Source organism: Apostichopus japonicus, chromosome 20 (assembly GCF_037975245.1).
Source record: "Apostichopus japonicus isolate 1M-3 chromosome 20, ASM3797524v1, whole genome shotgun sequence".
Classification (NCBI taxonomy): domain Eukaryota; kingdom Metazoa; phylum Echinodermata; class Holothuroidea; order Aspidochirotida; family Stichopodidae; genus Apostichopus; species Apostichopus japonicus.
This window is the reverse complement of record NC_092580.1, coordinates 35,077,080-35,145,570: the sequence shown is the minus strand read 5'-3', so window position 1 is coordinate 35,145,570 and position 68,491 is coordinate 35,077,080. Positions and strand designations below refer to the sequence as shown.

At 38.0% G+C, this 68,491-nt stretch overlaps 1 protein-coding gene, 1 long non-coding RNA gene and 1 other non-coding gene across 7 annotated transcripts; 1 reads left to right on the top strand and 2 right to left on the bottom strand.

Annotated features, from left to right (window-relative positions):
- Nucleotides 1-8,482: 8,482 nt before the first annotated feature.
- LOC139961605 (metabotropic glutamate receptor 6-like) lies at nt 8,483-67,341 on the bottom strand. Of its 5 annotated transcripts, none has more exons than XM_071960923.1 (8): nt 65,893-67,341; nt 35,993-36,209; nt 28,755-29,039; nt 19,180-19,350; nt 17,481-17,672; nt 12,638-13,689; nt 10,198-10,447; nt 8,483-9,202 (listed from the first exon to the last, which is right to left on the bottom strand). In XM_071960923.1, exons 1-8 carry the CDS (start codon nt 66,343-66,345, stop codon nt 9,087-9,089), a joined length of 2,736 nt encoding a protein of 911 aa, XP_071817024.1. In that variant the 5' UTR covers nt 66,346-67,341; the 3' UTR covers nt 8,483-9,086. The 5 variants fall into 5 exon arrangements, with proteins under 5 accessions (XP_071817024.1, XP_071817023.1, XP_071817028.1 ...); XM_071960922.1 differs by having other exon boundaries at nt 8,485-9,202; nt 17,481-17,678; XM_071960927.1 differs by lacking the exon at nt 65,893-67,341 and adding an exon at nt 43,479-43,605 and having other exon boundaries at nt 8,491-9,202; nt 17,481-17,678.
- On the bottom strand, nt 30,753-30,824 carry Trnay-aua (transfer RNA tyrosine (anticodon AUA)). The gene has a single exon. It is a non-coding gene; the product is annotated as a tRNA-Tyr (tRNA).
- LOC139961608 (uncharacterized) lies at nt 52,331-54,394 on the top strand. Its single transcript, XR_011790926.1, has 2 exons — nt 52,331-52,944; nt 53,370-54,394. It is a non-coding gene; the product is annotated as an uncharacterized lncRNA (long non-coding RNA).
- Nucleotides 67,342-68,491: the final 1,150 nt, after the last annotated feature.

Below are 68,491 nucleotides of genomic sequence, written 5' to 3'. Positions count from 1 at the left end.
TGATTTTTTTCTTGGGGGGGGGGGGGGTCTTGCTGTTTCATTTCAGTGTACAGCACAAGTCATGGCAGTAACACTCATACCGTTCAAAACCTTGTCAGTGTGTATGAGTATTTCACCTTGCACCTTAACGTAATCTCATGTAAAGTACAGTACTATACTATAGTCTGAATCAGGTTGCTAACAAACTCTACTCGTTCATTTTAGTCTGCGTGAAGAAGACGTTGACCGTTTGTTCTATATAGCTGCAGCTGATTGTGTCCGCGACATTTTTCTATTTGATTTCTGTTTGCCGAACTCTTTAATAAACTATCAATAACAGTGTTATAATGACAGACTCAAGTCCCAAATTTAGAAACTCCAGAATCGTCTCTAGTCTTTACATGCAGAAGACATCGAATTGACTCGGTTCTCTGATTGTAAGGATTGGAAACACTCGACTCGAGTCTCCAGTCTCGACTAGAGTCATCAAATCGGGTCCAATCGGACTTGTTAATTTATCGATTCATAAAGATCAACATACTGTGAGATTACGGGATGGGAATCCCAGTGGCGTCGGTGCAAGTTACAAACTCGATCATTCAAAAATAAACGATACAAAGTCCAGTTAATTCTGCTGATTTATTTCTGTTTTTCTTCTCTCGATTTAATGTTGAATAATCGATGCAAAACTGGAAAAGTTCAAGTAGGTAAATTATAAAACCGGGATGTTAAGTACTTACATGATACCCTTCTCATTTCGATTACAAATCCAGCACAGATCTTAAAGGCTTGATAAAGACTACTATGATGAGAAGTTATTTACTCGTGGTTGGTTGACATAAAAACATCTCTAAAAATATTAATATTAATTACTAATTGCTTCAAACAGCCAATCACAGAAGCCAAGAAATTTACAAGTGAGCTCCGCATACATGCGTTCTTGTCGAAATCGAACAATCGTGTCATAAACATTTTGGTTTGGAAAGATTAAATGTGGTTTTTCACCTTCACTATATTGCCGATCCTCTGGTGACGGATGCTATGGCTTGAGAAAGGGGTGTAAAAGAAGGAGGTATCCCTTCTATTATGTGGAAACTTGATATGATTAAGGGTGCTTATAGTTGCAAATAAAAATATATGTTGTAACTTTTGAAATAAGTTATGTCTAAGATTACCCCACGTTTTCTTCTAAATATTTCTGTAGACCCACCAACATTTTAAGCGACCCTCCAAAACCGTTTTGGCGACCCTCCAAAACCGTTTTGGCGACCATTCAAATTTTCGACGAATATGAGAAATTCGCGAACACACTTTGAATAGCAGTGATAAAAGATAAAATTTATTAACTTGCTCTTTATATTCGAGTGTAAGAAATCTGAAGTAAACATGCTCCAATGATGTGTTCTCGTGAACAATCTCTACAGTAACTTAGCGACTTAAAGTGTATACTAGCAAACAATCTCACATTAACAGAGCTGTAGAATGGCCACACCTGCTTGCCAACGACATAATGTACCCATGCATGAGCGTTAAAATAATCATGTATTTGAATTTTCGAAATTGAGTCCATAACCTGCTGCATTGTCGCCAAATTTATGAGAAACTGACTTGTTATGCTTCTGTCAAAATGTGAAATAAACACTTTAACAAGCTATATGTATTTCATTTAACGTTGATATAGGCACTCCGCTATCATATGCTCTAACAACAGTGTGGCATTACTGAAAAGTAATTCACACTGTGAAAATAGGTCATTGAGTGTGGTATTCAATGTCAGTTGTTACAAATGTACAATTTAGTCTGACTATCAACACTGTAACTGGAAAGAAACAAAGATTTCCTTTAAAATAATGCCCCATATAATGTTTACAGTTAGATTAGAGAACAGTACGCTTTACACGACTTACATAAGAATAGAAGTGATGTGACTCGAATTAGATAAACAGGGACCCGAAGTGACTCAAGCTACAATACAGACTCGAAATGATTTGAGCGACATAACCAGGACTCAAAGTGACTAGAGCGACATAACCAGGACTCAAAGTGACTAGAGCGACATAACCAGGACTCAAAGTGACTAGAGCGACATAACCAGGACTCAAAGTGACTAGAGCGACATAACCAGGACTCGAAGTGACTCGAGCTACATCATCAAGAAATCGAAGTGACTCGAGCTACATAACCAGGACTCGAAGTGACTCGAGCTACATCATCAAGAAATCGAAGTGACTCGAGCTACATAACCAGGACTCGAAGTGACTCGAGCTACATCATCAAGAAATCGAAGTGACTCGAGCTACATCATCAGGGACTCCGTGTGACTCGAGCTACATAATGAAGGAATCGGTGTGACTCGAGCTTCATAATGAGGGAATCAATGTGACTAGAGCTACATCATCAAGAAATCGAAGTGACTCGAGCTACATAATCAGGGACTCCGTGTGACTAGAGCTACATTATGAAGGAATCGGTGTGACTCGACCTACATAATCAGGGACTCTGTGTGACTCGAGCGACATAATGAGGGACTCCGTGTGACTCGAGCTTCATAATGATGGAATCGGTGTGACTCGAGCTTCATAATGAGGGAATCGGTGTGACTCGACCTACATAATCAGGGATTCAATGTGACTAGAGCTACATCATCAAGAAATCGAAGTGACTCGAGCTACATAATCAGGGACTCCGTGTGACTCGAGCTACATAATGAAGGAATCGGTGTGACTCGACCTACATAATCAGGGACTCTGTGTGACTCGAGCGACATAATGAGGGACTCCGTGTGACTCGAGCTTCATAATGATGGAATCGGTGTGACTCGAGCTTCATAATGAGGGAATCAGTGTGACTCGAGCTTCATAATGAGGGAATCGGTGTGACTCGACCTACATAATCAGGGAATCAATGTGACTAGAGCTACATCATCAAGAAATCAAAGTGACTCGAGCTACATAATGAAGGAATCGGTGTGACTCGACCTACATAATCAGGGACTCTGTGTGACTCGAGCTACATAATGAGGGACTCCGTGTGACTCGAGCTTCATAATGATGGAATCGGTGTGACTCGAGCTTCATAATGAGGGAATCGGTGTGACTCGACCTACATAATCAGGGACTCAATGTGACTCTAGATACATCATCAAGAAATCGAAGTGACTCGAGCTACATAATCAGGGACTCCGTGTGACTCGAGCTACATAATGAAGGAATCGGTGTGACTCGACCTACATAATCAGGGACTCTGTGTGACTCGAGCTACATAATGAGGGACTCCGTGTGACTCGAGCTACATAATGAAGGAATCGGTGTGACTCGACCTACATAATCAGGGACTCAATGTGACTAGAGCTACATAATCAGGGACTCAATGTGACTAGAGCTACTTAATGACTCGAGATACTTAATCAGGGAATCGGTGTGACTCGAGCTTCATAATGAGGGAATCGGTGTGACTCGACCTACATCATCAGCGACTCAATGTGACTAGGGCTACATAACCTGGACTCGATGTGAGTCGAGATACATCATCAAGAAATCGAAGTGACCCGAGCTACATAATCAGGGACTCCGTATGACTCGAGCTACTTAATGACTCGAGATACTTAATGAGGGAATCGGTGTGACTCGAGCTTCATAATGAGGGAATCGGTGTGACTCGACCTACATCATCAGCGACTCAATGTGACTAGGGCTACATAACCTGGACTCGAAGTGACTCGAGATACATCATCCAAGGAATAGACATTAGAGAAAATTAATCTTAACTCGACTTACCTAAGAATGGAAGTGATGTGACTCGAGCTATATACTATGGGAATCACTGTGACTCGACTGACATAATCAGACACTTGATGTGACTCGAACTACCAAATCTATGACCCCTTGTGTCGCGAGCTTCATAATGAGGGAATCGATGTGACTCGACCAACGTAACTAGGGAATCAGTGTGACTCGAGCTAGAAAATCTGGGAAGCAGAGTGACTTGATCTACATAATCTGGGAATCAGTGTGACTCGAGCTACATAATCTGGGAATCAGTGTCACTCGGGCTACATAATATCGAAAGCAGTGTGACTCGAGTTACATAATATCGGAAGCAGTGTGACTCGATCTACATAATATCGGAAGCAGTGTGACTCGATCTACATAATCAGAGAAGCAGTGTGACTCGAGCAACATCATATGGGAATCAGTGTGACTCGAGCTACATAATCTGGGAATCAGTGTGACTCGGGCTACATAATATCGGAAGCAGTGTGACTCGAGTTACATAATATCGGAAGCAGTGTGACTCGATCTACATAATATCGGAAGCAGTGTGACTCGATCTACATAATCAGAGAAGCAGTGTGACTCGAGCAACATAATCTGGGAAGCAGAGTGACTCGAGCTACATAATCTGGGAAGCAGTGTGACTCGATCTACAAAATATCGGAAGCAGTGTGACTCGATCTACATAATCAGAGAAGCTGTGTGACTCGAGCAACATAATCTGGGAATCAGTGTCACTCGAGCTACATAATCTGGGAATCAGTGTGACTCGATCTACATAATATCGGAAGCAGTGTGACTCGATCTACATAATCAGAGAAGCTGTGTGACTCGAGCAACATAATCTGGGAATCAGTGTGACTCGAGCTACATAATCTGGGAATCAGTGTGACTCGATCTACATAATATCGGAAGCAGTGTGACTCGATCTACATAATCTGGGAAGCAGTGTGACTCGATCTACATAATCTGGGAAGCAGTGTGACTCGATCTACATAATCAGAGAAGCAGTGTGACTCGAGCTACATAATCTGGGAAGCAGAGTGACTCGATCTACATAATCTGGGAATCAGTGTGACTCGAGCTACATAATCTGGGAAGCAGTGTGACTCGGGCTACATAATATCGGAAGCAGTGTGACTCGAGCTACATAATCAGAGAAGCAGTGTGACTCGAGTTACATAATATGGGCAGCAAAGTGACTCGAGCTCCATGATTTGGGAAGCAGTGTGACTCGAGTTACATAATATGGGCAGCAAAGTGACTCGAGCTCCATGATTTGGGAAGCAGTGTGACTCGAGCTACATAATCAGAGAAGCAATGTGACTCGAGCTACATAATCTGGGGAGCAGTGTGACGGGACCTACGTTACCAGGGAATCAAAGTGTCTTGGTATCACACAGGCTCGGTTCGAGCTGAAGTTCGACTAGAAATGTGGAAGACTCTACTCTACTCAAGTCTTAACTAACTTGGGAGTCAACTCGAATTGAGAATCGACAACCACACTGAACTATAAGTTTTGCACAGTTGCAAATGCGTCCTACATTAGTAACAAATAGAAAAAAAAACGGGTACTTGAATGACTATGTTTGTACCTATTCAAAGGGGAACATGTTTGGCCAGTACTGAGGCTTGCTCGGAATCTGTTTCGACCGACACTTATTTCATGGGTTTCGTAGTGTCCTCAAGTACCAGTGACCGTGACTGAAGGATGTAACCGGGTAGAACGGCCCCAGGAACTGAGTATATGTGAAAGTCAGAAGTCATTGAACTTAGAATGATAACAAGCAACTCAGTAAATAAGATCGGTTATGGTTCAGCGGCGTAATCGGGGTTTTCATCGAGGGGGGGGGGGGGCTAAATGTGGGACGTAAGGCCGGGGTAGGGATTTTTTTTTAATAGTCTTTATCATTTCATGCATTTGAACCCATCGCGTTATAATGGTGAATCGAAACCAAGCAAATGTGGTTCTTTGATCTACGCTCGTCAAGGGTACCCTACACTCTTTGTACCTTCTTGTGTTGCCCTATCGTACATGTGGACTCGATGGCTCTTTTTGACACATGTCTGATGAATTAAATGCGAGTTTGATTAGGGTGCTGATATTTCTTATGCTTTGTCTGGCGTAGGATATATATATTTTTTTTGCAGATATGTGAATTAAGGCATTAGGCTGACAAGGCTGCTTGATATTTCCCCATCTTCAAAAGGTGGGGGGGGGGCAAGCGGAGTGACAAGAGGTCTTCCAGGTATAACTCCCCCCCCCCCTTCCCTCAGTTGGCTATACGTCACGGATCAGATTAAATGTAAAATAAACATTGTGTAAACACTAAAGTGCAATAATAAAAATAACATGTTTACACAATTCATTTGAATAAACTGTCATATTTTGATATTCTTGTTTTCAGTTCATATATCACAAATCTCCTCTCACTATTCACAAAAACGTAAATTAGAAATGGTAATGGCATTTAGTTGGAAAATGATACCTTAATGGTCTTACGAATGTTCACAAAGCAAAAATAGCTCAACTAGAAACATCACTTGTTCTTGAATGACAGCAAAAAAAATGACAAATATCTTTCTTTCATGTAAACGAAAACAACATTAAAATGAGACAAACAATTAGAAGGAGGTTAGATTCGCAGCATGGAGGTGGCTAACTTATTCGGATAATTTATTAAGACATACTTGCAATAACATTCCTGAAAATCAAAACTTTAAATTGGGATCTTCTCCAAAGCTCAATCTGCAAGAAATCGAGTACGCAAGCATACAAAGCATGTCAAGAATCTGACTTGTTAGTATGCCTATGTGTGTGTTTATTACATTGTTGGGTCAAGAATCTGAATTGTTAGTATATGTATGTATTACATTGTGAGAGGTCAAGAATCTGAATTGTTAGTATATGTGTGTATTACATTGTGAGAGGTCAAGAATCTGAATTGTTAGTATATGTGTGTATTACATTGTGGGATGTCAAGAATCTGAATTGTTAGTATATGTGTGTATTACATTGTGAGAGGTCAAGAATCTGAATTGTTAGTATATGTGTGTATTACATTGTGAGAGGTCAAGAATCTGAATTGTTAGTATATGTATGTATTACATTGTGAGAGGTCAAGAATCTGAATTGTTAGTATATGTGTGTATTACATTGTGGGATGTCAAGAATCTGAATTGTTAGTATATGTGTGTATTACATTGTGAGAGGTCAAGAATCTGAATTGTTAGTATATGTGTGTATTACATTGTGAGAGGTCAAGAATCTGAATTGTTAGTATATGTGTGTATTACATTGTGAGAGGTCAAGAATCTGAATTGTTAGTATATGTGTGTATTACATTGTGAGAGGTCAAGAATCTGAATTGTTAGTATATGTGTGTATTACATTGTGGGATGTCAAGAATCTGAATTGTTAGTATATGTGTTTATTACATTGTTGGGTCAAGAATCTGAATTGTTAGTATATGTATGTATTACATTGTGAGAGGTCAAGAATCTGAATTGTTAGTATATGTGTGTATTACATTGTGGGATGTCAAGAATCTGAATTGTTAGTATATGTGTGTATTACATTGTGAGAGGTCAAGAATCTGAATTGTTAGTATATGTGTGTATTACATTGTGAGAGGTCAAGAATCTGAATTGTTAGTATATGTGTGTATTACATTGTGAGAGGTCAAGAATCTGAATTGTTAGTATATGTGTGTATTACATTGTGAGAGGTCAAGAATCTGAATTGTTAGTATATGTGTGTATTACATTGTGAGAGGTCAAGAATCTGTCGGGTCTGGAATTCATGTGTAGTTCAGTGCAACATGATCATGTTACTCTGTGAATGACATTTTGTCTGGTTTATGGACCAATACTATCAGGACCCACAATAAGCTTCTTTTTTTTTTTACTAAGCATCATAAACATAATTTCAAGCCCTTTACATTTTATTCGCACAGAGGAATTTCAAATATGTTGCAGAAGCGAATCGACCAATGGACAAGGAGGAACAATTGCAAGCAATGTGATAACTTTTCTCTTTAACAAATCAACTCAAGACCTGTCATACGCTATACAGCTTTCTTCAAAAGTCAGCATCTAATCTACTCAGAACTTATATCACTATATTCTCTAAAGGTTAAGAAAAACATCAAATTGTGGTCTCATCAACCATCCGTTGGTGAACAAACACCACGAGTAACAATAAGACGTAAAACAAAGAACTTGAAAGCCTCTTGTTTGCTTAAATTTCTTCTAATATACAATATGACGTATGAAGCCAACTTTTAACTTGGGTCAATTCTTTCATCAAGTTTTACAATAATCAACCCCGATATTGTTTTTCTTTGTCTTCATAATGGTTTACATGTTGCCCAGATATGAAATACAAGAGGCATATGTTAAAATAATACTAGTCTCTTGAAGATAACGTTTTGCCAATGGATACAATATGTCTACTAATGCTAATATATATATATATATATATATATATATATATATATACATATACATTATGTTGGTTGGCGTCTATCTTGGCGCAGAGTGCTCTATGTCCATTGGACAGAGCGGAATATATGTTGTTTCTTGAGTTGTCTGAAGATCGCAATAAAGCGTGAAACTCCGAGTTACAACTACTAGTGTTCCACTAGTCTCATCTAGTATCAACATATATATATATATATATATATATATATATATATATATATATATACTAATATATACTAATATATACGAATATATATTATTTATATATATCGAGTCATTAACATGTGATCTGAAAATTTCTGTGAATATTTCAGGTTCTGCCTGGGTGCTTCATGTAACGCGGCAAGTTCCCAATACTTGCTAATATGGGAGGCTTTTAAACACTTTATTACTAGTGTTTTATCGTTAGGGCATGGAACAGTTTTTATGTTACCATTAATGAGGGTAAGAACTTGCCAAACATACGGACTTTGTGCAATTTTAACTTGCTATTCCATCCAGTTATGCATTGCAGCATAAAACATTCTAGTCATTTAGAAATTGGAAGAGAAACGTAACCGTCTTACAAACTAGACTTCTTATATTTGAAAAATGTTTATATACGGTGTTTGATATTACAGATATTACATATATATTGTGCGCATTCCATTGGAGGTTCCAATTATCCAAATTAATACTACATCAAGTAAATACTAGAGAATTTATCACTTGGAAAGTCGTGATCTGACACTATTAGAGTACAGTAATCCTCTTTCCCACTGAAAACTGGTAAATTCCATAGAATTTAGAGCTCGGAGACGTCATAATCTGAGGAGCTAGGCAAACTTAACGTCATTCTCATTACTGTGCTATTCAAACTCTGGTCGAATCCATAGAATTTAGTGCTCGGAGGATGTCATGGTCTGGCGGTCTTCGAGTAAAGTCATCTTCATCAAAATCCGAAGAGCCTTCCTCCTTCATGTCCACATCTAGGGAAAAGCAACGGTAGTTCAAAAGTGTTATTTATGTATATATATATATATATATATATATATATATATATATGATGTAAATGGCAACGTATATATGCGCGTAGGTCAGCAACTACGTGTGACGTTTTGTAAATGTAGTGCTTACAACATGTTAACAGCTGTTCTGACCCACTGACACATTATTTTCATCCCATCTGGGATATCACCTGCTTATCCCTTACAATATCGTAAATGCGCGAGCGCATAAGTGCACAGTATTTAATCACTAAAGGTTGCTCCGTGCTGGCTCCCCACCCCAACCTCTCTGCATCCATCCATATCCACATATCCATCCATCCATGTATATATCCATCCGTCAGTCCGTTCGTACGTTCGTCCGTTCGTGCGTTCGTCCGTTCGTCCGTTCGTCCGTTCGTCCGTTCGTCCGTTCATCCGTTCGTCCGTTCATCCGTTCAGCCGTTCAACCGTTCAGCCGTTCAGTCGTTCAACCGTTCAGCCGTTCGTCCGTTCATCCGTTCAGCCGTTCAGTCGTTCAGCCGATCATCCGATCATCCGTACGTCTGTTCATCCGTTCATCCATTCATCTATTCATTGATTTGGTTAGTTATCAGGGAGAGTATATGGTGGCTAAAGAACGGGCGTTTGATGTCTGCAATGTTTCAACGACGTTAAAGAATTGACGAATCATGCGGTATCCTTCATGAAGCTGAATATTAAGTGCTTTCATGCTCAGTAGCTTGACTGTTAAAGTTTCATTTCAAATGATTATATGGAGGGTGGTGTTACAAACGGGTTTTCCTTTTAGATCACCATTTCGATATTAACGTTGAGTTGATCACAATCGCTTACATATAACTATTCCACATTTGATCTTTAAATTAGAACAGTTTCAAATGGGGTGGGGAGAGGGCTGGTTTACTCACTTACAATCTTAAATTCAAAGTTGCAAATTGGACAGTTTTTGGACCCAGGTTATGAATTTGTTGACTTACCAGAGGATGCTGTGTAGGATGTTGGACCTATACTCGGTATTGGTCTTGCTAGTCTTACATCACCATTGTTTGTTTTACTATCCATTGAACCTCCCATTGACTTCTGCATACGACTGTTTAATACAACCCCCGGTTGTTTACGGTTTTTGTGAGGTGCTAATAAGACTATATACAACTTTGGAACGAAGATGCAACACAGTGTTACACTAGCAGACACAATGACGGAGAGACATAATAGGCACTGCTGGATCTGGCGAAGAAAAACAAAGTAAAGAAAGGTAACCACTATATGGCTGGATCGTTGTAACCAAAAGACAACAAGAAATAATGACATAAACTATATGTCCCAACCATATAGGATATATCATTTTAATTACTATATGAACCCAAGTCATCATCATCAAACCTTATTAAATGTGAGTGACAGTATATGATTGCAATCAAGCAACATACTATTATATGACAAACTATGCATGTGAGCAACCTACCATCACCGCTCATTATCATCTTGCTTGCAATTCATGTTTGCACAAATACGTATCGCCAATTAATTGTTCGCTTCTGTCGATAATTTGCCTAAGACTAGAATAAATAGATTCCACGAATAACTTAAACGGAGATTTCTTTGCCATACGTCACGAGTCAATGGTACAGTAATGAGAACGACGCTACAGGGCAAGTGTATTGTCACAGACCTCACGGTGACCCTAACAACTTAATAGGGCGAAAAATAAACACTTAATTAATTTAAAATTTACAGGCTGCTGCTTCAGAACAAACTTAAAATACATCTTATTTGATTAAGCCACTCGTGTTTCCCTGGACGTGACTGGATGTAATTCGATTTCTGGTTTACGTCTTTATCATTTGTACCACTACTCCAGTATACCAACTGAGCAACGAACCGGAAGATAGCTTCTAGATCTGACACAGCTAAGGGGGTTAATTTACATTGCTACAAACAATTCACAAATTTGTTTTCGAGTGACATCTTCTGATGTCGGCTCTCACACTACGTAAGGCTTACTGGTATGTTCAAATACCAGGCGGTTAAGTAGCGAATCTTTTAGACCTTGTCTATGGAAAGGAATCGAAGAATTGAAAATACATTGACAACACATTGCAACACTTAGCACATAACAACTGAAAATAAATCGTTTTGACGAAATACGCTATCCCAGGGCAAAACGTCAGAAATATGAAGATGAACGATTTCCACACTTCGTATCTCGGCAAAACGTAAACAAAAATGTTAAAAGCAACATTTATGTTCTAACAGTGCAAAACATTAAACTAATAATATTTTCAGCGATTTAGTGACTCGACAAAACGTTAGTATTAAGGTTTTCATATTTCAAGCAAGCGCACAAAACAGACATTTTCAGATACTACTCGCAATGCCTGGCGTCAATATAACAAGCACGAAATTCTGAACAAAACGTCGAAATTTCACGAGAAGTTAATATTAGATGTAAAATAGTTGCACTTTGGGGATCAGGTGTAAAGGCTGTTAAGAAAAAAGTCGAAATGGGTTTAAACATTCGCAGCATCAAGAATTTTCAGATGGAATATGCCATTTTGGGACACACTAGTCGAATTTCAGACAAATCAGTCGAAAGCTAGCTATAAAAAGAAACCTGCGAGAAGGCAAACCATCATAGTTGCAACTTAAAGACGAAATAGTCCAAATTTGGAGCCAAAATTTAAAATATTTGAGGTGAACATTAAAGAAAATAGTTGAAATTTGGATTTATAGTAACATGATATAGAGTCGAAATTTCACGGAACAAGTAGAATTTAACAAATTAAACCACATTTGGTATTAAAAGTCAAATATTCGAGATTTTCTTAGGAAATTGTCGAAATTTTGGGAATAAATTTTGCAATTGTCCCAATGTCTCATCTTGGCCACCGTAGCATCTACAATAATAAGTTACCTAAGGCAGATCCGGATACCCCCCCCCCCCCCTCCATCCCCACCACGCTCAAGCGGTTTACTGTTTGCTCACTTTTTAATAGCTTCCAGCGTCACTGTCGTTTGCTGTCGTTGAGTAGCTTTGATAATATCGTGGTCAGCCCTCAATGTATCTTATATGAATCTACACGTCACTATACTTACATCTTAACATGTTTATAATTGACTATACAAAGCAGTTTATCACTTCAACAAAGAAAGTTTCTTAGCAAATCAAGATCGTAATTAACAGTTTAAATTTTGGATATTTTTCATAGCAAACGACATTACATACTGTCTGTAGAATGTGTTCACTGCAAAATACCCGGATATCTGGATATTGAATATCAAAATTGACTCGATCGGAAATAGTCTCAGAAAGAACATGCCATCATGGTTACTTTAAATATAAGAAGAAGTCTGTACCTACTTACCTTATTATATGTTAAATTATTATTACACATAACGGTGCGCACTGTGAATTACCTTGTAATCTGTGGATGCTGTTCCCACTACGATGGGAATGAAGGCGGTCCACACTATACAGGTTGTGTACATTGTGAAAGCTATAAATTTAGCCTCATTGAAGTTCTCGGGCATTTTACGAGTTTTGAATGCGTACACTGTGCATAGTAAAACCAAAAACATTGCATATACTAGGGAAGTAACTTCAGCCAGATCAGAGGCGGAACAGTCAATAATAACCCTGTTCCATTCAGCTTTCTCTCTGGTTACTGCAGGTGGATGTATCAACAGCCATGCAACTGTTACAAATACTTGTACGGATACTAATAATAAACATATGACGATCTGAGATCTTGGGCTGGTGTACTGGGGTCGCTTCACTGACCTTTTACCACTGTTAAATATTCTATAAACACGGTTAGTTTTTGTAAAAAGAGCAGAATAGGAAATTACTAACGGTATTCCAAGCATAATTCTCCTCAAACCACAAATAATGTCACTCGGCGGCGCTAAAATCACTACGGGTGATACGAAAGTTAATAAAATTCCCGACAGAAGTACGTAGCACAACTCTCTGCCAGAGGCCCGTATTACTGGTGTGTTCTGGTACTTGATGAAAACAATGATGGTAAACATGGTAAAGAAAATTCCGACGACTGATAAAGCTGCAGGAATGATGGAGAATGCCTCATTCCATCGCAGGTATTCGTCATCGATATCAACGCAAGTGCTCTTGTCCTTGGACGGCATTTTATACTTAGAACAATTCGCACACGTAAACTCATCTTGTAGAATCTGGTAGGGCTGACAGCGAATACATATCCAACAGCATCTGTCTGTATGTAGCATTTGTGTAATCAAACCGGCTTCGCATGGTGCCACACAAATGGATCCTGGTAATTTGTCATTAAACTTTCCCCAGTGAAGTAAACTTTTGTTTATCACTAATTGATCATCCCAAGTACCAACCGGTACGTACTCGAACGTTGAATCACTGGATTTACGATATTGATAAAGTTGGTAACTTCCTGGGCGATCACCGTCCCGATTAAATCGAACACTGCCACTTTTACCTGTAGGTGCAATAGATATAGATGACTGAATATTTCCAGTACAAAATATAAAAACTGAGGCAATAAATTATAACCTTTTGACGAAAGAAAGCTACATCATTATGCCTTGCTAATCTCGTTTAACATTGTGCCTATAACTCTATCCCCAATCGACGAGCGTCGCTCACTAATATTACAACTTTAATCTGTGTACGTTTTGTAAAATAAGATACTGGTGTTCACCATTTAAAGCAGTCTCTGGTCCCTACATCTCACCAAAGCGATCTTGCTTCCAAATGTTTTGTCCCTGTATCCCACCAGGGGCACTAAGTCCCGCTTGAGCACAAAACGTTTACAAATTATTATTTTTCAAGCCTAATCCAATGCTACCTACATTGCACAAAGGTGCATTTACTACCAACGGCTTCCACCCTGGACCCCACATCTGATGCGCAACACGTTTAGAAGTTATTTTTGTCCAAGCTTTAATATTTGCATATTTATGTGGACTCACGTGCTGATGTGTGCCATTATAAAGTAGTTATTGACCCCTATATTGTACCAAAGGGTTTGAGCTCCACCAAGGGCAATTTTCGGGCCCCTGGACCCCACGCTACTATGAAGGATGTGCAGAAGTTCATTTTCAATTGCTAAGGGTGCGAGAAGTAGAAAGGGTTCAGAACTACTGATCAATCGGATACAGAAATTCATTTTGTGTCTTAGGTCATTACGATGGTCAGAGTAGCCCATGATAGTAAGACAGCTGTAGTAGTTAGAACAAAGGAATACGGGATTATGTCACAAAGAGGGCAGTATAATATTGATGTTAAAGGGATTAGGTCACAAAGAGGGCAGTATAATATTGATGTTAAAGGGATTAGGTCACAAAGAGGTCAGTATAATATTGATGTTAAAGGGATTAGGTCACAAAGAGGTCAGTATAATATTGATGTTAAAGGGATTAGGTCACAAAGAGGGCAGTATAATATTGATGTTAAAGGGATTAGGTCATAAAGAGGGCAGTATAATATTGATGTTAAAGGGCGCAGTGTCTAATGAGATAACTTTCTACTTTGCTGATGATAGTTTCTTTCCACTGGACGTAACAACTACCGTAGCGTACATATCCTCCAAGACCATGCAAATACTGTATGGAGTACCGTATAAGAACCGTATGGATTTGGCTTGGCGCTGATCTAGTTGCCGCCCATATGATGGTTGTGCTACCTTTTTCATGATGTCTACAACTACTTTACATTATCGCTCTACCTCTGTGTATTGTCTTTCTTATACGTCCTGTGACATTGTTTTATGATGTTCTCTTTTTTTGTGACATTCGTATGTTCTTACTTACCATTTGGATGTTTTCTTGATCTGTTGTCATTTGCTTTGAAATGTACTATTTTTTCTAATCGGTATCTGTGTAACTGTTTTACTAGACACTGTCATGTCGTTGCTATGGACGCTGATATATACGCTTGGCTGATCATTACCTACGTGTTTTGTCAGTGAGTTGGTTTCTATTCCAATTCATGGAAAACCTACTACATGTCTACAGTAAATCTGATCAACTGCGATATCGATCAAGGAACTCTAATGCAAGACCTGACAAATCATTGCTCCTGATTTTAAAGGAAATGGAATACTTTAGCTATCACGGAAAGTGATCTGATTGTCACTTAAAACACATTAACATAGCAATCAGCAAAAAAAAACATTACATATAATTGTGTAGACGTAGCTGTTTTACTGAAACTTGGCTTCAGGAGAACGATTCGGTGTTTGAAAATGAGATGACACCCACTGGTTTCAAACTTTTCTGGATTTGCAGGGGTTCCCGTGGTGGTGGGGTTGCCGTAGTATCTTCAAGTTTATCTCCAATAACTGAATCTGCCTGATTTCAAATCCTTTGAAACTTTGCAGTGGCGTAGGAAGGTACTTTTGAGTTGGGGGGCTGAAGACTGATGGCCGGCCTGGGGGAGGGGTCTAAGGGGAGGGGGTGTCCCCCTCCCCTTTGTAATTTTTTGCATTTCTAGGTGGCCTCAGATGCAATTTGGTGCAATATAGCACACTTCAACACTCACTGCATTTTGTAAACTTAATTTTGTATTTTCACCTGGCCTTAGATGCAATTTGGTGCTCCAAATGAGATTTTTTTCTCATTTGGAAATGAAAAAGGCGTTTTCTGACTTGCGAACCGGGGGGCGGAATGATACTTCCGCCCCTCCACATTTTTCACTGGGGGGGGGGGGGGGGCTGGCGCCCCCCAGCCCCCCCCCCCCCCGGTCCTACGCCCTTGAAACTTTGCGTATCCAGTTTCTTGGATTGGGAAGTTCTTTCAAACTTTTTTCCTTCTATTTGACGCCCTCCTACACGGAAAACGGTTTCACCTTATCATTATTTCAGACTGAATAACATTGTTTCCTGGAGATTGTGCACTACACAAGATCAATTTCTTATCTGTGGGGATTTCAGTTTTCATGTGGATAATCCTCGGGACTCATCAGTCACTAACTTATTTCGAACCATTTAGTCGGCAACAGAATGTCTTTGGTCCAATATATCGGGGTAGACATACACTTGACCTCCTTATTACTGGCAGTGAGCAACAGTTGTCAGTGAAATTTCGTCACACAATTTCCATCTCTGTCACCACCATGCGGTACTCACAACCTAGACCTTTCTAAGCCTAACTTCCTACCTATATTGCTTCCCGCAGTTTTCGTAATTTCATTCTAAGGACTTTTAAACTTGATTATTTCGATATTGATAACAGTATTATATACTATAACAAAATACTTATTAAATATTTGGATAATCATGCTTCATATGTCGTCATCGTCATCGTCATCGTCATCGTCATCGTCATCGTCATCGTCATCGTCATCGTCATCGTCATCATGAAGATGATGATGATGATGATGATGATGATGATGATGATGATGATGATGATGATGATGATGACGATGACGATGACGATGACGATGACGATGACGATGACGATGACGATGACGATGACGATGACGATGACGATGACGATGACGATGACGATGACGATGACGATGACGATGACGATGACGATGACGATGACGATGACGATGACGATGACGATGACGATGACGATGACGATGACGATGACGATGACGATGACGATGACGATGACGATGACGATGACGATGACGATGACGATGACGATGATGATGATGATGATTATGATTATTATGATTATTATGATTATTATGATTACGATTATTATGATTATGATTATTATGATTATGATTATTATGATTATGATTATTATGATTATTATTATGATTATTATGATTATTATTATTATTATTATTATTATTATTATTATTATTATTATTATTAATATTAATATTATTACAGATCGGAATGCCCTAGTTCAAATGTCGGTTGGGTTTGAGTTTTGCAATGGATTTCGGTGGAGCTCGGTGGATGTTTTTCATTGCTTTTCATACCACGTTTGTAGCGTATAATTACGGTCGTATCAAACCGTCTTTAAACTTCCGTGGTGATTAAAAACTATACAAGCAAATGAAAGTTCAGTGGCAGTAAATATTGTATTTATATTAGCAGTTCTAAGAGTTTTTGTTGTTGTTATTAAAGATGTGCCACAACCAACATCTATTCAAATGAAAGTTGTATCTAAATTTGGGATAAGATGGCGTCAAAAAGTAGAAAAGGGCTTATATGCACATAAGAGCATCTTTGGTCATTTAGCACAAGCTTTGTTTCAAGATCAGTGAAATTTTAACTATCAAGTGTTGAAGATAACATGAGATAATTACCTTCAAAGGTTGTTCTGTTAAGATATTGTAGTAGCTCTGATCCGTCTATATTCTGCATCGCAGAACACAAACCTCTAATGCCATTGCACACATTTGAATGCATCAAGTGCAGCGCATGCGCAAAGGCATACACTGCGTCAATAACGAATGGAACTTTTCCTTCATGTCTGAATGTCTCTTTCGATAGGCTCTCTGTTCCTAAGTAGAGACGAAGATAACGTGAAAGTGAAAATAACAGCATAGGTCGCAGCAATTTAGTGCAGGGTTTTCTTTACGTGATGGAACATCCAACAACTTTGTGATCTGAGCTCGTAAGGTATGATCTTCCAAACCTAACGTGATGAATACTAATTATATTCTTGTATATTGCCCTCTATTTTATAATGCCTACACACATATATATATATATATATATATATATAGTAACCATTGTCTGCAGTAATAAATTGCACTTTGATTTCAATATGACCTTTTTAATGCAACAAACATTTCTAGTCTACAATGATACCGCTATCTAGTCCTAACAAAACTAGTCTGCAATGACACCGCTATCTAGTCCTAACAAAACTAGTCTGCAATGACACCGCTAACCAGGGCCCTAACAAAACTAGTCTGCAATGATACCGCTAACCAGGGCCCTAACAAAACTAGTCTGCAATGATACTGCCAACCAGTCCTAACAAACTAGTCAGCAATGATACCGCCAACCAGTCCTAACAAACTAGTCTGCAATGATACCGCTAACCAGGGCCCTAACAAAACTCTGCTGTAACTCACTGTCACTAAAATCTTAGAAACTTATGTTTGGACAATTCCTTGTGTAGGGTACCATTTGTTGAGTGGTTATAGACACAAAAGCAAAAGTATCTGAAAGTGGTCACAAAAGTTTAAAACAATTTTTGATTTTTTTTTCTTTTAATATCTATTTGAATGTTCCAATGACAATTTTTGTGATCATTTAATTCACGGTGACACATATTGAGTAATTGGCAATCTACACTATAAAGTACCTTTAACAATTCTGGGTGTATGTACTACACGCAGGATGTAAATTACCATGTAAACCTACATCTATAGATAAAAACCCTCTTTGTGCAGCTCCAGTAACGAGTTATGCTGCCTTCACAACTGCGGAGAGTTTTATTAAAAGAGGGTCTCATTACCATTCTCAGACCCAATAACTTGCTTCTTATTGATCAAGATCCCCAACCGAACCCCACATGTTCATTTACATCAAGGAAGGACTATTGATCGCGCCTCCCTTAAACCTTCCTTGCCACCTACGTAATTATTACATCATCTTAATCCTTTTTGACACATTGAGATCGATATCAAAACTCGAAGATCATTTTCAGGAGTCTGGATTCATTAACTTGGAAGTGAAATGTTGCAGCCAGTTTAGGTTTTAACCAGCATTTATTAATCAATAGTTTGATATTTTAACATCAATAAGCCAAGCAAGCTCTTGGACGCCTTTGCAAATATCATTCGTGTCACTTAAAATAAGACCGAAACGGAGAAAACTCGTTTCTTATGAGCTGTTAAAATCCATTAATTCACAGTTGTAAGACAAATATGATGTCACACAACACTCCTTTTCTTCTCTCGATGGCGGTTTATGTTTGCTATTCTCTTTTGTTTCTACTCTCTGTTTGAGACACAGAGATGGTTTCAGTTTCAAAGTAATCTCCACACGTACCGTTACATATTCCCTGTTGCTGTTTCGCTTCCGTGTCGTTCATACTTCTCCCTATTCGACTGTGACTGGCGGAAAATTTACACTTGAACGTAGCTTCCCAGTACTCCTTAAACCATCTCGTATCAGTTATGTGGTTGTACGGATCCAAAGATAAAAAATATTCCTTGAAACCTAAAATATTGGAGATTGAAGCATATTAATTTCATGTCATATAGTACTTGCAACTAATAGTCACAAGTAGTTGACATGTAGTGAATTACATGGCGTAGTGGACCTGTAAATAATGGTTTCATGTAAATGGCGTACAGTGAATTACATGGCATACAGAACATGGAACTAATAGTCACAAGTAGTTGACATGTAGTGAATTACATGGCGTAGTGGACCTGTAAATAATGGTTTCATGTATATGGCGTCCAGTGAATTACATGGCATACAGAACATGGAACTAATAGTCACAAATAGTTAACATGTAGTGAATTACATGGCGTAGTGGACCTGTAACTAATGGTTTCTTGTAAATGGCGTCCAGTGAATTACATGGCATACAGAACATGGAACTAATAGTCACAAGTAGTTGACATGTAGTGAATTACATGGCGTAGTGGACCTGTAACTAATGGTTGAAAGTATATGGCGTACAGTGAATTTCATGTCATATAGTACTTGCAACTAATAGTCACAAATAGTTGACATGTAGTGAATTACATGGCGTAGTGGACCTGTAACTAATGGTTTCTTGCAAATGGCGTACAGTGAATTACATGGCACACAGAACATGGAACTAATAGTCACAAGTAGTTGACATGTAGTGAATTACATGGCGTAGTGGACCTGTAAATAATGGTTTCATGTAAATGGCGTACAGTGAATTACATGGCATACAGAACATGGAACTAATAGTCACAAGTAGTTGACATGTAGTGAATTACATGGCGTAATGGACCTGTAAATAATGGTTTCATGTATATGGCGTACAGTGAATTACATGGCATACAGAACATGGAACTAATAGTCACAAATAGTTAACACGTAGTGAATTACATGGCGTAGTGGACCTGTAACTAATGGTTTCTTGTAAATGGCGTCCAGTGAATAACATGGCATACAGAACATGGAACTAATAGTCACAAGTAGTTGACATGTAGTGAATTACATGGCGTAGTGGACCTGTAACTAATGGTTGAAAGTATATGGCGTACAGTGAATTTCATGTCATATAGTACTTGCAACTAATAGTCACAAATAGTTGACATGTAGTGAATTACATGGCGTAGCGGACCTGTAAATAATGGTTTCATGTATATGGCGTACAGTGAATTACATGGCATACAGAACATGGAACTAATAGTCACAAATAGTTAACATGTAGTAAATTACATGGCGTAATGGACCTGTAAATAATGGTTTCATGTATATGGCGTACAGTGAATTACATGGCATACAGAACATGGAACTAATAGTCACAAGTAGTTGACATGTAGTGAATTACATGGCGTAGTGGACCTGTAAATAATGGTTTCATGTAAATGGCGTACAGTGAATTACATGGCATACAGAACATGGAACTAATAGTCACAAGTAGTTGACATGTAGTGAATTACATGGCGTAATGGACCTGTAAATAATGGTTTCATGTATATGGCATACAGTGAATTACATGGCATACAGAACATGGAACTAATAGTCACAAATAGTTAACACGTAGTGAATTACATGGCGTAGTGGACCTGTAACTAATGGTTTCTTGTAAATGGCGTCCAGTGAATAACATGGCATACAGAACATGGAACTAATAGTCACAAGTAGTTGACATGTAGTGAATTACATGGCGTAGTGGACCTGTAACTAATGGTTTCTTGTAAATGGCGTCCAGTGAATAACATGTCATATAGTACTTGCAACTAATAGTCACAAATAGTTGACATGTAGTGAATTACATGGCGTAGTGGACCTGTAACTAATGGTTCCTTGCAAATGGCGTCCAGTGAATTACATGGCACACAGAACATGGAACTAATAGTCACAAGTAGTTGACATGTAGTGAATTACATGGCGTAGTGGACCTGTAAATAATGGTTTCATGTATATGGCGTACAGTGAATTACATGGCATACAGAACATGGAACTAATAGTCACAAATAGTTAACATGTAGTGAATTACATGGCGTAGTGGACCTGTAACTAATGGTTTCTTGTAAATGGCGTCCAGTGAATAACATGGCATACAGAACATGGAACTAATAGTCACAAATAGTTGACATGTAGTGAATTACATGGCGTAATGGACCTGTAAATAATGGTTTCATGTATATGGCGTACAGTGAATTACATGGCATACAGAACATGGAACTAATAGTCACAAGTAGTTGACATGTAGTGAATTACATGGCGTAGTGGACCTGTAACTAATGGTTTCTTGTAAATGGCGTCCAGTGAATAACATGGCATACAGAACATGGAACTAATAGTCACAAGTAGTTGACATGTAGTGAATTACATGGCGTAGTGGACCTGTAAATAATGGTTTCATGTAAATGGCGTACAGTGAATTACATGGCATACAGAACATGGAACTAATAGTCACAAATAGTTAACATGTAGTGAATTACATGGCGTAGTGGACCTGTAACTAATGGTTGAAAGTATATGGCGTACAGTGAATTTCATGTCATATAGTACTTGCAACTAATAGTCACAAATAGTTGACATGTAGTGAATTACATGGCGTAGTGGACCTGTAAATAATGGTTTCATGTAAATGGCGTACAGTGAATTACATGGCATACAAAACATGGAACTAATAGTCACAAGTAGTGGACATGTCTTGAATAATGTGACACATAGAACTTGCAACAAATGGTCCCAATGAGTCGGGTAGGAAAACCCGAATCCGGACTCGGACTCGAGTCCGAACTCAAGTCCTTTTCCTATTGGACTTGGCTCGGACTCTGACCTCTGTGGACTCGGACTTGAGGCCGAGTCTATTCAAAGTCCACCAGCATTACTTGATAATGTGGCAGGATATACTAGCTATTTTTGTGTGATTAGGATTGTCGCTCTATTACAAGTACAAAAGTCAAGTTGAACCTCTTAACTTTAACATTGCCATGCTGTGTGATTTATGGCTGTGTTGTACACTTCTAAAGTAGTATCTTTACTACAATAAGAGCGAATGAAAGGTTTAACAATTAAGAGCAGTTGGTTTGCTGGGTCTGAAAGTATACCAGGAAAGTACAGAAGGCCGAGTCAATCACTGGAAGGAACAAGGACAATATGAGACGCAAGAGCTTGAATTTGCATCGTGGTATTAGTATTACAAGCTACTTAGTGATTATTGCAAACCTTGCACAATACAAAACAATCAACTGTGAGGCTCTACAGTGCATATTTTCAGTGAAGCTCCTAAAAGCATCTTAATCAAACCATAAAGATATCATGAGCTCTGAGGATGAGATCAACTATTATTTTGCATCCTGAGTGTTCACAAATTTGACAGTGAATCCACTATGTAGACTGCTCCATGTTAAACAAGGCTAAATAACTGCTACAAAGGAGGTTCTTGCTCTTATAGTTATCTTAATCAGATGTGAATAAACTAACTAGCAGCATATATCTATAGGTCCCTGCATGGTTGCAGCTGGCCTGTCTATGTGAAGTTTGTAGACTAATTATGTACAGATCAGTCTGGATTTAGGCGTGCACTCACAACATAAACCTTGAATTTGATACCTCAATATAAATTATGCAGTGCCCATATGTACTATCTTCTTGATTTATGGTTGGGGGAATGCACGGGTTCAGCACAGTATTGGGAGGGATGCGGATCGGTATGTGTATAATGTCCACTTCACAAATCTTGGGGTAAGTAAAAAGAGCCCAAATGAAAACTCTGTCCCCTGATGTCAAGATTACACTGACTATATTAAGCTGTAGCACAGATTTAATTCTGTGGGATAGAACCGCACTGCTGTCGAATCCCCGTGGGTGAAAGTAACTCATCCACTAATACCATCCATCATATATGTCACTGATACCATCCATCATACATGTCACTAATACCATCCATCATACATGTCACTGATACCATCCATCATACATGTCACTGATACCATCCATCATACATGTCACTAATACCATCCATCATACATGTCACTGAAACCATCCATCATACATGTCACTAATACCATCCATCATACATGTCACTGATACCATCCATGATACATGTCACTGATACCATCCACGATACATGTCACTAATACCATCCATCATACATGTCACTGATACCATCCATCATACATGTCACTGATACCATCCATCATACATGTCACTGATACCATCCATCATACATGTCACTGATACCATCCATCATACATGTCACTAATACTATCCATCATACATATCACTAATACCATCCATGATACATGTCACTGATACCATCCATCATACATGTCACTAATACTATCCATCATACATGTCACTGATACCATCCATCATACATGTCACTAATACTATCCATCATACATATCACTAATACCATCCATGATACATATCACTAATACCATCCATCATGCATGTCACTGATACCATCTACCATACATGTCACTGATACCATCCATCATACATGTCACTGATACCATTCATCAAACATGTCACTGATACCATCCATCATACATGTCACTGATACCATCCGTGATACATGTCACTGATACCATCCATCATACATGTCACTGATACCATCTACCATACATGTCACTGATACCATCCATCATACATGTCACTGATACCATCCATCATACATGTCACTAATACCATCCATCATACATGTCACTGAAACCATCCATCATACATGTCACTGATACCATCCATCATACATGTCACTAATACCATCCATCATACATGTCACTGAAACCATCCATCATACATGTCACTGATACCATCCATCATACATGTCACTGATACCATCCATCATACATGTCACTGATACCATCCATCATACATGTCACTGATACCATCCGTGATACATGTCACTGATACCATCCATCATACATGTCACTGATACCATCCATCATACATGTCACTTATACCATCCATGATACATGTCACTAATACCATTCATCAAACATGTCACTAATACCATCCATCATACATGTCACTGATACCATCCATCATACATGTCACTAATACCATCCATCATACATGTCACTGATACCATCCATCATACATGTCACTAATACCATCCATCATACATGTCACTAATACCATCCGTGATACATGTCACTCATACCATCCATCATACATGTCACTGATACCATCCATCATACATGTCACTGATACCATCCGTGATACATGTCACTCATACCATCCATCATACATGTCACTGATACCATCCATCATACATGTCACTCATACCATCCATCATACATGTCACTGATACCATTCATCATACATGTCACTAATACCATCCATCATACATGTCACTGATACCATCCATCATACATGTCACTGATACCATCCATCATACATGTCACTGATACCATCCATCATACATGTCACTGATACCATCCATCATACATGTCACTGATACCATTCATCATACATGTCACTGATACCATTCATCATACATGTCACTGATACCATCTACCATACATGTCACTGATACCATCCATCATACATGTCACTAATACCATTCATCAAACATGTCACTGATACCATCCATCATACATGTCACTGATACCATCCATCATACATGTCACTAATACCATCCATGATACATGTCACTGATACCATCCATCATACATGTCACTAATACCATCCATCATACATGTCACTAATACCATCCGTGATACATGTCACTCATACCATCCATCATACATGTCACTGATACCATCCATCATACATGTCACTGATACCATCCGTGATACATGTCACTCATACCATCCATCATACATGTCACTGATACCATCCATCATAAATGTCACTCATACCATCCATCATACATGTCACTGATACCATTCATCATACATGTCACTAATACCATTCATCATACATGTCACTGATACCATCCATCATACATGTCACTGATACCATTCATCATACATGTCACTCATACCATCCATCATACATGTCACTGATACCATCCATCATACATGTCACTGATACCATTCATCATACATGTCACTGATACCATTCATCATACATGTCACTGATACCATTCATCATACATGTCACTCATACCATCCATCATACATGTCACTGATACCATCCATCATACATGTCACTGATACCATTCATCATACATGTCACTGATACCATCCATCATACATGTCACTAATACCATCCATCATACATGTCACTGATACCATCCATCATACATGTCACTGATACCATCCATCATACATGTCACTGATGCCATCCATCATACATGTCACTGATACCATCCATCATACATGTCACTAATACCATCCGTGATACATGTCACTGATACCATCCATCATACATGTCACTGATACCATCCATCATACATGTCACTGATACCATCCATCATACATGTCGCTGATACCATCCATCATACATGTCACTGATACCATCCATCATACATGTCACTGATACCATCCATCATACATGTCACTGATACCATTCATCATACATGTCACTCATACCATCCATCATACATGTCACTGATACCATTCATCATACATGTCACTGATACCATTCATCATACATGTCACTGATACCATCCATCATACATGTCACTAATACCATCCATCATACATGTCACTGATACCATCCATCATACATGTCACTGATACCATCCATCATACATGTCACTGATACCATCCATCATACATGTCACTGATACCATCCATCATACATGTCACTGATACCATCCATCATACATGTCACTGATACCATCCATCATACATGTCACTGATACCATCCATCATACATGTCACTGATACCATCCATCATACATGTCACTAATACCATCCATCATACATGTCACTGATACCATCCGTGATACATGTCACTGATACCATCCATCATACATGTCACTGATACCATCCACCATACATGTCACTGATACCATCCATCATACATGTCACTGATACCATCCACCATACATGTCACTGATACCATCCATCATACATATCACTAATACCATTCATCATACATGTCACTGATACCATCCATCATACATGTCACTGATACCATCCATCATACATGTCACTGATACCATCCATCATACATGTCACTGATACCATCCATCATACATGTCACTGATACCATCCATCATACATGTCACTGATACCATCCATCATACATGTCACTGATACCATCCATCATACATGTCACTGATACCATCCATCATACATGTCACTGATACCATCCATCATACATGTCACTGATACCATCCATCATACATGTCACTAATACCATCCATCATACATGTCACTGATACCATTCATCATACATGTCACTGATACCATCCATCATACATGTCACTGATACCATCCATCATACATGTCACTGATACCATCCATCATACATGTCACTGATACCATCCATCATACATGTCACTGATACCATCCATCATACATGTCACTGATACCATCCATCATACATGTCACTGATACCATCCATCATACATGTCACTGATACCATCCATCATACATGTCACTCATACCATCCATCATACATGTCACTAATACCATCCATCATACATGTCACTGATACCATCCATCATACATGTCACTGATACCATCCATCATACATGTCACTGATACCATCCATCATACATGTCACTGATACCATCCATCATACATGTCACTGATACCATCCATCATACATGTCACTGATACCATCCATCATACATATCACTAATACCATCCATCATACATGTCACTGATACCATCCATCATACATGTCACTAATACCATCCATCATACATGTCACTGATACCATCCATCATACATGTCACTGATACCATCCATCATACATGTCACTGATACCATCCATCATACATGTCACTAATACTATCCATCATACATATCACTAATACCATCCATCATACATGTCACTGATACCATCCATCATACATGTCACTGATACCATCCATCATACATGTCACTGATACCATCCATCATACATGTCACTGATACCATCCATCATACATGTCACTAATACTATCCATCATACATATCACTAATACCATCCATGATACATGTCACTGATACCATCCATCATACATGTCACTAATACTATCCATCATACATGTCACTGATACCATCCATCATACATGTCACTAATACTATCCATCATACATATCACTAATACCATCCATGATACATATCACTAATACCATCCATCATACATGTCACTAATACTATCCATCATACATGTCACTAATACCATCCATCATACATATCACTGATACCATCCATCATACATGTCACTGATACTATCCATCATACATATCACTAATACTATCCATCATACATATCACTAATACCATCCATCATACATGTCACTGATACCATCCATCATACATGTCACTGATACCATCCATCATACATGTCACTGATACCATCCATCATACATGTCACTGATACCATCCATCATACATGTCACTAATACTATCCATCATACATATCACTAATACCATCCATGATACATGTCACTGATACCATCCATCATACATGTCACTAATACTATCCATCATACATGTCACTGATACCATCCATCATACATGTCACTGATACCATCCATCATACATGTTACTTTCCATGAGTACCAAGTCACTCTGGTGGGTCACAGTGGTCTCGAGGGTAACCCCTTCCCACATACATAGATATGCCCGTTTGTTCTGTACTTTCCTTATCCTTCCTTCTACTTTATATACAGTATGTTCCCTAAGGCCTGTGCTTTTGTGTGGAAAAGTCAAGTCTATAGGTTTCAACTATAGGTTGGTATGGTACGCCCTCTTCCATAATGTCCGGTTCACAAGAGAGGCTCAACAATGCAGTCGGACTCGGACCCATGTGGACTCGGACTTTGCTAGGACTCGAGGCCTTGTGGACTCGGCTCTACTCCAACCCTGCCAATTAGATAGCCGGCTACTGTGTCCAACCGAGCACCTCCTTTCGCCGATACATACCGTAGTATGTGCATTTACACGCCTATCTATGCCAGCAAATAGAACACACAGCACTTCTAGCAAACAACACTTTGCAAATGACTAAATCACAAACGCGGTAAGATTTTCGATTGATAATCCATGTAACCAATAATATGCCGTTATGGTATGTAAATTTTATGCACGTAGGTAGAATAGTCGACAAAGTCCATAGTAATTCATTCTCTTAGAGTAACAGCTCAAATTCTTTTCATTCATGCCATCACAACACTGTGAGGACAGCATCTTCCTCTTAGATAACTACAGGTCTCAAATTCTTTGACTTTGTTGTTTCCATTTGTTTGCATTTTATTCAGGTGGTACAATAAAACGTATTTAATGATTATTAAAGACAATTATTAAAGACAATAAAGGCAATATGACAATTGTTTGTAAATACCATTGTCTTGATCCGCAGAATGCGACAAAGTTATAGCACCCTCAGCCACTTCTTTGTAGTTTTCGACAGGTGTGTATTTGTTGCCCCAATCGTCGCTACCAACCCAGTTAAATCTACCGACGAGATTCGCTCGTTGTACGGCCGCCAATAAGCGTTCGGTGTCGTGTTCAGAGGCAAAGACAACAACTCCTCTTGCGGCAGTTTCGTTAAGATATTCTACGATTTGGTCGTAGTCTGCATCTACCGAGTCCCGTCCGATTACTTCGGATGTCGCCAAGCAAACGTCTGGAAATGAGTATACAAAATTATTGTCAGAAGCGCTGTAGTTATGGAGGTGCAACTCCCCTTACATTGATATTCGCCATCAACAGAGCTGAGGGTTTACTATTCCATACAGTGGGGTTAAATAATTGTAAACAATTAAAACTACAGTAATGTTGAAAAGTTGTAACTCCTCCTACAGCAGGACTGAGGGTTGTTGCAGCATCTCCCGAATGGCCGAGGGATTGATACTCACCTCCAACAGGGCTGAGGGATTGTAACTCCCCTTACAGTGGGACTGAGGGCCGTACCTCCCCGCAGCAGGGCTGAGAGGTTCAACTACACTTCCATCAGGGCTGAGGGATTGTAACCCCCCTTAATGGGACTGAGGGGCCGTAACTCGCCCCCCCCCCCCCCACCAGGGCTGAGAGGTTAAAAATACACCTACACCAGAAGAGGGATTGTAACTCCCTTACAGTGGGACAGAGGGACCGTAACTTTTCCACAGCTGGGCTGAGAGGTATCAACTACACCTCCAGCAGGGCCGAGGGTTGATTCGAAGTTATAATCACGTGACAACAACATCAATACAACGGTTTCTTATCTTCTTAACGGTATATAATATATCAAAACTAATCTTGTGCCTACACTCATAATTAAAGTTTAATGTGGAAACAATATTTATTAGTGGTTTAGAGTTCCTATAAATTATATATATATATAATATACCTGATATATATATACCTGATATATTAATATATATATATATATATATATATAAATATATATATATATATATATATATATATATATATATTGCATTAACATAAAGTCTGTTCAAAGTATCTCTTTCGAGATCCGGCTTTAGGAATCACAAATGATTTCGAGTTGGTTAGCATCATGTTTGATCTTTAGAGTAAGGCAAAATATGTCACCAAAAACAGAACTAGTATTGTTCGATACAGGTGACAAACGCCTACAGTGGAATTACGACCTTCCTTACCGGTTTCGAACCTCTGGACATACAATCAGCGTCCATAGCCTAGTGGTTAGGGTGTCCGCGTACACAGCGGAAGGCCCGTGGTTCGAATCCCGGTGGAGGCTGAAAGTTTTTTCACTGCTCTTGATTTACCAACTCATTACGATTTTCATTTTTATATATATATACCTGATATATATATATATATATATATATATACCTGATATATATATATATATACCTGCTATATATATACCTGCTACATATATATATATATATATATATATATATATATATATATATATATATATAATGAAAACGTAATGAGAAGGAAAATATATATATATATATATATCACATAGAATGTTGGTCAATATTCGCAAAGAGTGCTCTATGCCAAGGCAGAGCTAGAATATCACATAATATACTTAACTAAACTATCATTATACTGCTACTCGGAGTTTCACGTGTACGGCTCGCGCACCGATCATTAGTTGCCTGATGATCGGTGCGCGAGCCGTACACGTGAAACTCCGAGTAGCAGTATGATGATAGTTTAGTTAAGTATATTATGTGATATATATATATATATATATATATATATATATATATATATATATATATATGGCATAAATGCCATCTATCGCCACCTGGATCGATATATATATATATATATATATATATATATATATATATATATTATATATATAATTGAAAACGTATTGAGAAGAAAAATCCAGAACAGTGAAAAATCTGCCAGCCTCCACCGGGATTCGAACCCGGGCCTCCCGCTTTATATGCGGACACCCTAACCACTAGGCTATGAACGCTGATTGTATGTCCAGAGGTTCGAAACCGGTAAGGTAGGTCCGTAAATTTGTCATGTCATTACGTACTTCAATCTTCGATATATAAGCAGAATAGCATGGTATTTAAAATAACTAAATCGATATATAGTCTGAAAATGCTAACAACAGTATTTCTTTTACAAACTAATTCCATGAATTGCGAATAAATTTGTCACTCAATTCTTGTCCTTTCTTGTAACGCCAAATTGTCATCGAGCTTGAAATGTTCTCTTCATTCTCCGTACCGAAGATCGCACAGAGATATAGGAGAAATATTTCTTTATACTAGGGATGGACCTTACCACCCTCTTCACGTGACTCTGGGAGGTAGTTATTGTTTTTCACACACTCCCTTTAAATTTCCACATCGTAATGTTGTTACAGTGGGCATTGGAAAATTCTACTTGAAGATATACATGCGATATTGCAAGCCGCTGATCAAATTGATTGACCTACATTTGAAAATGGTTTCACAGTTATATTACATTATTCGCTGCGGTATGCCAACAAGGTGTTAAACACCTGAAATTAACATCGAATTTTCTTGGTGCAAATTACGTTCTATGTACTTTGATTACGTTCATAGTTTACAGTTGATATCTAACCGCATTTGGTTTCAGCTAAGAAACTGTGGGTATTTTTGACGACAAATCACTTGCGTACTTTGATGGATTTACTCAGTCGACTACATAATATAACACTGGATGAGCCGCATTCTCCTTGTATTCTCATATACTGGCAATGCTTAAAAAACTAATATTTGTTGAGGATTGAAGAAAACAAAAATAAAGTGATGAAATATGTTAAGAAAAATTATTATTAAAATTCTAAAATTTTAGAAAATTAGAGTTACCCTTTATGGGGTTGCAATTGCGAACACAACGACTCATAAATAATAATGTAGTTTTAATAATAATATAATTATACAGTAAGAGACTGGCAAAGGATATTTAATCTGGCAAAGTTTAATTTGGATTAGCTTCAATTTCGTTTTTACACAAGCGTACGGTCACAAACAAACTTTTATATTTTATTGAGAAATGTATAGAAAGTAAAGAATTTGGAACATCTGTTTGGGAATGCAGCTGCATGGCCAGTTTTACTTTAGAAGGTGAAAATCGCTTTTTATGAAATCAATTGTTTCCTAATCAAGACATTGTTTTGAGCTTGGGAAGGGATGTAGACATCCTTAAATTCGTTTTAATTTACACATGAAAAATTAATTTAGGAAAGTAAGTGAAAAAGGCAGTGAAATTCTAATTGATGAGTTCTTCTATAAGTTCAAGTTTGCTGTCAGTGTGGAAAAGTATACTTATTTAAGAAGACCTAATCAGAGTAAAAGGTCTCTTAAGAGAAGTAGTTTAATGCCTAATCCAGTTGTTTAGATTTGTTTTGAATTATTATTTTATACCGTTGATTTGTAAAACAACGTTTCTATATTTATTTATAATAAGAAGTTTTGAAATTTAAAAAAAATGTAGGAAAATTATTAATAATTGTAATAAGGATGGTGGTGATGATGATGTATAATTTAAGTTATATTATAATTTGTATGTATGTAGAGCAGAAACCTTTTTTGTCTGCCTTTGACATGGATAAAACAATATTCCATTCGACATGCAATCAACAATTCAATTGCTTGAGTTAAGCTTTGTAAACAGAGACCTAATGATAATATACACTAAACGTAGCGTATTCACGGGCCTGAAGGTATTCAGAGTGCTTCCGAAATTGATTTTCTTAGCCTATGCATTTGGGTCATCGGCACTGCATTCCGTAACTTGGAATGGTTGTTGCTGTTTCCAATCGTATGTATTTCCTCCCAGCTAAGCCCGGTCGAGGTTACCTTACTTGTGATTTTGTTTTCCGTAATGTAATAAACATTGACGTTCATTTGCTGTTCGCACCAATCACTGCTGTTGTTTGATCGTTCATTAGGCTACTAGTGTCTTCGATAGGATATATACAGATAGGCTACATTGGTCGCTACAAAAACGACGAGCCTATGTAGTGGATGGGCTATTAATAATATATGCAGGTGTTCCCACAGGTTACATTGGCGTCGGTAACCGGTGGTCAGCAAAACTTGAATAAACGCAAAATACCAGACTTTGGCAGTGTAATATCATCTCCGGATGAATTATGTGGGGTTGTTCTGAAGTAGTGTAAAACGACTTCCGTCCGGCTAAAAGAAAAGTGAGGAACTGTGCTTTGATCAGTTTCTTCACTGCAAAGCGGTAATGTATTTATGGTGAGAGGAATGTACTGTTATAACTGTTTGCAAATAGTAGATAATTCCATGGGCGGCGATCATGGGGAGGGGGGTGGACATGTCCCCCCAAATATTTTAGGTGGGGCGATATAGTATCTAATATCCCCCTAATATTTGGTGGCATAGTTTTTTTGTGGCTATAAATAGAAAATAATGAGTAAGATTATTTATCCAAATCCTATTTGGCGGTGGCTAAAACTTCATCCAACACATGCTGCATGAGGTAAATGACCCTTCGTGGTCGTTTCTGTGACCGTATGGCAAGTTATCACTGATGATAATTATCATAATGTCTGTACATCTCTTGAGTGTAAGTACGTACGATCATATATATGATCCACATCGATATGAGTTCAATGGGTTTCATTTGGCCTGTTTCCTACAAGATTTCTAACCGCTGGCGTGTAGCCAAGGGGGGGGGGGGGCGAAAAGGGCGACCGCCCCCTCACCTTTTCTTTTCTTATGATATCGCTAGTAATTTCAAAATAGAAAATGCTTAGATGCAATTTACAATGCCTGGGAAGTGCCATTTCCAGATATTTTCGGGCAAAATTTTCGTTTACGCTTCGCATGGTGGCGCTACGCTTAGATAGTTTGCCAATAAGATTCGCCCCTCCCTTGGCAAATTCCTCGCTACGCGCCTGTCTAACAGTGTCACAATTTGTTACTAAATATCACCAAAAAACGTCACAGACTTTCACCGAAAGTAGTACTACTTTTTTTACGAAATGAATTAGCTAGACGGACCGCATCCGTAATGAAATTTGGTTTGCCGATAAAAAGGTAAATAGGGCTGATATATATATGTATATATATATATATATATATATATATATATATATATATATATATATATATATATATATATATATATATATATATACATATTATCACGAAGCGCGCGTGATTGTTTATTGTTAATGATTGCTAATCGTTTCCTTCTTCTAAATCCATTGTTCCAGTAGAATAAAGCTATCTGAATTTCTCGGGGACAGAATTCATATTTACTCCAGCCTGATATGTTTAAAGTATCCCTTTAGTTTGAATATTCAAGAGGAGGCACACCTAGGCATACAATACAGTCTACTTGTTCAACGACTCACAGCAAAACACGCAAAATATGGATAGAGCTCTCTCTGGACAATCATCTCCCAATCATCATGGACGTACTGTGTTTATCAATGATAACAGCCACGTTAGTCACTGTTCGTAATCAGGTTAGTGAGAGACCTGGCCAGAAGTAAATATGTAATAAATCCGAACGTCTTCTTTTGCTGAATAGAAAATCAGTGCATGCATTGACTTTTGTGGAACCAACTGTTAAAGTTATAATAATAATTAACAATAGTTTCGTTTAACCGTTACTAGGCAACAACAAAATCAATCAATCCTGGCCGTATAAAGATATACATTTTCTACATTCAGTTCGTAAAAATATTTCAAAGAAGCTGTATTCTTTAAGCTCATTGTTTGTTCTATTATGTAAATTACGATAGCTATCTTTATAAATGGTTTAAGGAAGGGCGCACAACTGTTGGCAAGTTAAAAGAGGTAAGTTATTACACACATGTCTGCTTCGTTCTTTCAATAGGTCTCACATCGAAGTTAAACATTTACTGAAGAGCAAATTGATATCAAATCAAACACTTAAGCAACTAGTTTGTTGTATGGAAATCTGCTAAACAATAACGCAAGAGTTCTCGACACATTTGGAGAAAGAATCAACATTTACATGAAGACCATTGGATTACATTATAGGACTCAGCAATAACACAAGAATATCCAATAAATCGTAGGATGGTTCAGCAGCACCACAAGACTGTTCAATACATTGAACGACTCATCACCAACATAAGACTGTTCGAAAGTTGCCGGACTCAACAACAACACATGACTGTTCAATACATTAAAAGACGGCTCAACAACACAACAAGACTGTGCCATACATTGAACGCCGGATCAAATATAATATAAGACATTTCGATGCATTGCAGGACACAAAATCAACACACAACTGTTCGATACATTGGAGGACGGCTTAACAATGCACCAAAACTGTTCGATATATTGAAGGACGGATCAACAATAACACAAGACTGTTCGATACATTGGAGGACGGCTCAACAATACAAAAAGACTTTTCGATATATTGAAGGACGGATCAACAATAACAAGACTGTTCAATGCATTGAACGCCGGATCAAATATAATATAAGACATTTCAATGCATTGCAGGACTCAAAATCAACACACAACTGTTCGATACATTGGAGGACGGCTTAACAATGCAACAAAACTGTTCGATATATTGAAGGACGGATCAACAATAACACAAGACTGTTAGATACATTGGAGGACGGTTAACAATACCACAAGATTTTTCGGAACATTGGTTGTTCATTAAATTTATTGCCAGTCATATCGGAGAGAGACACAAAGATAACGCATTCTTAACTAAAGTCACTTCACAGCCAATACGGATTAATTTCTATAAATATCACTGTCATAAACAAGGGTTTAAATTCTAAGTTGCTAAAATTGCGTGAGAAAGACCTTCATATATCACACTCATTCCTTCAGATTATATATCATGCAATAACAGGGCGTTTTGTGTTAGTTTAAGGATTTTTCATCGCCTTTTTTATGCTCACATGTCATCTCAATCAGTTATTTTGCATACATATTCCACTGCTAGAATGTAACGTAAACCACCTTATGACTGTTCTTGCTATAGAAGGCACAGGAGTTGACAATTTATAGAACCGGACTTTTGATCCTAATACAGTACTTTATTTAATTGCTTCTCCCTTGGTTTCGCGGGACATGGTGATCATCCCTCCCCTACCGCCGTCCCTCTCCTAGTATTAGCCAATGGTACCTGTATCTCTCGTGAGGTTCTTGAAGGCCTCGATGCCTTTCTCGCCGTAGTTACCAGCTGAGGCTACCGTTGATACGTACGTCCAACCAAACTCCTTAACCACTGCCATCATAGCCTGTGCTTGGTAGGTATCGGGGGGAACAACCCGTAAGAAGTACCCATATCGAGATTTGTCACTGAGCTCAGAACTAGTCGAGGCGTAGCTCACTTGTGGAATCTGTTCATTACAATAGAAGGAATAAAGTACACATTCAGATGGATTAGTTCAATGTTTATCATTATGTTCAATATAAGCAAAATTGTCATGCAGACATCTTAAAACATATAAAACACAAGACAAGAGTTTTAAATGTTATTTGTCTTGATAAAACATAAATGTATTTTATTTACTTCAAATACGCAGCAACTCTTATAATCATCTTATTCAAGCGCCGAACGATAATAACGACCAATTCGTTAAACAATCATGCAACACATTTAATAACATTAATAATTTCCACCCCCCCCCCACCCACCCCTGCCCCATCCGTCATGCTCCTCAGAAATGGTCAGCAGTGAAGAGTTACGGCTTCACTTTATTCCAGCCCTTGAATCCTGAACACCTACATAAATGTTGCTACATTTCAGTAGCAATAATACACTTTCCAGGTCCTATTACCAGGTTTCCCATAATGAAGAGTTATACTAGATTTCCCTATTACATATATATCGTATATATTAACTGATTCAGATATTTTAACAACAATTAATACAAAGTGATAACGTCAAGATGTAATCACATATAGTAAATGGTGATTCCTTAGAAAATATCCACTGTTTGTAGTTAATTAAGTTAACAAATATAGTTTGACCTCCACACATGGAGATGTATGTTACTTTCATTCACGGGTTGCATGTTTGTACTCTCATTTTAACCTGCACGTTGCTTATATTTTCTTTTGTTAAATCCCATCTGATATGACGACAGCCCTAAGAAGCCTTCCAATTCTTCCATGCATCTGTCTTAAGTGTTTGCTTTTAACTTTCTGTTCATTGTCAGAATATATAAACATCATGTCTATATCGGCTTTTAATTAGTTATAACTGGAACGGCAGAGATAAATAATAATTATCAAGTATCACTGTGAATATAGAAATCATCTATAAACATAGAAAGTACTGCAGATAGAAAATGATTTTAACAAGGTAGAATCCCACATGAATTATACAAGTTCATTACTTTCAATATTAAAGATAAACCGAAAATGATACCTATGTATTACAGAATCGCATATATCACAAGATATATGCTGGTCACATATAGGCCCTCAAAAACAAAACTACATGCTGTATGTGAGCATAGACGCCAACTACTACTAATTGTATGGATTTAATACACACACACACGTGCCCAATGCTCGAAATATTTTGTTATCTTTACTTGCCGGTAACTATACGTTTTCATGGTTGAAACAAATGTATCCAGGTTTTTTTTTATACGAAGGACCAAACACAATGAATTCTACGATTGTGAGACAAATGCCTCCCAAAGATCGATGGATCGGTAAAAATCGATGCACTTCGCAAAGCAGTGTCTTCTCAAAGATGAGAAACTATCGTTTATGACGTCAGTGAATCGCTAAATTGTAATTGGGCTAGTAGAACGGGCGTTTTGAAATCGCGATCAGCATTCGTAATGGACGATTATGGAGAAAGTAAGCTGACACACTACGATTGAGAGAATGCTGATAAGTTGTTTGTTTCTTTAATGAGAGGAACGAACTGGAAGGTGGGGACGGGTATCGATTGTTGCTACATCAGTGATAGGAAGTTCACTTCAGAATGCCACTTAAATTCTCTGGGGATGACGTGATGGCTTATAGGAGATCCATGTTTCCCAAGTAATATATTCAAAACGGTTCAACTAGTTGATGTCCTATTTAATTTGTCAAAGGAAAGAATTAACTAGGACAAGAGAATATGTTTGACGGTTACTGTTTCTTACAGTGTTAGTTTTCACTGAAGTGAATTCAGTTTTGGTTTATTCATAAAATAACATAAAATGCAAATTGTCTTTCAAAAGGACGGTTTATTCAAGATCCTGAATGATTAGGCATTTGTTGTCCTGACGGAGTCACGGCCAAAAGCATCTTGGATTTGCCTGATTGATTAGATTAAATATCGATTGACGTTACTTATCACCCTTTAGCAAATGTCACTCTTTTACCCAAATGACTTCTCTTTGTGACCAGCTTTTTCAATGAAGAAAGCTACAAGCTTTTCTAATATGGTCGAGATAACTGTTACTTCTCTACATGAACTGTAGGTCACTGACGTCAGTCTAAATCAATGAGCTTTGGGAAAAATTGTTAAGAAATGCAATGTTAAAATTACTGGGAAACAATGCCAAAATGTTTACTCGAAGTTCAATAACATTATCTAACTTTTATCCTTTCATTTATATCTAATATTTTCCACAATAAAAACCTGTACTTATGCACAAAAAATGAAGTACATTTATGGCTAGCTGCTAATGAATGTCATTGTCTGACTACAGGCCCGGCTATCATTCTCTGGCTATCGGTGTCTGACTATCAGCAACTGGCTATCATTGCCTGGCTATCACTGCCTGGCTATCACTGCCTGGCTATCATTACATGTATATATCACCGCCTGGCTATTAATGCATGACTTTTAGTGCATGACTATAGCTGCATAGCTATAGTTGCCTGGCAATCACTGCCGGGCTACACTGCATGGCTATCATTGCCTGGCTATCACTGCCTGGCTATCATTAAATGTATATATCACCGCCTGGCTATTAATGCATGACTTTTAGTGCATGACTATAGCTGCATAGCTATAGTTGCCTGGCAATCACTGCCGGGCTACACTGCATGGCTATCATTGCCTGGCTATCACTGCCTGGCTATCATTACATGTATATATCACCGCCTGGCTATTAATGCATGACTTTTAGTGCATGACTATAGCTGCATAGCTATAGTTGCCTGGCAATCACTGCCGGGCTACACTGCATGGCTATCATTGCGTGGCTATCATTGTATGGCTATCGGTGCATCATACCATTGCCTGACTACCAGTAACTGGCATATCACTGCACGGCTATCACTGCATGGCTATCAGCTATCTGTGATTTCGCTCACAGTCTCTGGCTATTCGTACCTTCCTTTTAGTATATAACTTTAAATTGTCTGACTATCAGTACCATGGCAACATTAGGCTATCTGTGTGTTAGTACCTAGCCGTCAGTGACCAGGCTATGAGTACCTGGCTATTAACACCTGGCTATCACCATAGTACCATCATTATACGACTTTATGTACCTGGCTATCAGTACTTCACTATCATTCTTGATTATCAGTACATGCCTATCAGTACCTATGTATCAGCACCTGGCTATTACTATAGTACCATCATTATACGACTTTATGTACATGGGTATCATTATCATTATCATTTTCACTATCATTCTTGGTTATCAGTACATGGCTATCAGTACCTATGTATCAGCACCTGGCTATTACTACCTGGCTATTACTGCCTAGCGATCACTACGTGGCCATCACTACATCCCACCAGTGCCTTTCTACAATTACAGTACCTGGTTTCAGTAACTGCCTATCAGAACCTGCCCATGCCTGCTAAAAATGCCTTGGCTATCATTATTTCAATATCATTACTTCACTATCAGTACTTCACTATCAGTACTTCACTATCGGTACTTCACTACCAGTACTTCACTATCAGTACTTCACTATCGGTACTTCACTACCATTACTTCACTATGAGTACTTCACTATCGGTACTTCACTACCATTACTTCACTATCAGTACTTCCCTATCGGTACTTCACTAACATTACTTCACTATCAGTACTTCACTATCATTACTTCACTATCCTTACCTCACTATCAGTTCTTCACTATCAGTACTTCACTACCATTACTTCACTATCAGTACTTCACTATCATTACTTCACTATCAGTACCTTGGTGTCAGTACCTACAAAGCTATCAATACCTAGCTATCAGTACCTGGCTATCAGTTCCTAGCTATCAGTACCTAGCTACCTGCATATTAGATTTTGTCTATCATGACCTGAATATGAGTGCATGGTTTCCCAAACCTGTCTTACGTTTACAAACCATAAATGAATTGGGTATCAGTACCCGGATATCCGTTACTGGGTATTACTACTTTCATATTTCTACCTGTACCAGTACCAGACTTCTGTGCCTGGCTATCACTACAGTGGTTTAGTATCTATCCATCGGTAATTAGCTCTCAGTGACCTGGTTATCATTACCTTGCTATCAGCACCTGGCTTTTAGAATCGGTACCTGATTATGAGAACCTGGTTTCCATTCCTGCATATATGTACCTAGGTATCAATGAGCATGCTATCAGTACCTGGCTATCTACTTCTTTATCGGTACATGGCTACCAGTGCCTGACTAACAGTGCCTGGCTACCAGTGCCTGGCTACCAGTGCCTGACTAACAGTGCCTGGCTAACAGTGCCTGGCTATCAGTGCCTGGCTACCAGACCTGGCTATCTACCTCTTTATCGGTACATGGTTACCAGTGCCTGGCTACAAGTGCCTGGCTACCAGAGCCTGACTAACAGTGCCTGGCTACAGTGCCTGGCTATCAGTGCCTGGCTACCAGGACCTGGCTATCTACCTCTTTATCGGTACATGGTTACCAGTGCCTGACCAACAGTGCCTGGCTACCAGTGCCTGACTAACAGTGCCTGGCTACCAGAGCCTGACTAACAGTGCCTGGCTACCAGTGCCTGGCTATCAGTGCCTGGCTACCAGTGCCTGGCTATCTACTTCTTTATCGGTACATGGTTACCAGTGCCTGGCTACCAGTGCCTGGCTATCAGTGCCTGGCTACCAGACCTGGCTATCTACTTCTTTATCGGTACATGGTTACCAGTGCCTGACCAACAGTGCCTGGCTACCAGTGCCTGACTAACAGTGCCTGGCTACCAGTGCATGGCTATCAGTGCCTGGCTACCAGGACCTGGCTATCTACTTCTTTATCGGTACATGGTTACCAGTGCCTGACCAACAGTGCCTGGCTACCAGTGCCTGACTAACAGTGCCTGGCTACCAGTGCCTGGCTATCAGTACCTAGCTTTCTACTTCTTTATCGGTACATGGTCTGACTAACAGTGTCTGACTAACAGTGCCTGGCTACCAGTGCCTAGCTATCAGGACCTGGGTTTAAGGACCTGGATATCGATCCGAATATCTCAGTGATCTGGCTATCACTACCACGATATAAGTACTTCATCATCGATACCTACGCATGGCTACCAGTTCCTAGCTACTAGAACCTGTCAATCGGTTTCTGGCTATGAGAACGTGGTTTCCATACCCAACTATCTGTATCTAGCTATCAATCAGCAGGCTATCAGTACACCTGATTTTTAGTTCCTAGCTATCAGTAGACTGGGTATCAGATATCTGACAATCAATACTCTTTGAATCGAAGTTCTTCGTTTTATGTTACCACGACCAATGCTAGAGGTCATGGTGAAGTATTTAATAATCCACAGCGTTTTTGAATACCAATTATAAATTTAGTACAAAGATTTTAATTTTAATTAGCAATGATAGCAACTTTGGTGCTAAAACAATGAAAATAACGAAACCACACGCTATTAACTTACTTTTATCACCGTGGGTGTGCTGTGGTGTGGTATGTTTTACTGCTCAAGTAAAGCGTTTAAGAACGGTCTTTCTTTTCTCAGCAGGCGCATCTCGGTCGTAGAGTCAGTTCATTTTGCCAGTTCGTTATGGCTCGGTCGTAGAGTCAGTTCATTTTGCCAGTTCGTCATGGTATATAAACAAAATGCGTCACGTCAGCAAGTGTGTATTTGAAATGGCAGAGATGTATGGCTGGGAAATTATTCACTATAACTAATAGAGTTCCCCAAAGCAGTAGTAACACTTTAGGTCAAAATACATGGTATATTGTTTTACCAACATGTTGGAACATTTTCTGTACAGTTTTTATCGTTTTATTAACATAGCTTTTTCAAATACCACACAAAATACTAATATGGTATCATTCAGCGACATGAAGATATAAGAAATACACCTAAAATCGTAGATTCCTTGAAAATTCTAGTACTGGAGAAGCAATCTAACTCATCATCACTATACTAGTGGAGGTGCCTTTTATTAAACATTCCTTGAAACAGATTAGAAAAAGTTGAATACCTATAAAAAGAGTTTAAATTTACCATCATTTCGTAGGCTGAAGACTTATGTAAGTCTTCACGTGACATCACAGAACCAAGAGTATTCAATAATGTTTTGTTTTTTTTCACGAACTATGCTTCCTTTCTTTAGTATAGGTGGTCTTTGTAAACAACATCACAACTGGATCCCTCTTCAACCCCTGAACTCTAACACCGCGACGACAACTGTGTGATCACGTTAATTAAACGGTAAAACAATTTTTTGACTTTCTTCTCCTTCAAACATACTGTCTAGATAGTTAATATAATACTTCGCTTATGTCCAGCCTGTCCCAGTGCGGTCAGTAGACGTAGTAAATGTCTTTGTATTAGTGCGAAATACTTCCGGCGAACAAACACACCACTCGGCCTAAGAATGTCTTTGTTAGTTTGGTGGCAGAAAGAGAGACAAATTGAACTGCTAGACAAGAATGTCCTCATAACGAAATATTTCACTTCACTTCACTATCGGAACTACCAGATGGTCCATAGCTCCGTCTATGTGGCTTTTGTATGTTATAGACCATATGTTTGTTTAGGATCTATACAGCAAAGATGCCAAAGAAATGAAGTTAATGGTGAGTTAGTGACACTAACTGTATATATAGTCTGTTCGTACTTCATGTTAAGTCTGCGTAATGCTTTGCCCTGGGCTTTCAACATGGGATATAAATAGTTTAGACAGTAGATGTATAAGGCAGAAGCATTTCAATATTTGTTGTTGTGTATGTGTGTGTTAACCTTGGTTTTGAAACATTCAGTGGGATATTTCCAAACACGATCAAGATATCATTACGAATTACCTTTCAATATCGTCTTCCCTTTCCCTTCCGTCCATTTCTCTAATAGTTATGTCAATACTTTCCATCACTAATTTGCTGACCTTTGATGTATGTTGCATATTGCTTAACTCATTCAACGTAGCTGTAGTAGTTAAACATCCACATTAACTCGGCTACGACGTTATGTAACAATAGTATACAGTCGACGGTAACCAATTCATAAATGTTTCAATTTTATCAAACAATGTGACGGCAGATCTGTGCGTGTAAAGATCATAGTTTAAGTGCAACATCATGATTTCGCTTAAATATTATGTTTTCATAACTAAAGTGCAGGTATGCTTTTGAGGATCAGACTCTCAGTGCGGGCGGAAGTAAAGGTTTAGTGCTGAGGCCCAGATCTCTGTGTGAGGTTAAACCTCTCAAAACGGACGATAAGGTGTAGTTACCGAGGCCCAGATCTCTGTGTGAGGTTAAACCTCTCAATACGGACGATAAGGTGTAGTTACCGAGGCCCAGATCTCTGTGTGAGGTTAAACTTCTCAATACGGACGATAAGGTGTAGTTACCGAAGCCCAGATCTCTGTGTGAGGTTAAACCTCTCAATACGGACGATAAGGTGTAGTTACTGAGGCCAAGATCTCTGTGTGAGGTTAAACCTCTCAATACGGACGATAAGGTGTAATTACTGAGGCCCAGATCTCTGTGTGAGGTTAAACCTCTCAATACGGACGATAAGGTGTAGTTACTGAGGCCTAGATCTCTGTGTGAGGGTCAACCTCTCAATACGGAAGTAAAGTTTTAGTAACTGAGGTCCAGATCTCTGTGTGAGGGTCAACCTTCCAATACGGACGGTAAGGTCTTGTTACTGAGGCCTAGATCTCTGTGTGAGAGTCAACCTCTCAATACGGAAGTAAAGGTTTAGTAACTGAGGCCTAGATCTCTGTGTGAGGGTCAACCTCTCAATACGGAAGTAAAGGTTTAGTAACTGAGGCCAGATCTCTGTGTGAGGTTAAACCTCTTAATACAGAAGAAAATGTTTAGTTACTGAGGCCCAGATTTCTTCGTGAGGTTCAACCCTCAATACGGAAGAAGAGGTTTAATTACTCTTGTCCAGATGTGTGAGTGAGGTCCAGACCCTCAGGGTAGGTAGGAGCCGGGGCTTCTTTACGAAGGTTCAGATATGTGCGTGAGGGTCAACCTCTGCATGTGGACATATTGGTCTTGATGCCAAAATAGAAAATTGTGTCATGGTTAGCGAATGTCATGTTTGTGATAATTCCCAATAGTTCCAGATACTAAGATCCAAGTGGAATGATCTTATTCCATAATGATGATAAGGTTCAAAACAAGACGGGTGTTCAAATGCCTTTAAGATTCAAATTATAGCAAAGTGGAAACAAATAAACACAATGAAACCAGTTGCACGATTATCATGAAGTATTCCACCTCCTTTAACATACAAAGATTTTTGACTGAAATCTTTTTCTTAGAAGTAGTATCTTTTTGGCCGATATTAATAAGTAAAAACCATGTCAACGCCATTAAATGTTGAATATGATCGACCACGCTGAGCTAATTGTGAATGGCAATGAGAGCTGTTGTTGACGTAGACTGTCATAGTATTGGCTTGCATGTAAACTGACACCAATCTATTGACAAAATCCTTTGCATTCAAGTACATATGCAAACTGAATGAGAGAGAAAATGTGTCGCTTACCTCAGTTGAACTTTGTTCCTTTTAGTTTCAGCATTGTAATCTCAATATTGGGAATAGCAGTTCATGTACATTGGCTTCGGGTATTACACTCAAATATCTTTTCTTAATTACCAAGGGTTGCTGAATGTTCGACTAACAGTAAATTATAATATGAAATTAGGTTGAATTGCTCATATTTTAGAATTTACACAAAACACGTCAAGCCTTTGATAAATTTTCAAACGTCGTTTTGCACAACGAAGATTTTTAATTAAATAACTTGATCATAATTTAAAAAATGGGTTTATCTTGTTTACGAAACCAAAACAACCAAGAACAAGGAGGAAGGATAATAATAGCTCTGCTTATTTGTTATGTTGTACATTATATATCAACTTGCCGGTGACAAAACCAATTTATTGTGCATTGCATATTGTCCGACAAATTATCTGTTGTGGCTTTTAACTATTCGCCTCAACTGTATGTATGATGTACATTCTGTGTTTACCTACACACTCTCTGTGACGGGCGTTGTACGTATGCATTAACATTATCTATGATGTGTATCGTGTATTCGCTATATACTTTTTCTATCATACCGTATCTATTGTGTATCTGCTCATAAGCCATTGTGTATTCACCTACACATTACTGTTTTGTGATGTGCTTTGTAGATTTGCCTCCATATTCCCTATGATGTACATTGTGTATTAGCCCACACATTCTCTGTTATGTGGAATGTGTATTGTGTACTTGCCCACACGTTATCTTTATGTGGAATGTGTATTCGACCACTGACCTGCTTTTAATAGTTTGTGTTTGCATATACACATTCTCGTTTATGTGCATTGTGTATTTGTGTATCAGCATACATAATCTTTAGAGTGTGCATTTGCTTACACATTCCATTTAATGTGTAGTTTTAATTATCTGCGCAGGTTCTGGTGACGGAAATCAGTTACACCAAATGAAAATTATATTTACACACGTTTAGTTGTAAGACAACTGAATAACTGGACACCGCTGATTTGCCACAAATCCAAATTGAACACAACATTGCCTTACCTCCGTGGCCTATTAATGAGACATCAATGTTTCTTAGAATTCTAATGATACCAAACAAAACTTCCAGTGAAGAAAGTGGTTGGAAGGGAAACATAATATTTTACTTGCGTCTTCCAAACACTCGTCAGAAATTGAACTTAAAATATTTGACAATACAAACATCAAGCAATTCCTTAAATTTCTTGAGACACAATATATCTATTTTAAATTAAACAATTAAAAATGACAGCTACACCCCCCCCCCCTTAGAAAGGCTTGTTGGGTCCAAGTATGCGTGAATATGGTGTCAACGTGACATCATGTTAGAACCATATATCAACAGTGGATGAACGTAATATCAATCTAAAACTACGTGGACATTTCGGCTGTTATACGTGTAGTTCTACATAATATTGTCTTCATTTGCTCTAATATTGGTGTTTTCTTCGATTACGTAATAGAGGCCATAATCTTTGCTGGTAGCATGAAGCTTTTATCTGTTGCATCACTTTGCTTCGAACTCGAGTCAATGCAACGCTTTGTATCATCAGTATTACGCATAATATTCACATGCAGTGGATTCACTTCAAGTTCGCAATCACTTCGGTATGAGCGTTTGTGATCTCCAAACAATTGCATCATCACATGCAAGGTTATACTGTTGTATGTATGTAGTGGGGCGGGTAGTCGTCGTATACCGACTAAAATTGATAGCTTCAACTTCCGTCAGGTTTCTACACTTACCGTCGAAAATGTTTTTGTTTTAGTCAAAGTTGCCATGAACCCCTCCTTACCGTCAAGTTTAACGCTCCTTCTGGTACTTAAGGTAGAATTTTTATGCTTTCGGAACCCTTTTTGGGGACCCCCTTTCCCGCCAAATATTTATATAATATTGTAATACTCAACTTCAGACTGCAATTGATCGACCGTGTAAAGTCCCACATATTTTGTATCGCAGGCACTTTTTGTATTTAGGTATTTATCACAAACATAAAGGATTCTTTTATGTGAAATTTAATATAGCAGTTATAATAAACTGCATTTTACTGTGTCAAAACGTGGCTGACCCAACCTCCTCCTCCACACCCCCGCAACCCTTTAATCACATAATAGACTGCAATCTTGCATGTATAATACATTTTCTAATATTGGTATGTGGGCAAAGACAAATATTTATAATATAACTACAACGAATATTTAATTGTAAGTTATTATTTATTGATTATTTTGTAATCAAAGGCCATGAATCTGTATTGGTCAAACTAATTTAAGCTGTTTCTCATAGCAGTTAAATGGCAAATTACGACCACGCTACCGCTATACAAGTCATTTGCGTGTTGTCTACGTAATATGTTTACCTAACAGTGCCTATTGCTGTCAATTGTTATATTAGCCATAGAGAGGATACAGATTTACTGCATATGTAAAAAATAAGCGACAGTTGTTGCACGAGTTTACCTTGCACTTCTGTTTCAAGGATTTCCAATCAAAACCAATCGATGCTCATTAAAGCGATTACAAATACTACATGTCTCGCTCCTAAATATGATTTATTATAAGGGCTCGTCTGTCATACACAGTATAGTCAGGGACGACATATGCTTGCATTTTAATGTAACGTCATGCTGTCTCGGACCTTCCCAATTATGAAATTGACAACATAATGAGCTTTTACTTACACCCACGAAAAGCAAAACGACCATGACCTGATAGTATATTAAAACAATTAAGTAGATTAGTACTTAAATTACAGGAATGACTTTGGTGTATGGGTATATACTAGCGTACAATGTGCATGTAATACACTGAACACAACGACACCAGCCCATGCAGGGTTAACTGACTCAAAATTAGTAGTCTACACTGAGCGCATAAATGCAGCTATAATATATGGATACACATATGTCCGCTATAGGCGTATAGATGGATATACATAGGCCTATGTCCGCTATAGGCACATAGATGGATATACATATGTCTACTATAGGTCAATTTGGATACATAAATGCCATCTATCGCCACCTGGATGGATATATATATATATATATATATCCGCTATATGCACATAGATGGATACGAATAAATATCCGCTATAGGCTCATTAATTTAAAAACATTTGTTCGCTTTAGTCACATAGATGGATATATATATATATATATACATATGTGCTAGGCTCATAGATAGATACGAATAAATATCAGATATAGGCTTATATATGGATATTCATATGTCCACCATAGTTTCATAGATAGATATACATATGTCCGCTATAGGCACATAGATGGATATACATATGTCCGCTATAGTCACATAGATGGATATACATATGTCCGCTAAAGGCTCAAAGACGGATACATACATGTTCGTATTAAGTTGATAGTATGAAACGAATACATATCCGCTATAAGCACATAGATGGATATACATATGTCCGCTACGGTATAGTCTCATAGATGGATATACATTATGTCCGCTATAGGCACATAGATGGATATACATATGTCCGCTATAGGCACATAGATGGATATACATATGTCCGCTATAGGCACATAGATGGATATACATATGTCCGCTACGGTATAGTCTCATATATGGATATACATATTATGTCCGTTATAGGCTCATAGATGGATATACATATGTCCGCTATAGGCACATAGATGGATATACATATGTCCGCTATAGTCACATAGATGGATATACATATGTCCGCTAAAGGCTCATAGACGGATACATACATGTTCGTATTAAGTTGATAGTATGAAACGAATACATATCCGCTATAAGCACTTATATGGATATACATATTATGTTCGTTATAGGCTCATAGATGGATATACATATGTCCGCTATAGGCACAAAGATGGATATACATATATGTCCGCTTTAGGCACATAGATGGATATACATATTTCCGCTAACGGCACATAGACGGATATACATATGTCCGCTAACGGCACATAGACGGATACACCTATGCTCGTATTAGGCTGATAGATTGATACGAATACATATCCGCTTTAGGCACATAGATGGATACCCGTACGTTCGCCTTAGGCACATAGATGGATACGAATAAATATCAGTTAGGCTCAAAGAAGGATATAAATAAGTTCACTATAGGCCCATATATGGATACATAGTTGTCCGCTATGGTCTCATAGATTGATATATACATATGTCCCCTATACGCCCATAGTCGGATACATATATGTCCGTTATAGGCTCATAGATGGATACGAATAAATATCCGCTATAGTTTCATAGATGGATATATAAATGTTTACTATTGGCACACAGATGGCTACATAAATATCCACTATATGCACATAGATGGCTACACATATGTTCGCTTTAGGCCCATATATGGATACAAATAAATATCCGCTATTGTTTCATAGATGGATATATAAATGTTCACTATAGGCCCATAGATGGATACATAAACGTCTGCTAAAGGCACATAGACGGATACATAAATGTCCGCAATATGCGCATAGATGCATACACATGAATGTGCGCTGTAGGCTCATAGATGGATATATATATATATATATATATATATATATATATATATATATATATTCGCCATGGGTGCATATATGTATACACATAAAATAAACAATATACTTATATAATGGCAAGGGCAACCGAGTGTGAGTTAACCTCCCAATCCATTGTTTTTCTTGCCAACAAGGATGACACAAGTAGATAATATGCGTTGAATGAGAAATATTTATGAGAACTGTATATCTTATACTTCAGCGCCATGCACCAACCAGAAAACAATAGTATGTATGTTATGTTACACATCTACGTACTTATTCCGTTGAATGGTCAAATGTCATATCGATGATGTGGATGGCGTCCCAGTTCAAGTGCAGGCACTTTCATTAATATTATTTCGAGTTCTTGTTGCAATTCTCGACAACTAAGTGGTATTGTAATACAATCATGTATAATAAACTTTGTTTCAATGATATATATCATATCACAATTAATGTATAATATCCTCTGATGTCCTTTATCTTCTGTTAAATCGAAAATTAACTAGCTTACCTACACTTCATACACACGCTGCACGTACCAGCTTACCTAAACTCCCGACTCATAGTGCACTTAACAGCTTAACTGCACTTCTTACACACACCACACTTACCTGGCGGGGCTTACCTACACTCACAATACTTACACTGCACTTACCAGCTTACCTACACTCCAAACACGCACTGCACTTACCAGCTTACCTAACCTCCTTACTCACTGTACTTAATAACTTACCGAAACTCCCGACTCAGTGCAATTAAAAGCTTACCTTAACTCCAAACACACACTGCACTTACCAGCTCACCTAAACTACCTATACCCAATACACACGCTGCACTTATACCGGGTTACCTACACTCACAATACTTACACTGCACTTACCAGCTTACCTACCCTCCCTACACACACTGCACTTACCAGCTCACCTAAACTACCTACACTTCATACACACGCTGCACTTACTGGCTTACCTACACTCCATACACACGCTGCAATTCCACATATATTTCCAGATAACACACCTGTTAAATACTGAGCTGGTGCCGCTTTAAATCTTTAATCAATATTCCCTGTATGCCGAACTTAAAACCGTCAGAGTAATACTTCATGGTTGGTTGTTATATTATATCCTTTGGTAGGATCAATGAACGCATACTAGCTCCGATGGGACTGCTAATAATCAGGTACTTTAGCATTTATACTTCATCTCCGCACAGAGGCTAAGTTTGCGAGAAATTAAGAATAACAAAGGAAACGCCCTTACGTCATGGTTTCTCCTTATGTTAAAAAACAGAATGCCTGTTGACAGTTATCCATAGCTATCTAGTGTGTAATTAAAGTGTCACTTCCAGAAAATGATGATTGTTTATAAATAATATTGCAACATCAATATCTGGTCTAAACCTATAACAACCGCTGGTCTGATCAAGGATCAGCCCCTGGTCTGAGCAAGGATCAGCCCCTGGTCTGAGCAATGAGCAGTCCCTGGTCTGAGCATGAATCAGCCCTGGTCTGAGCAAAGAGCAGCCCCTGGTCTGAGCATGGATCAGCCCTGGTCTGAGCAAAGAGTAGCCCTGGTCTGAGCAAGGAGCAACCCTGGTCTGAGCAAGGAGCAGCCCTGGTCTGAGCAAGGAGCAGCCCTGGTATGAGCAAGGATCAGCCCTGGTCTGAGCAAGGAGCAGCCCCTGGTCCAAGTTGAGAACAGCCCCCTGGTCTCGGTAAAAAATCTTGAAGAAATGAGTACCATATCACATTTACACACTTCCTTCAAGGAAAATAATGTTGCAGGATAACAGCCATTCTCTTCGTATGACACCTTATGCATGTTATGGGATGTAACTTTTATTTCTGGACTAATGATTCTTATGAAAGGAGCAAATAAAAGTATGCATCAGAGCTTGATCCCAGCCTAAACAAGAAACAGATAAAATATGATAGGACCTGGACTTTCCGGGGGATTACTCTGAGCCAGAGACTGTTAGAGGTTGTCCGTAGGTTTTGAGCGGTTCTCCGAAGGTTATCCGGAATTCGGGCTAAAGTTGTTATGTAAATTCACTCTTTTGCTTGACTTCATTATTTGCGTGCTATTCAGTCCTACTGGTTATAATTAGCTTCTCTAGCTTGATATGACTACGAGCTCTCTTGTTTTGCAGCAGGAATAAGCAGAAATGCGTTTAGCAGTTGCATGTGCCCCGTGCCTCGGAGAGTCAATCAAAGACATCGCTTGCATGAAATGACATTACCTAATTTCTCTCCTCCACTCAAGTAGTACAATCTGCTCTTCTCCCTATATGAATCTCTATTGTGTGATTCGCATATAGAGATATTCAGACATTAGTTGGTCGAGGCTTACGTATTTAAGAGCAAAGCAAATCCAGTGGGAGCACTTGAGATATACTTCGTCAGCTCTGGTTTGATAGCTAAGTACAAGGCCTTTTCGTTTGTCAAAACGTAGGCTTCTGTCAAGTTCAGCACTAGTTCCAAAACTTTGTTTACTTAATGCTTTACTCACTGAGGTAACACATGCTGTGTGAAGGTCGACTTTTTGGGCCTGACATGCCCATAAGTATTTGAAGAACAATATAATGACAGATCGCGGTGGGCTGAACTGTTGTATTTCTTGGTGATACGGATCCTAAACAAGTGACAAAATGAGTTGTAGTTGATAGCCTCATTTACCAAGTCATTCCTACTGCTGCTAATCTAACAAGCAGACTACACCCAGCACCCCAGATGGAGTCGAACAATCTACCGCAAGACACAGAGAACCTAGTGGCATAAAGTACATATATAATCAAATCAAAGTTGCGTCATTCATTTGATAAATTGTAGCTTTCAATAATTCATTCATTCCTGGGCAAATTAATTCATTTTCGCTTGCACATTTTCTCTACCATGATTATGCATTCTGAAAATGCGAGATACACGTGTGCAATCCAAGAGCTAAATTGGGACACAATTCTTCCTTTCAAAGTATTGATACAAAATCTCCGTGCGGGTATAAACACATATCATTAAAGTGGCCATGACACGAAAATTTCAAAGTCCTATATTTTTGGGATCCATCAAAGAATGTTCTCTAAAACATGTATCAACCAATCTGCCAGTTTAAAACTTGATTTTTCAAGTCGAAAATTGAGAATGAATTTACCCTTTTCGGCGGTTGAAACTTTGTTTACTCGAAAATTTTCAGATTCGCATGACGTCATGTGACGTCACGTTTTGAACACATATTTGTTGTCGCTGCTACGGTACCATTCACGTACACAGTAGACAAGTACACATACCACTAGTAGTTACTAAACAAAACACCGATCACAAGTGCGATATCAAATCAAAATTTCCTGTGAAATGGCGGATTCAGAGCCAAATGCGGCAACCGAAGTTCAAAGTGATAATGGTTCTTCACTAGGCAGTGAAATTGGGCTATAATTAGAGTGCCCTTTCTCATATTCGAAGCAGAGAGTGAAGGCGATGATCATTCCAATATTGAACCGAGCGCTGAGGGTGGAGCGGAGGTGTTAGAACCGTATCAGTTCGAGCCTGTTAAACGAGCCGAAATTGAAGCTCCACAACATATCGAAGAAGAAATCCGTTCGAAACCATTGCAAGGAACATACAACGTGGTAAGAATTTATTAACGAAGCATTTAAAAACAAAATCCAGTCCATTTTGTGCATGTGTTGTTGGAATTCGCGGAACACCCTAAACCGTATTGTGCGTTGTGTTACGGTAACTTACAACCCATATGTAGAGTGTGTAGTACTAGTAGGGTTGGTTGCATACTGAAAGTTTGGCTCGGGGATGTAAGTTGCATTATGCAGCCATGCTAGGTAGGCATATGTGTTACTTCATACTCATTATTACTTGGCTAGTACTTTGGCCTGGAGTTTTGCAAATCAATTTTCTGAAACAAAAGAATGTTTCATGATACATGGAAGGTGTAAAATCACAACAAATGTAACCATAACTGTACATTGTGTGCCTGCTTGTTATTGTGGACATCATGGCCAACATTAATACATTTTGAACTTTCTTAATTTTTTCCCAGGCAGTACAGATACATAGCCTATGGTCAACAGGTTCAATGATACTTGGGGTTCCTAGCAAGACACGTCAGGGTTGTGCTACCATCATGTGCAGTCCAAAGGATCAGACTGAGTGATTTTCCAGCCAATGGTCACTACACTGGATTCAAGTTGCCAGGAGAAAACTCATTGTATAGGAAGCCTTTCTAAACTACGATTGTGTTGGATTATCAATCCGTCAGGGTTCCCTCAGTGTTGATATATTGAAATTCAAGACTTTTAATTCAGGATGAAAAGGTTATTTTCCAGACCCAACATCAACAATAAAGGAAAAGGCATGTTTTGAAGCATTTGGACACAAGTATTGGCGTGACCGTGATGTCATATAATATGTGCATAAGGGAACGGGCATTGACCTTTTTAGGGGCATTTACCTCGTTTGATTCGTACCTTTAATCTGGAAGCCAAAATATCCATATCACCAATGATATTTGACAGAAAAGTCATAATAAAGACCAATGGAGGCAGCAGAACTCTTGAATTTTTAGACTGTTTCTTCAGCAGCAGTTGGTTTGTTTTGTAGTCTTTCTTCAAAAACTCACCTGTACACTCTGTTAATGGTCTTCGATTGTTTTAATGCGTGTGATGCTGTGTTTCACATTGCCCATCAGTGTTGTACGTGTCGTCGTTCGTGGGTAACATTTTTGCATGTGAGTTGCGTCGTGCAGTGTTTCTTGGTTTAAATAACCCTGTATTGTATTTGCTTCTGGATTATTCTAATTAATTTGTCACAACAACGATTGATAGCGATGGACATGCAACTGCTTTGTAGGCTTAAAGCAAAAAAATTCATGTAAGTTGTTTTCTTTTAACCTCCTTTGATGTCACAAATTACATTAGTGTAATTTAAGAATGATAATGTTTATGGAAAGTACAGTTTTACTTTTATGTCATATAATACAATGATTGTTGTTAATGTTAGTTCAGATTGTCCAGAATGACTGTCTAGAACTGATATTGAATACATTTTGTTCAATGATTTAACACTTGAACTATGTTGTGTGAATTTTTGGCTCTGTGACTTTAAAATAAATCGCTTTGAGATTTAATTAAACAACCTTTGGAATAAAATCTTTTTACCTACCTATTTTGACCCATCCCCATTACCCCCACTCCCTCCACAACATAATAAATGGTTTTCCTGGAATAGGAATAAGAAATTATTGCTATAATTAACTGATCCAGCATATTCCAGAAATAAATTGGGGCACTGAGATTTGTTCACAAGAAGATGTAACCCATCGCTTCTGAAGCTAACCTCATAGCTTATTAGTATACAATAGAGCAATGAAGGGGGTGTTAATTTAGATGATACAGTAAAATCTCTTCGTCTATTGCGACTTCAGTGTAGTAACGCTAATACTATAGTACTACTAGTGCTCGGCGCGCTACCTCCTAAGGATCGCCACTTGCCCCATTGGAGGTTTCCTGTTCCCCGATCTGGTCTACAGAGTAGTTTTTTGTGGATAACTTGACAGAAGAATGACTCTTTTATGTCGAACCGTTAAAGTCCATTTGTTTTATTTCATAACAAAAAGGAGGGATCGTAGTATGCTTCCGTGAAGTGTTCGCTTCGTTCGGAGCTGCATACTGGCTAGGCCCAGTGAAATCGGCGCTGGTGTTGTGCACTAACTTGGTCATAATCGCCGTGTTTTTTTTCGTCCTTCAGCCATGGATGAAGGCTAATTGCATGGGTAATGATATTTATGCAGCCCCAACAACATAACGGACCGGCATTTCTCTCGGATAGTTTACAACAGTTGTAAAACAAACTTGAAATTTCTAACGATATAGCGTAATACAGTGGTTGTTCTCTCAGTGTAAATGTGCGTGTACTGTATATGGAACGGTATGATCGTCGCGCATCCGATACATGCCTGAGCTTTGCACGTGTGTTCCTAACATGACGTCATCATTGTCTTGTTGTGAAATCGCATTCTCAGATATCTATTTTCGGATGCGAATATTAAAACGTTAATTACTAATTAGTCCTCGAGGTTTTCAAGGTGTTGAGGATAGTTTTGAACATAGATTTTCTCATAGATTCAGAGGAAGTTACTCTCGATGAGTTGGATTTTTCGTGTCATGGCCTCTTTAAAGTGTCTTTTATTTTTCAACCAGTTCGTCATCACTATCAAATTGTAGACCTCCAATTGGTTCTACGAAGTTCAATCGCAATTGTTTAATGGCGCCCTCTTTCACTTTGTCCAAATGACCTGAATCTACATGCCGTTCGCGGTGTGCCAAGTGGATTTATACCAGTCTTATGAGCTGTTGGTTCTATAACACACATTTCCGTATTAAGTGTTATGCGGCCGTTATGCGGATTGCGGCCGTCTCTATAACAGCATTTAACCTTATGAACACTCACAAAATACTTGAAATAAAGGGATTCTTTGCGGAAACTTAAAACACGGAAAAATGGAAATTGACGTTCTCCATAGCCACCACCCTCAATATATACACTCTCGATATCATTGTCTCTTAGAAAACACTTCTTGTTTTCTATGATTCCGCAATTCCCCCTCACCCCTTCTCCAACGAACGGTATAATGTTTCACAACAGTTCAGGACTGCCGATACTCATGTATAGGCCTACCACCAAAAGTCATTATATGAAGCATTTCACGTAACTATAGTGATTTTCTTCGCCCCTTTCTATCAATGGCGTTTTGTTATGTTTTCACGTACACTGGTGTATATCTCTCTGTTAACGGCGTTGCATACAATACGTTTGAAGATCATCTATCATTTTTAACAACATAGATGTGTATATCAATCGTATATTGGGGTACTTCGATCGCCCAGTGTAAAAAGTGAGCGTCGACGCACTGCGTAAAAGAACCTTGTATTGGTGTCAGACGTGTATGGTAGGCCATACGGGAAATAATTGCTGATTTATTGTCCGTACGAATTACAATTATTACCGGTATTAATTCTATTTAATACCGGCATTAATTCTCAGCCAATCACCATGCAGCTTCATATGCCGGTATTAAATATAATTAATACGGGTATTAAATATAATTAATACGGGTATTAAATAGAATTAATACGGGCATTAAATAGAATTTATACGGGCATTAAATATAATTAATACGGGTATTAAATAGACCAATCACATCAGCGAATTTTTCTACCACGTAAATAGAATTAATACGGGCATTAAATAGAATTAATACGCGCATTAAATAGAATTAATACGGGTATTAAATAGACCAATCACATCAGCGAATTTTGTTACCATGCTCAGTCTGAGCTAGTGTTAATCCCCCAGCGTGAGAGCAGTGTAGTTGTAGCTAGCAATCAAGGTACAACATACAACGCATGGCACGCATGACAGACAAAGAACAATTTTTGCATGATTTTCGTCGAGAAGCGAACGATACTTGTAGGTAATTGACAAATGTTGACCCTCAATCCCAGTCCGATGTTTTATCAGTTCGCAATGTTTTGAACCGTCTTGTTATTCTTCGAAGAATGTAAGTTGTAGGTTGGCGCGGCGATCAGATCAGATGACCAAGTGAGAATCCTGCTGATGTGATTGGTCTATTTAATGCCCGTATTAATTCTATTTAATGCGCGTATTAATTCTATATAATACCCGTATTAATTCTATTTAATACCCGTATTAATTCTATTTAATGCGCGTATTAATTTTATTAATGCCCGTATTAATTCTATTTAATGCCCGTATTAATTCTATTTAATGCCCGTATTAATTATATTTAATACCCGTATTAATTCTATTTCATGCCCGTATTAATTCTTTTTAATGTCCGTATTAATTCTATTTAATGCCCGTATTAATTATATTTAATACCGGCATATGAAGATGCATGGTGATTGGCTGAGAATTAATGCCGGTATTAAATAGAATTATTACCGGTAATAATTTTATTTCGTACGGACATTAAATCAGCAATTATTTCCCGTATGGCCTACCATAGACGTGGCATGAGTAGTTATTGATTGTCTACGGTATATCTAATATTCTAAATTCTACGCGCTCATTTAAACACAATAAGTCATTCAATATTCTGTGCGACAACACCTTGGAACTGACATCATGCTCATTTGTTGTGGAACACGTATTGACACATTCATTTAATCATGCAATACAGAATTGTTCTCTTTTAAGCTATGGCGATATTCTAGATCGAGTGTAAAGGTATCAATGTGATATTTTTTGTCCCCTTTGTTTGTTTAGGAAAGTGAAAGAAGTGTAACATTAATCAAGCTTTTCAATAGGCCTTCTTTCGAGTCTGTAATTAAAAAACTTAGTAATACTTAGTTCAATATTCCAATTAATCATATATTGTTGTCGTTAATCCAACTGTTATTGGATAGGCCTACCTATCTAACACCAATTGTTGGTAATTTTCTAGATCTAATTGATCTAAGACAATATATATTTTGTATATTAATTAGTATCGCATGAAAGTATCCGCTTATAATGCACCGATTAATGGTCATACCTGATTGATTAATAGTCCAATGTTCCCAAATATGAAATTTTAATCATAATGAATTTTCTCACAATATAATATGAGAACACACTTATTTCGGATCATCTATGAAGTCCTCGTGTATAACATGGAGTTAATACGTTTGGAAGTGCAGAAGGTAAGCATCGACATAGCTGTGATAGCCAGATAATAGACTCGAGAAAAAATTCTTAACTTTGAAATATTCGAGCATTCCGTGTAGAGTGTAGTAGAAGTTAAAAATGCTTCAGAATCATTAGCCTACATTTCAAAAAGAAAAGCAAATTATTTGCTTCAAGTAGCCAAATATTTACGTTGTCTTTATATTTTTTTTTGTAACCGTCGCATAATAAAAAAATGATTAATTTGTTCACACAGCCGTTGAATAATCATAGGGCAATCTGCGAGAGGTATTAGAATAAAAACATTCCTGCGCCGACTTAACATATTCACCGTTCGTGACAAACGATGACGCATATATGATGTAATAAGCTGAATTTTCTAGCTGGATAATGAAAAGGCCCCATCTTTCGTTAATTTGCGACCCATCCTAGATTGAGGCTAAACACATATTTACATTGAAACGGGAGTGCGATGGTGTAAAATACCAGGACTTGACATCGAATACAGTGAGAATAAGTAAAATATAGTTTCAGCTAATATTTGTTTAGTTGAATCCAGTGGCAAGTTTACAGAGGAACTGTCATTAAGGAAAGGAAAATATATAGATGTATTCTGAGCGCCATGCAGTGATACAACTATTGCAAGGGGTTCTTTTATTTTTAAAATTAAGTAGCAACCTTTTCATGTAATTATTGAGGTTTAACGAACAGCGGGGAAATTCAAACACTACAAAAGTTGGAAAAGCAATATCATTAAATGATAAATGTTAAATTTATTTTACGAGCAAGGGTTTTACGTTTTAATCACGACGACTGCCGCCACAACGGCACCGTAGATATCTATACGTATGCCTTTACTTCACACGTAACAACCAGCAAATTCCTTATACTGGTTGTAGCCTACTTAAGACTAATAACTTCACTTAGACTCTAAGTTAGAGGCCACGTAAACATACACACTTGATAACAAAATACAGGATACTATATAGCTGCGAGTATATACCTGCTACTATGTGAATGCTACTATATGCCTCTTATCACCTAACTGCGACTATATGCCCCATATCGGGTAACTGCTACTATATATCTGATATCGTATAGCTGCGACAATATGCCTCTTATCACCTAACTGCGACTATATGCCCCATATCGGGTAACTGCTACTATATATCTGATATCGTATAGCTGCGACTATATGCCTCCTATCGTGTAATTGCGACCATATGCCCCATATCGGGTAACTGCTACTATATATCTGATATCGTATAGCTGCGACAATATGCCTCTTATCACCTAACTGCGACTATATGCCCCATATCGGGTAACTGCTACTATATATCTGATATCGTATAGCTGCGACAATATGCCTCTTATCACCTAACTGCGACTATATGCCCCATATCGGGTAACTGCTACTATATATCTGATATCGTATAGCTGCGACAATATGCCTCTTATCACCTAACTGCGACTATATGCCCCATATCGGGTAACTGCTACTATATATCTGATATCGTATAGCTGCGACAATATGCCTCTTATCACCTAACTGCGACTATATGCCCCATATCGGGTAACTGCTACTATATATCTGATATCGTATAGCTGCGACTTTATGACTCCTATCGTTTTATTGCGACTATATACCTCCTATCGTGTAATTGCGTATAGTAGTAGTATATCTGCTACCATACTCTATAACCCCTATTGTGTAATTACTCTATATCTGCTACCATACTCTATAACCCCTATTGTGTAATAACTCTATATCTACTACCATACTCTATCACCTCTATTGTGTAATTGCTCTATATCTGCTATCATACTCTATAACCTCTAATGTTTAATTACTCTATATCTACTACCATACTCTATAACCCCTATTGTGTAATTACTTTATATCTGCTACCATACTCTATAACCTATATTGTGTAATTACTCTATATCTGCTACCATACTCTCTAAACTCTATTGTGTAATTACTCTATATCTGCTACCATACTCTATAACCCCTATTGTGTAATTACTCTATATCTGCTACCATACTCTATAACCTCTAATGTTTAATTACTCTATATCTACTACCATACTCTATAACCCCTATTGTGTAATAACTCTATATCTGCTACCATACTCTATAACCTATATTGTGTAATTGCTCTATATCTGCTATCATACTCTATAACCTCTAATGTTTAATTACTCTATATCTACTACCATACTCTATAACCCCTATTGTGTAATTACTTTATATCTGCTACTATACTCTATAACCTATATTGTGTAATTACTCTATATCTGCTACCATACTCTCTAAACTCTATTGTGTAATTACACTATATCTGCTACCATACTCTCTAAACTCTATTGTGTAATTACTTTATATCTACTACCATACTCTATAACCCCTATTGTGTAATTTTTCTATATCTGCTATCATACTCTATAACCTATAATGTTTAATTACTCTATATCTGCTACCATACTCTATAAACTCTATTGTGTAATTACTTTATATCTACTACCATACTCTATAACCCCTATTGTGTAATTACTCTATATCTGCTACCATACTCTATAAACTCTATTGTGTAAATTACTCTATATCTACTACCATACTGTATAACCTATATTGTGTAATTACTCTATATCTGCTACCATACTCTATAACCCCTATTGTGTAGTTACTCTATATCTGCTACCATACTCTATAAACTCTATTGTGTAATTACTCTATATCTGCTACCATACTCTATAAACTCTATTGTGTAATTACTCTATATCTGCTACCATACTCTATAAACTCTATTGTGTAATTACTTTATATCTGCTACCATACTCTATAACCCCTATTGTGTAATTACTCTATATCTGCTACCATACTCTATAAACTCTATTGTGTAATTACTCTATATCTGCTACCATACTCTATAAACTCTATTGTGTAATTACTCTATATCTGCTACCATACTCTATAACCCCTATTGTGTAATTACTCTATATCTGCTACCATACTCTATAACCTCTATTGTGTAATTACTCTATATCTGCTACCATACTCTATAACCCCTATTGTGTAATTACTCTATATCTGCTACCATACTCTATAACCCCTTTTGTGTAATTACTCTATATCTGCTACCATACTCTATAACCCCTATTGTGTAATTACTCTATATCTGCTACCATACTCTATAAACTCTATTGTGTAAATACTTTATATCTGCTACCATACTCTATAACCCCTATTGTGTAATTACTCTATATCTGCTACCATACGCTGTAACCTTTATCGTGTATTTACTCTATATTCTCTTGGCGTCATGGCAACATTGAACATTTTCATAGGTTTTATGGCGAAGTCATGATATTTTTCAATTTCCATGTTTTGTGAATGCATCTTTCAACTGCACAGTAAATGATGTTACCATGGTAATTAAGCTAATGGTGTTATGTTCTCCTTATGATATTTAAGTAAGTTAAAACACAGCAAATAATATTTCCGCGGAAGAAAAAACAGCATTTTTATGAAAAAGAACTGAAGGTACAAATGTATCACATTTCAAAGTTAATCCACAAGAAGATTAAAATAAGAAAGTAAAGCTCATGAAAAAAATCTTTCATGGTGATTGCGAGTAATGGAGGTTACAGTCCATAAAATAATCTTGGTTTCAGGAGTAAGGGAGAGTTGATTGAGATGGGATTTTCAATTAATAATGGAATATATTTCTCTTCTAGACAAGTCACTGTCTACCAGTATTCCTCTAATTAGCCAACATATTATAGTCATCGTGTTAGCAGCATAGTCCACGTAATGTCTATTAGATTAAGCTGAATTTTATCTCTTCTACCAAAAAATGCAAAAGAAGCTGTTTCTGACGATTTCAGCTATGGTTCTCGAATGAGATGTAGCTGTTACCGTGAAGAAAGTAATAGGTCAACTATTTGCTCTGATGGAATCTGGTCTGCCCCGCTACAGGTTATGAAAGCACAGACTTCAGCATTATATGATTGACAATGTCTGATATCAGAGATAAATAAGATAAATAGAACAACCGTTTAATAAAACTCGAATTTTGTGGGATATAAAGCTTGATTAAATCTAATCTATTACGTTTATGTCGCAGTTACAAAGCCCAATACAAATAGTGCGTGTATGTGTTTATATGTGTTTCTCTCTGCATCAGGGGCCGATGCAGGACATTCTGGGGGATGTGTGACCCTTAAACGACTCCCATGTATGGTGTGGGGGGCGACTCCCATGTATGGTGTGGGGGCGACTCCCATGTATAGTGTAGGGGTGGGATAACCTATACAATTTTGGACGTCAAATTGTGCAATCGGAGACGTATTAAGACTATAAGCTAGTTTAGGTCTAAACGCAAGGTTGTGCTAATAACTACTGTGTAATATTTGTGTTAGGTCGTAAGTGGGAAGGGGGGTGTATCCCTTAACCCCCTTGGATCCCGGGCTGTGGTTGAAGAAACACCAGAATTTCTCGATTCTTACTGTTCCTCTTAAACTCTGATGATTCATTTATTCATTGTTGCATTGCATTGGTATTGTAACAAACTGTTACAGCTTTAGAGTTGCATTCTGCAATGTGTTTGTAATTCAGACCCGCTTCTTTTGACAATTTAATTACTGTCGCCAGCTGTAGTTGTCTTTAAGAGAGACATCTTGAGATCTATTCGGGCAAATGTATGAACTTTAGCCTTGAGATACATGGAACCGAGCCATTGAAAATAAGAATAAATGACAAAGACATTCATATAATCTTATAATAAACAAATGACCATGTAAACGCCAGATCTAATAACCAAACTATCGCCATCTTTCGAACCGTAAATATGCCATGCATGTATATAATTATAATATGATGTACATGACTCTCATCACAACACATATGATTTTAATATTACGGTGTCTATGTCTCTGATAAAGCCCGATATATCTCATTAATAATTGTTGATCTTATGACGTAACGAATATGAATAATATAATGTCACGAGTAATACACATGAATCTCATCGCATTACTTATCTTTGACACAATACGAGTCTCATCACTCTAATTATGATATCACACACATGACTCTCATCGCACCAATGATGGTACCACACACATGACTCTCATCGCACCAATGATGATACCACACACATGACTCTCATCGCACCAATGATGATACCACACACATGACTCTCATCGCATCAATGATGATACCACACACATGACTCTCATCGCACCAATGATGATACCACACACATGACTCTCATCGCACCAATGATGGTACCAGACACATGACTCTCATCGCACCAATGATGATACCACACACATGACTCTCATCGCACCAATGATGATACCACACACATGACTCTCATCGCACCAATGATGATACCACACACATGACTCTCATCGCACCAATGATGATACCACACACATGACTCTCATCGCACCAATGATGATACCACACACATGACTCTCATCGCACCAATGATGATACCACACACATGACTCTCATCGCACCAATGATGATACCACACACATGACTCTCATCGCACCAATGATGATACCACACACATGACTCTCATCGCACCAATGATGATACCACACACATGACTCTCATCGCACCAATGATGATACCACACACATGACTCTCATCGCACCAATGATGATACCACACACATGACTCTCATCGCACCAATGATGATACCACACACATGACTCTCATCGCACCAATGATGATACCACACACATGACTCTCATCGCACCAATGATGGTTCCAGACATATGACTCTCATTGCACCAATGATGGTACCAGACATATGACTCTCATCACACCAATGATGGTAACAGACATATGACTCTCATCGCACCAATGATGGTACCAGACATTTGACTCTCACCGCACCAATGGTGGTACCAGACACATATGACTCTCATCGCACCAATGATGGTAACAGACATATCACTCTCATTGCACCAGTGATGGTACCAGACATATGACTCTCATCACACCAATGATGGTACCAGACATATCACTCTCCTTATGTTCGTTTCATGACTGATGGTGACGTCGGCTCCTCGAATAAGAAAAGTTTGTAAATGTTAATCCATTGTTTTATAAATTGTAATACTTCAAATAAAAATATGTCTATTAACTTTTAACGACATTCAACACGATTTCGCCTTGGCAAACATTGTAGCAAAGTTGTTATGGATTGCAAAGATGTCATTGAGGTAAGAAAAAAGTATGATTTCTTAATGAGTTTTGCTTCACCTGAGTAACTGACGTAATAGTCTTATGGTTGCACTAAGTATTGAGATTTAATTGTTGAGCCTCATGTTAAAAGTTTAAGTGGACAGTTTTCAAACTTCAAAATAGTAAACCAATACTTGCTGGAATGGTAGCAGTGTTTTATAACTGGTTACGAGATTTAACAAAGACATAGAACAAAACTATTTCTGTGGCTTTATTAAAGCTCAACAGAAATTATAGAACTATATACGTTTTCATATATCAATTATTTTGAACTTAAAAGTATTTAATGATTAGTTTTATCTCCAGATCACTGTTAACATTGTGAGCTACAGATGGATTGTCGTGTGGCATAATTCTCACTGCGTTAATTTACGATGAAACTGACAACGTTATGACAAGTTTACCTTTTTTAAATACAAACGGCTGTTATATCCTAAAGTTACAAGGCGCGGGCGTGCTGACTGCCGGGTTTTCTACTATAAAAAGACGTTATTCAACAATACAGTACACCATGAAAGCACCATAACAATTATATGCTGATCTCTGCAGTGTTCTTTGTAACGGTATAACTGGAGAGATGTGTAAGTTTTTGATAACGCTATTATAAGTTCCTGTTGTAAGAACGAATCATGCCACCGAAATTCACTCACAAATGTTAACTTTGGCAGTATAATATTGCATGCCTAGAAGAACAAACAATTTAAATGAAATAAACCAAATTTGGCAATTCATATAACTTAGTCGAATCTTATTGTACTTGTTTCATTATACTAAGTCGGATATTTAACTACCTTCAGCGGTCAATAACAGCTGTTTTGTCGAGTTTACAGAACATGTGTTATTTTTAATTCCCCATGGCAGTCAATGTAATATTGAAATAACGTTACAAGATGTTATTATCAAACAAAAGCTCCGTATATGATCTTTGTCTTAAAGGTGGATTAATGAAAATCTCCCTGCAGTAGTCAGGCTAGAACACTAAAACTCGGGAAACAAATCCGTTTCTTGAGCTTTCGGGTAATACCAGGGTCAATTTGTGAAAAACTTGTTATAGGTTAGAAGAAAATGATCAATAGTACATACTGCTTTGGTATTAACTGTAAGGATGACGTCGAGAAATATAAGTTTGGTTTCTTTACCAATATATATCAAGAAACATGAAGATGGGTACTAATGCATATAAGCAATGTACATGTATGTATGTATGTAAGCAATGCACTTGTATGTATGTATGTATGTATATATGTATGTAAGCAATGCACTTGTATGTGTGTATGTATGTGTGTATGGGTGTGTGTATGCATGTATGTATAAGCAATGCATGCACATGTTTGTATGTAAGCAATGCACATTATCATGGGCCTCTATAAAATTCAAATATAACAGTGTTCAATTGCATATGCACCATTGGTTAGAAAATCGTAACCCAGATAAGCTAGTACAAGCAAAACGCCTATGCAGTATCAAGTTATTCTATAAATACTGTTACGGCACCCTTGAAACCATTGTGCATATGCCATCTCAGCAAAGTATTAAAACACATGCCCTAAGTCCTATCTTAATGATTTGAAGCAGCAAAATGATTGATTATATTTAGAGTGTTTGGTAATCATACCTTAAATAATCTCAAGATGTTGGCCACCATAGCTGACACTGGGCTGGAGGCAGCTCCCACTACCCCGATTGTGGGTTGGTGAGGTTCATATCCTCCCGGAGGCCGCCCATCACGACACGTCAGGTCTCCTTCAATCCTTGTGGAGGTTACGAAGCTCATTGCCTGATCCAAAGCGTGTGTATCGTGCTTACACGAATCCAGTAATGTAGCACCAATTGTTACTCCTGGTAGCAGCTCATCATTATTATTTATCTCTTGGAGGGCGTATATCATGGCCTCCATTCTTTGAAACCCATTGGCATCGAACACACCACAATTTTCCGCACCCTTAAGATGGACAGGAAACAAGCCACCAAGAGTGATATTACCTGGTATTCTTACAGCACAGAAGGAAAACCGCGATATCGCAATCACACCGATTAATTGTAATACGGTAAGCATCTTGCCAAACATATTCAAAACAATGAAGATATACTTGTCTTGTCGGACATCTCAACTTCCCAATGTTTGTATTGTTTTTGTCTAAAGTAGTTTCAAAGAAATATTCCGGAAACATAATTTATTATAATATTGCACCACGTAACATTCGGTAACGTCATATTATATGATGTGTTAGATTCTACTCCGGTTGTGGCAGAAATATGTCGTTAATATCACCTACCAACTATGCAATAATCCATGAGTCCGTTTGGCATTCGCTCGTATATCACAGCATTTGTTACTTACAAAGACAGCGATCCATAGGCCCGTGTAACATTCACCCATTTAAAATACAATGCAAACAAATGTCTTATTCTGAATGCCCATCTAACAGATATACTGCAGGCAAAAGTAAATTATCCAATAATATAATCTCAAAGACATTGTACTACAAACGAAAGACCTAATATCATTCTCTATAAAGAACGTATTGAAGCAGATACCAGTAGTGTTTTATTGTTCTTCTCTTCACTGCTTTATCCAAATGGCAATATGCATCACAACTTAAACTTCTAACATTTTTGTCAAAGGCGTTTCCCTGGGCAACGTGGTGTTATCGATTTTTCCACGTTTGCTTATAAACTCTTCTTCTCATAAAAAAAAAAAATCGAGGCATTCATGTTCATCTGTATCGTGACTGGAACCAAGGTTAAAATCAACAAGACAGAATTTTACGTTGCAACTTCGTCAAACAGCGTATAAACTCCTCCTTTACAATTAATAGTGAATGAAGGTAGAAAGTTTTCTGTCCCTGCAGGCCAATCAAAGCACCTGTTCAGTTCACATATTTGATTAACGAAATCATGGTACTAGGGTTAACACCACTATCCATTTGATGTATCCTTTTCAATTTGTGTCAATGATAGCTCCAATTTTATCTTCTGGCAGGAAAGGTGTTCTCTCTTCTATAGCTCTCGGGATCATGGTAAACTAAGGCATCTGATACATGGTGATGATACCCGTCGTGTATGCGTTCATTGCTCTGTTGCTAATGACATTTACGCGAACGAAACCTCTAACCATATTAACTTGATTTGGAAATTGGCATTAAAACAGAGGGCGCTAGTTTAGCTTGCTTTCGGGCAACGATACTTACTCGTCAAGGCTGAAATAAGACAAAATCACTGATCGGTATTCACCTCTCAATGTATTATTATATGTAATTTTGATCATGGTCGGTCTACTAGTCTCGTTGTATAGTATTATATGTAGTCTGGTTGGATAGTATTGTGCTTAGTTAAGATCATGGTCAGTCTACTAGTCTGGTTGTAAAGTAATATGTTCAGTTGAGATGATGATCGATCTACTAGTCTGGTTGGATAGTTATATGTTTAGGTTAGACCATGGTCGGTCTACTAGTCTAGTTGTACAGTTATATGTTTAGGTTAGACCATGGTCGGTCTACTAGTCTAGTTGTATAGTAATATGTTTAGGTTAGACCATGATCGGTCTACTAGTCTGGTTGTTTAGTTACATGTTTAGGTTAGATCATGGTCAGTCTACTATTCTAGTTGTATAGTTATATGTTTAGGTTTGACAATGGTCGGTCTACTAGTCTAGTTGTACAGTTATATGTTAAGGTTAGATCATGGTCGGTCTACTTGTCTAGTTGTACAGTTATATGTTTAAGTTAGACCATGGTCGGTCTACTAGTCTAGTTGTACAGTTATATATATATATGTTAAGGTTAGATCATGATCAGTATTCTAGTCTGGTTGTAAAGTAATATGTTCAGTTGAGATAATGATCGATCTACTAGTCTGGTTGGATAGTTATATGTTGAGGTTAGACCATGGTCAGTATTCTAGTCTGGTTGTAAAGTAATATGTTCAGTTGAGATGATGATCGATCTACTAGTCTGGTTGGATAGTTATATGTTGAGGTTAGACCATGGTCATTCTACTAGTATAGTTGACTGATGGTCGGTATACTAATCTGGTTGTAAAGTTTTAATGTTGAGCCCTACTTAATGCAGTTGCTACAAAGAGTACCTCAATGAATCCAGTGATGATTGTAAGTTCGTTCTTCTTACCGCAACTAGATGATATTTTATGTGATTTTAATTTACGTACAACAACTAAGCGAATTTCTAGATTTATCTTAGCACTCGAGTTTTATA

Excerpts from the sequence above, each read along its gene's own strand:
- LOC139961605 (XM_071960922.1), bottom strand. The coding sequence starts at position 66,345 with ATGTTTGGCAAGATGCTTACCGTATTACAATTAATCGGTGTGATTGCG. Across the intron at positions 36,210-65,892 it reads ACATCTTGAGATTATTTAAG|ATTCCACAAGTGAGCTACGC; the intron begins GTATGATTACCA and ends TGTAATGAACAG. Across the intron at positions 13,690-17,480 it reads TAACAGAACAACCTTTGAAG|GTAAAAGTGGCAGTGTTCGA; the intron begins GTAATTATCTCA and ends TTGCACCTACAG.